Below are 70,532 nucleotides of genomic sequence, written 5' to 3' on the forward strand. Positions count from 1 at the left end.
AAGCGACTAGCGACAAATCTGGCGACTTTTTCTGGTGTTATTGGAGACTTATTTATGACGACTTTTTGACGTGAAAGAGCGTGTTTCAAATTCAAAATTCAAATTCAAATTTTTATTTGTCACGTACACAGTCATACACAGTACGATATGTAGTGAAATGCTTGGACAACTGCTCGTGACCTAAAGAAAACAAAAAAAGGAAAAGGCTATGAATAAGATAGGAAATAAATATGAAAAATTAAAAAGGGTAAATTTAACTAGGAAGGAATAAAATATAAATTAAGGTTAAAAATGAAATAACTGTACAACACAAATTAGAATGAAGGGTAAATTTAACTGGGAAGAATAAGATAAAGATAAATATATAAATTAAAGTTGAAAATAAAATAACTGTACAACAAAATACACAATACACAATATAGAACTATATAAGAATGTATGAAGAAATCTAAATATAAATAAATATATACACAATAACAGCGTTGCTCTTACTCTCACCAAGCAGCGGTGCTGCCGTGGGCACCTCACCCGTGCCAAAGCGCTCACGGGCGGAGGACAGTCCTCCCCCCGCTGCTACCAGGGCAGGAGACGTTCACACCTGTGCGTCCAAACGGCAAATGAATCGCGCATGAGCGAAGCCGCTGCTCCGCACTGACTGTAACGCAGTCAGTTCTTTTACTGTTATGCTGTTTTGGGGATCACAAGGTTTAAAAGTACTTATAAACACACACACAGTAACTCCACCAGAGCGCCTATCTCGGGTCACTTTTGCCGGTCCAGGCAAAAGTGGAGCAGTGGCATAAAGGAGCAGGGTTGGAATTGTGACATTAAAAAAACAATAATTGCTAAAAGAAATTTAATTCGTAGTTCTAAATAAACTATAAATGCATTTAGGACGTTTTTTACTCACTTTGTCTCTTCCACGATGTTGTTTCTCTCTCCAACAGCGTAGGTTACAATTACATTAGCATGACCAATTATGCAAATTAGGCGATGACGTCATTTGGCGACTTTTAGGACAGCCAATAGCGATTTTCCTTACTGAGGAGTTGGCAACACTGGCCGGAGCTCCCTGTCTCTGCCGGGGACAAGTTTGTTTTTGGAGGCGGTAGAAACACACATACCCACACCAGTACCATCATCACCATCATCATCGTCGTTGTCGTAACATGATCAGAGGAACAGAATAAAGGTGAAAAAGAGTGAAGCTCAGTAATGGTTACCAGCAGGTCTGAGGTTATGCTGATGATATTCTCTCTTCAGCCTCCATCAGCATCTCCCACAGTGGTCTATGAAGCCGAGCCAAGGCCTAGTGCAGCTGGCACAGTCTGAGAGAGGAGTCTCATCCACACTCCGAACCCACGGTGAAGAAGGTGTGCAGGTGTGTCAGGGACCTTTCTGTAGGAGGACAGGATGGTCTCCTCCCAGTCCAGATACACCTGCGCCCTGCAGCATCCCGATGTAGGAACTGGGATGCTGATGCTTTTGATCATGTGATGTTGTAGGTCCCGGCCCTTTCTTTCCTCCCCCCTCCGCCTCCCAGTAACAGCAGCCTGCTGTCACCCAGTCGGGGTATGACTGCCCCTCCCTCAGCGGCTCGGGCCCTAACCCAACACGTTTAAGCTGCCAGACACAGGTACTGGAACCCTCCAGTGTGATCATGTCTGTGGGTTCAGTGGTGGGATCATCACCATGACAACCTTAGTCCAGATACACAAACATTGCAGGTTTGTTTAGCATTAGCATCACCACTAAACCAACATGACTTGCTTAAATTTGCCTGACAGCAAACCTAGATTGATATTAGGTATGTTATAAAGATAACACTTCCCATTGGTTCCTGAAAAGTGTTTGATATAAACAAAGGTCCCGCCCCCCACATTGCAAAGGTATGACATCATAACAATGCGATTGATCCCTTGCATGGTTATGGTGATGTAGGAACAACACAAGCACTCTGGGCTCAGTGTTGCACCTTCTTACCGCTCAGTGCACACTGCAGCATCTGCAGCCACCTCATCCAGATTCATCAGAAACCATCACATCATTTTTCTTCTTACAGCTGAGACAGTGTCTGACACGTAGCGTGCGATTCTTAAAATCCATGTAACACCCTGATACAGGGCCGTGCAGAGAGGTTTAAAGGGGCGGGTGCTCAAAGTTAAAAAGGGGCACGTTGAACCAGGCTGAATAACAACAACACACATTCATCAAAAATCTAATATGGGAAGGGCAGGGCTGTGTTGAACTGAGACTGTAGACATTAAAAAGTCCACAGGAGAGATGGTAGCTGATTAAACAAGTGTCATGAGATAATAACAAAATGCAAAGATTGGTGACAGCGCTTGGAACCATAAGGCAACAACAAACTGTGAGAAATAATTTAGGCTCTGCCTGTGAATCACTCTTTGCTTCTCTTCTTCCTTCCATCCCATCATCTCATATATCACTCTCCACTTGCTGTCCATCTGAGAACAAGGCACAACTTGTTATTGCAGTAAACTATAATCTAATTATCCACACCTAACAACTCCAGCACTTAATCTATAATAAAATGATGACAGAAAAATGTTATAGCCCTGCCTTTAGTAGCCTCACACAGCTCCTGCTGTTTCCTCCTCATGTCCTTACCAGCCATGTCTGGACAATGTTATATCATGAGTAATAATTTAAAAAAATCCATATACATAAAACACACACATGCACACACAGTGACATTTTAGACCTTCTTCAGAATACTGTATATACTATGGGCATCCTTACATTATTATTTATTACTAGAGCTACAATAATAAAGCAATGAGGAGGGGGAAGTAATAAATATGAAATAATGTCATTATGATGATTCCATTTGTTTCACTATCCACTCTGTGCAGGGCAAAGCTTATTACATGTTTAAACTGTAGAGATACAATAATTTTACTGCTGTAAAATCCACATTTTGTCTTATTTAAAATATAAATCTGATATAATCTGCTTCTTAATGTATGTTCTTTAAAATACAGTGTGTTTTTAATATATTATAATAATGCATAATTATGTGGACATGCATATTAGATCGTTTTTTAGTGAAATATAATCCCTCCAGAAAGGCAGGAAATGCCCGGAAACTTACTTTAAAACGAAATATGTTCCCTAAAACGGTGACAGAGCTACAGACCCATGACAGCCTTACACAGGTAGCCAGCAGCTGTGACCAGCACTACCTGTGCAGTTAATAAAAGGACAGGTAATGTTTGTCGCGCTGTTGCACACACAGCACGCTCGTTTGTTTCAGTTTCAGTTTCTCCTACAGCTCCGGACCGCTAAAAATGCGCGTGCTCTTTGTGAGCTCGTTCCCGTCTCGTAACCAGCGCGTTCTGCCGTCAAGGGCGATCATTGGTTAAATGTGGTCATGTGACTGATGCAAGCCAGATCCTTTTATTTAGCAAAACTGTGATTAATAGTTAAATATTATTGTTGAGGGGCACAGACAGGACTCCGCACGCGCACACACACACATAAAAAAATAAATAAAAATTTTTTTTTTTAAAAAGTTGCCTCAACAAAAGGGCACCTTGGGCACCCATCAGGAAAGGGGCGGGTGCTCAAGCCCCTCCAGCCCCCCCCCCCCCCCCCCCCTCTCTGCACGTGCCTGCCCTGATAAACACGAGGTCCCGTGTAACTTTATTTCATGTAATCACTGACATTACTGTACATCTCTGTAATGAATGTTTTTCTATATTTCTGTCGAAGGGCAGGAGGACGTTGTTTCCATGGCCACACATTTGGGGGGACACAGGCACGTGAACACATATGATCAGTGTTGGTCAAGTTACTTGAAAAATAATAATAATGATAATAATAATAATGGATTGCATTTATAGAGCGCTTTATAATGCCACTATTCATTCACTCTCACATTCACACACTGGTGGAGGCAGCTACAGCTGCAGCCACAGCTGCCCTGGGGCAGACTGACAGAGGCCAGGCTGCCATATCGCGCCATCGGCCCCTCTGGCCAAAAAGAGTAATCACGAAAAAAGTAATCAGTAACTAATCACTGACGCGTTACTGCCCATCTCTGCATATGATATTTCCGCTGTTGCAGGCTGACTTTGGTGGATCACCCAAATATCACCCAGCCCCTCTCAGCGCGTGCACGCTGCTATCAGCTATAATCAGCTGATGTGAAGAAATGAAACTTAAGAAAACACAGAGCGGAGGAGGCGCAGTTAGAGATCCGCGGCGCACTCACACCCAGGATGGGGGTTCAGGGTCTGACCACCTTCTTAGACAACCACCAGAAGATTTACCGGGACGTCCAGTTCGGCAGGAGCCGGCTGGTGATCGATGGATCCAACCTGTACCACTGGCTGTACTTTGAGTCAGGTGAGCAGCTCCGGTCTGAACTCCAGGAGTCTGTTCAGTTTGTGAGCTGCAGGTTTATGCGCACCCTCTTTACTGACGTCATTAAGGTCACTGATTCTGCTGATAAGAAGTATTAGTACTATTACTTAATACTGCTGTTAATACAAACGGACGACCACCGGACAAACGGAGGTGTGACCGGCAAAAAATGTGCGCGTGTGTGTATTATGGTGCGTGCGCGTGTGTTTGTGTTATAGAAGCAAGAATTCGTTTTAAAATTCTTGTTCTAACATACAGAGCATTAAACGGCCGCAGATTATTTATCCAAGCTTCTTCTAAAACACTCTGCGGCTCGTGTCTCCGCGCACAGACTCTGTCGGTTGTTCCTCGAACCCGTCTGAAGACAACAGGGGGCGGAGCCTCCAAGTCTGTGGCACCACGGCTGTGGACCAGTTGATTCTGTGGATTCTTTTTAAAAGCAGTTAAAAACTTTTCTGTTCAAACAAGCCTTTTGTTGATCTACGTGTTTTATATTCTTCACATTTTTAATTTGCATTTAAACCTTTTACCTTGTGTATAATGTCTGTTGAGTGTACTGTTTATTATAATCTTTGTGTACAGCACTTTGTGACTGCCTGTCTGTGAAAAGCGCTTAATAAACTTTACTTACATAGTGCACGCGCGCACGTCTTCCCATGCGCGCACGTGTGATGAATGTTAAAACAGATAAGATTTTAAACGTGTCCGAGTCATTAAACCGCAGAATTATGAAACCTGACCGCTGCTGTTGAGCTCTGCAGATGTTGCTCTGGTGTGTGATCTGGATGTTTGGCTTTCAGCTGTTTTACACTAATGCGTTGCTGTAATAAAGTAAGGGATTACTATTGCAAAAACGGTAATTAGATTACCGTTACTTTCCCGTAGGAACGCTGCGTTACTGCGTTACTAAAACCGTGAGTTTTTTGCGAGAATGTCTCACGACAGTGACGTAAGCGAGTGCAACGTTCGTGACAACAGCTGTGTGCAGATCAACAATGGATCATATATCGAGTGCAGAGAGAGTATGAGCGTGCAGCGTTTAAAGCGTGGAAGTACTGACCTTACTTTGAGTTTGATTCCATAAAAAGTGACAAAAACATTAGTGTCCGCTGTGCGTGGGAAGAAAACTTCTTTTTACAGCGAAAAACCCCTAAACTTCCAACAAGCACCGAGTAGCTACGATGTAATGGGAAACTCACAGAGAAACTCACGGATTCTTCCACTGACCGCGGCACACCTGCACCAGGGTAAACCTCCGCCTGCCCCACTCCTGCTTTACAGGTGAAAATAGAGCAACAGGACCGCTGAGTCTTTGACTTTATTTATTTTCTGCTGTGTTTTACTTGCATCTATTTGAAAGACTGAGTGTAAACACAAAAATATTTTATTTTATGAGCTGGAATGTGCAGAAAATAGGTTTAAATGTTAAACTAATTTCTTCCAGTCAGAGAATGTTGCAGATAATTAAATGTTTGCTTGATGCATAAAGTTAAAAGATTAAAACTAACAAAACAAGTTTTAAAAAGAGACTTTTCCATTTGATTACATTTTGTATGATGGATTATGTAGAAAGTAGAATTGGGCTGAAAGATCTATCGCTTTATTACCTATTCAGGTTGTAAATCGTGTTTTTAAAAAGTAACTAAGTAACTAAGTAATTAATTACTTTTGAAAATAAGTAATCAGTAAAGTAACAGGATTACTTTACTGACTACGTTTTTGGGGAAGTAATCAGTAATTAGTTACTGATTACTTTTTTCAAGTAACTTGACCAACACTGCTCCTAACCAACCACAAAGTCACAGAGTTCAGAGTTTAGTGAGTTACTGACCCAGAATCAGCTGATGGTGCACTAAACTCAAAAACCTTCAGACTGTAGACAGTCACGTTTGATTCAGTCAGATCTGAACCCACAGACTGAGCTCATCAGGGGAGATTACTAAGCTCAGAGATCATTTTCCCAACCTGAGGAGTCGCCCCCTGCTGGAGGCCTAAGTCCCTACAGCTTCACTGTTCAGAACCAGAATCTATAAAAACCACATTACATTTAAATATGTGTAGTATGGAAGCCTTTAAGGTGCTGAGGGAACATCACAGGATCAGTATCTGAAGTACTGGTTTGAGTTCATGCACACTTTCATCACTCAGACGTGCTGAACATTACGCATGTCCTGGATATGTAAAACTACTCGCCTCAGTATTCTTTGACCTTCCTGACATCTTCTCGAGCTTCCTGATGTCACAGCATGGTGACAGCATTTGTTTCAGACAGTTTCTGCTTGATGTCAGTTCAGCATGGTTTGTCGCCACGTGCAAAACTGACTCTTGGAGTCTCTTTGTTGTGTTTGTTTTGGCTGATTCTTCAGGTCTGGACCAGAATCACGGCGGGGAGTATGCTGCCTATGAAAGCCTGATTGAGAGGTTCATCACAGCCCTCAGAACCTGCGAGGTCGATCCTTACATGGTGCTGGACGGAGGCTCGGACCACACCAACAAGAAGCTCGAAACTGTGACAAAAAGGGCAGAGCAGCGGATCGAAAGAGCCCATCGAGCAGCAAAGGACGGGGGTAAGGAAGACATCCGGCCAATTATGACCAAGTGGGTGTTCAGACAGACGCTGACCCGGCTGAAGGTCTCGGTCGCCCAGTGCTTTGGCGAGGCCGACCGGGAGATAGCCGCCCTAGCTGATAAGTGGCAGTGCCCAGTGCTTTCCAACGACAGCGACTTCTACATCTTCAACCTCTCAGCAGGATTGTTGCCCATCTCTTACTTCCAGTGGCAGGATGTAAAGGGGAATGGCTCAAAGAGCTACATCCCTTGTAAGAGGTACTATACCTCCAGCTTCTGCATCTACTTCGAAATCCAGCCCCAGCTCCTGCCCACCTTCGCTGCCCTGGCTGGGAACGACTACGTGAAGCTGCCGAAGTTTATCTGGAGTCGGTTTGCCCCAGACGCCAGTAGGCCTCAGAGCCGCCTGGAGGGCCTGCTGTGCTGGATGAAGGACTTTGAGCAGCCAGAGGACACCTTGAAGGCAGCAGTGGAGCTGATGGGAGGAAAGAGCCAGAACAAGGAGAAGATGCTGCAGAGTTTGTCTGTGGGGATGGAGGAATACAAACTACCTCGCAGCTCGCTGGTGGAGTTCTTCGTCCGTGGGGTTGTTCCTCCGTTCCTAGATGAGGTAATGATTCTCATTCAAGGAAAAATGTCCTTTATTGAGGTCTGTCGTTCCACTGTGGAGACCAAATGTCTTCCAACCTGGAGTGCAGAAGGTCAGTTCTGTTTTCTCATAGAGGCAAAGCTGTGACAGCAGTCATTGGTTTTTGAAGTCTTGCTTTGAAGCCTCAAGAATGCATTTACACAGTGCAATAATGTTTAATTTAGTAAAAACCTAAAACGAGTTACTGATCACATAAACTCATCTAGAAAGTGTTTACAGAGGTAAAGACAGGAAGCCGCTTCCCCCTACAGCTATCGCCACCTGCTGGCTACTGACAAGAATGCAGACATGACGGAGCTCCTCACTGGCCTCACTTTTCAGACCTGGAAACTGTGTCCATCTTTCCTGATGTCTGTGGCTGTTCCCTGATGAAGAACAAGACTCTGTACCATCTGAGTCTTTGACCCTTTGAAGTCAAACACTGTTTTAAGAAGTTTTTAGGTTTATATGTTGAGGACCTAGATCACATGTGAACTCAGGGATGGTTCAAGTTGTGGACGGCTTTTCTCCCCGGACCCAAAGTCTAGAAAAAAGGACTTTGGGTGATTTCTTCTTCTCAGAGACAGAGGTCCTCAGACGGTCTTTAAGTATAACGTGCTGGAAGGGTTCAGTGCTGCAGATGCAGGTGGAAGAGTCTGGAAATGGGAGCAGAACTCAGGACCATGGCTACAAGTTCAAGACTGGAAACAGTCTAAATGTCCATCTGACCATCGTCAGGTCCAAGAAGTTAGTGTTACTGATGGAACTAAGGCAAGCTTCTGTAGGGATCGGGCAAACGAGCCTTCAGATTAGTTCGTGACGATCAGTACATATGTTTTCTGACATATCCTAAACTCAAACGCCATAAATATCAGAATGGTTTTTGTTCTACCAGCATCTGCTCTGATCTTGATGCTTTATAACCAGAGCTGTAAATTTACAGACAGCTACTTTCACCAATTGCTACGAAGATTTCAGATACGAGCAGCAGAAAGGATGTTCCTCTGAAGGGTGTCCAGGCTCAGAGACAGGATGAGCAGTTCAGGCACTCAGGAGGAAAATAGAGCTGCTGGTCCTTTACATCTAAAGGACGTCTGGTTAGGATGTGTCCTGCCTGCTGTGCCTGTGAGCTGGATGTGGATGTGCTGCAGAACATGGGTGGACTGGAGGATTCTCCTAGCTACTGGCAATTACACTAGAAAAAAAAACACTTAAAAAACATCAAAATGTCTTTTTTCCCACCAAAATGACAGTTTTACTCTCCTGAACAAAGGGTTAGGGAGTTGGGACATTTACACCTCAGAGGGTTTGTAAATGTAAATGTTACTTGAGGTAAATGTCTGGTAAAACCTTCGTGTCCTGGTCTCCAGGAGCTCATTGGTCGCATCCCAGATTGGATGCAGCTGTGTGTGATGCAGGCCCGGCTACCCGGGGACACCCTGGACGTACTGCTGCTGCACAGGCTGAGCCTCGGCACCCCCGTGGACCACAAAGACCTGCCCAGTGCTAACTTGACCTCCAGACCTCTCCGCCAGGTGATGTATGGGCTGCTGCTGGGCAAAGAGACGTCATATAAGGTGGAGGAGAGAGACAGGGAGGACCTCCAGCTGAAATTCATCCGAATCAAACCAACCTTCAGTCGAGTGGCTCAGCGGCTCCAGCTGAACTCACTGCATGAGGTGACAGTTTTAGTGGAAATGAACTGCGGTTTGTGTTTTTAATCCTCAGTGCAGCAAGCTAACTTTAATGTCTGTCACAATGTCGTTTCGACTCTTCGTCCGGCTGTCTCGTGGCCCCAGGCGCAGCTCTCTGAACGTCTGGAGGTCTTACTCGAGGCTCTCGGGGTGAAAGAGGAACTTCTGAACGAGCTGCCGCCTCAGCTGCGCCTCCTAGTGGCTGTGACCTGTTACTGGTGGAACAGAGCTCGGCCTCGTCCGGACCTGAAGCTGCTGAAGTCGTTGCTGCTGGGAATGAACCTCAAAGACACATCGCGACTCAGCGCAGGTAGGAAACACAACCAGAGGAGACGTTACCAAAGCCTGCAGTTCCTCTGGTGTCCAGCAGAGGCAGCAGTGAGTCAGTCCCCATAGAGTCCCATGTTAAAACTACAGCAGAAATAAACATGTTTACAGCCTGATACTGTTCTGTTCTCGGACATTCTCTGGACAGTGCTCACCTGTTTAAACTGGATTAAGGCTAAAGGTTTATTAGCAGCAGAGACGTGTGTGTGGACTGTATCATGGATATTATTACCTGTGAAATAATCTCCAGGCTCAGTTCAGTCCAGAAATAACAACCGTGTTAGTCTGTTTTACATTACACGACAAAGAAAGGTTCAAATCTACGATTCTGAAGATAAAATCAGCTTTTAAAACTTTGATTCTTCTGATCTTAGTTTTTATTATTATGTTTAGTTGAAGGTTTTTCTTCTTTCGGTGCTGCAGAAATCTTGTTGGTTTAAAAATGTTTCTAAATAAGTCCCTCTGTGTGTGTGTGTGTGTGTGTGTGTGTGCTTTGCAGTTGTCCAGGCTTGCTGTCATCAGAAGCCTGATGTGGGCGTGGCTCACTCCTTCAGCCAGTGGCAGGTGTGCATGAAGGACAGCATGCACCTGAACCAGCTGCTGGGCCTCCCTCTGCCTGAACCAGACGTCGCACGGTGAGGCGTTCTCTCAAAGCGCTTGTTCACGAGGTCGTTTGTAGGCATGGGGCAGATCAGTGTGCCAAACGTGCATAGGCGTGTTTTTATTATGGCGTGCTGTAGAAACCGTTACATGACTTCTTCTATGTGACGTTTGTGTTTGCGGAGGCTTTAATCAGTACAGTTCTGTACAATCGCTCTACAAGATCAGTGACTCGCAGCTGTTTCACAGTATAAATGTGCATATGCAGGCAGACTCACACAGCTGTGTGTTTGCATGGAAAAGCCTCAATTGGCTCCTGATCCATGGATGGATGGAGCCCCTCCCTCACAGTTTGATGAAAAAGTGGCAGCAAAGAGCGGGGACTGTGTTGTAGAGTTTCAGGAGGTTCTCACATGAGCTCAGAGCGCTCTGGACTCGCCTGCTTAAACCAACATGTTTGTCTGGAAGGAGAAAGAGAGCAGAGCTTAGTTAAAGGCTGGTTTGGACAAATGATCCAGCAGAGCGAACATTCTCCATCTTCTCTTTATGATCTCCAGGTTCTATCAGGGGACGCTGGTCCACCAGCTGGTCCACATGAGGAGGACAGGGAGCAGACTGAAGCGTGTCCTGAAGCCAGATCAGGCCAGTGTGCAGCAGTACCGTGACATGCTGTCAGCCATCCACCGGCTCCGGCCCCGGCCCCGCCAGGGCTCCGAGTTCTCAGAGAGCGAGCAGGCAGAGAGGCGGGCTCTGAACGACCACACCAACCTCAGGCTGTTCCAGCTGGACTACGACGAGGAGACAGAGGCTCGCAGCTTGGCCCGGGCACAGGAAGACCTGCGGCTGGATGATCGGCTGCTGCTGAGAACTCGGTACAAAACCAAGGAGAGAAGGAATCGCTGCAACAAAGTGGAACTGAGCCGGAAGGAGGAGGGCCGAGGCATGGACCTCCTCTGACGGACCGTCGCTGGAACCGCCGTCAGCATCCACTCTGTCTGGCTTCAGCCCACTTTTTTTTAATTTTTTTTTTATAACTTTTTATTTATCATTTTACAGTATGGGAATACAAAACTTAAGGTCAGCATGGGAGACATTCACAGTTCCAGTAATAGCATCTACTTACATCATGGTAATATTCATTTATTCAGTGCAAAGGGGAGTACACAACCCATTTTTCCCAGAGCTTCTTAAATTTCTCGAGCTCGAGTCTAAGGACAAAGGTAAGCCTTTCCATTCCAAAAATTTCTTCCACTATCCCACGCCATTGGGCCGGAGTTGGAGGGTCTGCCTTTAGCCACCTACGGCTTCAGCCCACTTTCTCCTCCCTCTGTTGGCTCCTGTGCTCCAGACTCTTTATGGGACAAATATCTGCTAGTTTTTCCACAATCTGGGTCATTTCAGAGGATTTTACAGCCTTTTATTTGTGATTTTACAGGAAGCATGAATGTAAGTTTAATAAAAGGAACCTCATCAATAAAGATTTAAATGTTTCTGACCCCCAATCTTTTTTTCCTGTCCTGTCTGAAGGATAAGAAAAATGCCCAACAGATTTCTTTTACTGCTCCTGCTATACTGGTCCACTTGATTGTCATATTTATCCAGTCTTTATTATTATTATTATTATTAGTATTATTAGTATTATTAATTTTGATTTTATTTGGAGTTATTACAGGACCGGGCGATGGGAAACAGAAAGAAAGAGGGCAAGAGAGAGAGAGAAGACAGCAGGGAAACCATGGCAACAGCCAACCTCAGCATCAGCAACAGTCAATACTAAACATGAATGTTACTGAGCAGCACACAGGACTGATAACGCACGAGATGTTTGGAGACAGCAGCCAACCCAGACAGTGTGTGTCTGTTTACACCTGTGTGTGTGAGCGCTTGTGTTCATCAGGTTTCTCCATGTAAGTGTCTGATAGTGGGAGTGGGGAGCCATGGCCCCGCCCCCACAGGTCCTTAGGCAGGCATGGAGGAGATCCCCCCAGAGCCCGAGGAGGACCGACTCCCATCCAGGGCCGTCGTCTGTGGCTCTTCTGCGCAGCTGCTGTCTCTGCTGCTATTTTCGGGGACTTCTCATTTTAAGGACAAATTTGCGTCACACTTGGATCAATTCTTGCTTTTTCAGAACGTCTCACCGCGCTCTTCATTTCAGTTTGTTAGAACATCACATTTGTGACAAGTTACTAAACATGTGGACACCAGATGGCGCTCTGCGGTGATCACAGCATCGTAAGTGTTTGTTTGGACCCGTGCAGCTGCAGATCATAAATCAGCTTCTGAAAAACACATCTGGGTGTTTCAGCTTGTTGGAAGTGCGTCGGGCATTTTGCAGTATTTTGGTTGCAGACTGACGTAATATGACGAAGGTTTCAGGCATTTTATGAAACGCACGCGGCGCCCACAGGACATCAGAAGATCTGTCCGGTGGGTTGATTCTCAGGTTCGTGTTTGGCTCGGTGCTCTCGTACTGTCAAGTACTTGTAATCCTTTACAGTTTCTTCTGATTGCTTAAGCACATTTTTTGTAACTATTGGCTAATTTTGCAAAACTCTTCACACAAATAAGAAAACCTGTCACCCAATAATCAAAACATTGTAGTTCTCTTGCAAAAGCAAACACAGCTAGATTAACTCCTCACACCTTCGTAAAAATGGTGTTTCCGTATCAAACAGTACACACAAGCCATCATCTACTAAGCACACAATGCGCCAACTGCACACTGATGGTATGAATAAAAACACATCTGGCTTTTGCTTTCTCTGTGCACAAGGTAGGCTATGTCAGTTTGAGCTCATACTTCTGTCATAGATCCATAAGCATAGAGGGATCCAAACTTCAAGTACTGCTGTTTATTCACACACATCAAAACAAACACAAGTGTTTATTTCCAAGTATAGGATTATTTGCAATCGCCATAATGACTATATGGGTTACTTGGTCTGCAGTGAACATGCTTCCTCTGCCCCAGCATCTGGTCATCTAGCAACTCTGTAAAGTAACAATTTCAGTATTTTTACATCAATGGTATTGGTGTGTTTCTCATTGGCATATGGCAGTGCTACAAATCTTTGTGCGAAGTGACTGTACTCACCGATTCTCATTTCAAGATGTCCTTATGGTGCTTGCTACAGTGTAGCGGCTCGAGTTAGGCTGGACCCGTTGGCCAGCTACCCTCAGGGTCATTCCACGGTTGATGACATGGTCCACTATTGTAGCTCTGATGTCATCAGCAATTCTATTTCTTACTCTTCCTACCCTTCCTCTCCCCCCTCCTCATCTTCCTCTCCTCCCCCCTCGTCTTCCTCTTGCTCCTCCTTGTCCTTGTCGTCCTCTTCATCCTACTTCTTCACCTCCACGTCCTCTTCCTCGGCTTCCTCTACTTCTCACTCTTTCTGCTCCCTCCATTGTACTCCGCACACACAGCTTACCTGTATTATAGTGCTTAGGCTGATTGCAAAGTGAACTAATTATCTAAGAAAGTTTTGACATGTGAAAGTGTGCCAGACAGTTGGCAAATTAGTGTTAATGATAGCCATACATGTGTATACTTTTGCTAGGAGTGTGTTGGAAATTTGGTAATTGAGTGTTGTGCAGTGAATTGTGCCTACAGTTTTGCAAAGTGTGTGTTACAAAATTGCAAACTGAGTGCAAAGCAGTTTTTGTGCTTTTAGTTTTGCAAACTCAGTGAGTGGTTTTGCTATAAGTCTGAATAGTTTTAGAGATTGTGCTACAGGAATCACAGTTAGGGTTTAAGCATTCAGAAAAAACTGTAATAACAGCCATAACCTTAGGGAAAGATTTAGTATTCAAAAACACTTAAAGTCCATAAAGCAGACGCACTGATTCTGCAGAATCCTAAACAGACATTACCTGATTCATGAATCATCCCTTTAGTGTCACAGCTGGAAACAGCTGGATAGTTTTATATCTAATAAAATATAAAGAAATGAACATTTTCAAATCAGCGGTTTGCAGAACAAAGAACAAAAATTTCCACACGAATCCTAGAAAGTAGCAGAAAGGACATAAAAACTGTACTGCAGTGCATAAATGTACAGCACTCCTCGCCTCTGTGCACGTTGATCTGAGCGTGCTCAGCTGCGTGCGTGAACGACGCTCTGCTCGTGTTTCCATTAAAGAAAAATCGATTCGATTTTAGCAAAGAGTGTGAAATTCAGAGCAAACAGAAGCAACAGTGTGAAGACAAAGAGTTTGTCTGCGTTTGCTCTCTCCGGCCGTCACGTCGTCTAAAACAAGTCCTTAAAGCAGCCGACTCTGGTTGTGAAACAATAATCACAATAACTGATGATTTAATTTATTTTTTACCTGAAAACAAAGAAAAAAATCATTTTTATGAGGTTAAATTTGAAATGGAATAAAATAAATTGTGTCAAAAATGTTTGAATTAAGTTTTAATTAAAAGTGGGGAAAAATCCACTTCATATTAATCAAGTATCAATCAAACCAGATGGGGACATTTTTGACCCCTGAGGACCACAGCTGTGATTATGTGCTGCCATTTAAAATTTATAAACGCTTCAAAAAAACCTTTCTCACTAAAGTTCAACATACAGCACTCTGTAGTTGGACAAATAGTAAAATTTATCTAAACAATTAAATATTTTATTGTGTCATTTTGTTTTCACTCAAAATCAAAGTATGCTTTATGTAAACAAGGTCTGGTGGCCATAGAACAAATAATGTAGGGTAAATTTTGTGTTAATGTGTTGGTCTTAAGTTAAACTAAGGTGTAACACTGAATTGATTGACAATTTATACTTTATACTTTAAAAAACACTCGAAGTGGGGACATTTTTGACCCCTGAGGACCACAGGTGTATGGAAATCGGGAGGACATTATGAGGGTTAAAGAAGCTTCTTTATAGAGCCCGAGAAGTGAAAACACATGAAGGTAACTGCATGTAGTGGCTTCTCCTTCCTTAAGTAGTCGTTCTGAATACTGACTTGTAAATGAGGTGGTAGGAACAGACGTGCTTTTCCAGCATAAACCTCGTGTGCAGAGATGTGTTGTTCGAAATGAGCTCATGGAAGCTGCTATGATTTCATTACAATGTGTAAGTGTGTCTGAATAAACACAAAATAACCAAAGTTAAAGATGAATTTCACAGTAACATCACAGTGAATGATCCAGGCTGCGATTACTGTTTCACGCAAATCTGGCTGCGCTCTGCACAAGACAGACGTTAGAAAACAAAGAACTCAAGCAGCTTGTTTGTTGGCGGTGGTTCATCACCTCGAGGTGCTCCAGCTTCCTCCCACAGTCCAAACACATGCATGGAGTTTCATTTGGCCCCCAGCCCTCCTCCTCCCCCTGCAGTGGGGATGCCATAATCTGCAGTTTGTTCTGTTAAAGGAAGCTTTTTCCGTGCTCTCAGTCTGAAGTGTTTACAGCAGCTGTTCAACATCACACTGCTGGAATAAAAACTACTTCCTGTTGAGTTTCCTCTGCACGCAGAACGCTGTGTGCGCTCACGATTGTGATCCAGATGAACTGACGCGTGCTTCTTCATCATCAATGTGCTTTGCTACGGGATCCGTGGGTACCTCAGTACAGTGATGCATGGAGGCAACTTTACTGCAGCCACAGAAATCCTAAACTGGGAGAAAGAAAGCGACACCGCTTATTATTATTATTATTATTATCATTATTATTATTATCAATACAAATCAGACAAAAACAGATGCAGCAGGATCACAAACAGACACATGTTGGCTACATGTTGATGCTAAATGACTAAAATCACACGTGCAACACTTTCTACATATTTGACAACAGAAGAAGAACACAAACAAAGTTGGAATGTATTTTTAATTATTTTAAATTTTTATTTTATGCCAAATTAGATATTTTGCATAATCAAGCACCAAATCACAAAGTCTCCTCCCTGTTTGTACTGTAAGGTCAAAACCCTACAGTACTACAGAGAACCCCAACAATCAAACGATCCCCCTCTGAGCAAGCACGAGGCGACTGTGGGGAAGAAAAACTCCCTTTTAACAGGAAGAAACTTCCAACGGAACCGGGCTCAGAAGGGACGGCCATCCGCTGCGACCGGTTGGGGGGGATGGAAATCAAAAAGGAGACGAGATGGCGTGAACTACAGTTGTTAGAATTTGGATTTGGTGCTAAAATTCTGCTTCAAGATGTTAAAAGAAGCAGGGCGGCGGGGAAAAGCCAGGATGGTCATTTCAATCATCTCTGGCTTCAGTGAACCACCTGAAGGGTTTTCGCAGAGTTTTTCCCAACGCTGAAAAAAACCTGGAAATTTTGGACTTTTTGGGAGGACCGGGGATGACTCCGAGGCGCATTTTTAGATGCTTTGTCAGAACCTCATCAAAAGACGCATCCTTTGCCATCGCAGCCTTTAACACAGTGTCTGGGGAGCCAAACTCCTTGATGAGGCATTTGGTCATTTTCTTGATGAACTTTTTCTTGTCCTTCATCAGACTTGTGACGGACTCTGTGCTGCTGAGTTCAGGCTGCATCAGATCTCTCAGACGCTTGAGGATCGCGTCAGGTTCTTTTGTAGTACATGCTGCACTGGCAAAAAAGTGTTGAGTTTCAGGGTTAGATTTTCTGATGACTCTCATCATGAGGAGAACGGCGAGGTCACTGGAAATTTTCTCAGCATCAGAAGATGACGCTGATACAGACCTCATCTCTGACATGTCAGAGGAATCCTTGGGTGAGCCTGAAACACTGGCAGAGCGTTTTTGTGGGGAAATGCTCCCAGACTTTGGTGTCTGATCAGGTGTCTGATCAGGTGACTGATCAGGTGACTGAAAAGGTACCACAGAGCATCTTTCTGGGGTAATGCTCCCAGACTTTGGTGACTGATCAGGTGTCTGATCAGGTACCCGAGAGCATGTTTCTGGGGTACTGCTCCCAGACTTTGGTGACTGATCAGGTGACTGATCAGGTGACTGAAAAGGTACCAGAGAGCATTTTTCTGGGGTACTGCTCCCAGACTTTGGTGTTACAGGTGTCGGAACAGATTCTCTTCCACTTCCATCTGAATCTGTGCTGGTTTCCTTTGTTGGGATCTTCGTTCTTTTAATAATGTTCTGGATTTCTTCCACAGCCACAGAAATTTTGTCCTCAATCAGGTGATCTTCGTCTTCGTTCTCCACCCAGAGTAAAAGTTTTTGTACAAACTTTTCTACTGCGTCTTCTACGAGCACATAGAGGACTTCAGCAGAAAAGGGAGGCTTGGATCCATGTGCTGGTTGTGGAGTCCTGCAGATGACGGTGTCAGACAGGGATCTACCCATTACAGGTTCGGGGACTTGATACAGTCGATCCGTCATAAGTAGATCAAACATTTTTGCCGTTAACTCCACAGTGAAATCTCTGGTTGCTCCACCAGTTCTAAAGTTTTCCACTGTTTTGTGGATGCTGAAGAGTTTTTCTTCCTTTGTTAATTTCTCATACAACTGATTAACGTCTGATCTAATCGCGTCGAAGTCGACGGGAGAGGAGCGTATGTAACGGAGCAGTGTGTTTCGGCTGGAAACCGTACTGTTATCAGAGGGCACCGTGTCACCTTTGGGGTCCTTGCAAATGTTTTTCAGACAAACAAGAAATTTTCTGTTTGCCTTTATTACTTTTCTCAGGTCTTTTTTCGTTGTTTCAAATTGTTTTCTGGCAAACATGGAAAAGCGCTGTTTGCGTGCTTTGAGCCGGGAGTGAGAGGTGGATTGCAAACATCTGGAGAAGAAGTCTCTCAGCTTGTTGGTAATTAATCCTGCATTAAAGGCAGGACTCCTCTCACAGGGCTCTTCGCTGCTTACATCCATGTCGCCAATGATCTCATTTACGATGTCAGCTGCAACCACTTCTACTGGGGTTGCAGCCCGGAAACTTTGGCTTCCTGCGGCTCGTTTTGTTTCGTCCTTTTCTGTTAGAGTTTCTTCCTCATCTTCATCTGTCATCTCTCCATCTGAGCTCCTTGATGACAGAATCACAGAAATCTCTTTGATTGCTGATTGCACGGACATCTTTGAATCCGTACTTTCTGTACCGGAATCAGAGCCGCTCGACAGCTCACGCGCGTGCCTTTTAAGGCACGAGGCAGCGTGGCAAACCATGCGGTGCAGCTTTTTAATATCACTACATTTGCCGCTGACATAAACGGCGGGGTCTTGCGGGAGATCGGGGCTTTCTCTAACGAGTTTGACCGTTGAGCTGACCTTTTCGGAGATCTCTTCCTCAACCATCCGTGTCAGCTCGTCAGTGCTCTCAGGTCGCTGTTCCAGGACGTTAAGAGCGCCGGCGATGGCAGCTGAGATGGAGTCTCCGAGGGACGGGCTTATTTTCCCCGCACCTAAAGGCTCCGGATCTTCCTTCATCATGCGATCCTGAATAACAGGAAGGGCATTTTTGAGGATTCTGCTAGAGGCGGTCTGAATGATTTCACAAATCATATCAGCGAGCACCGCTCGGACGCCTGAGTCGCATGTGCCACTTTCTATCATGCTCCACTCAGCTCCAGAGAGCCTTTGGAAGCACCTGTTGAAAGGTGGCATAATCTGGTCTGGTGTGACCACGACTGTATTTTCGTTTTCGCTGCGTGTTGACATGGTTGTATCGCACATTAGATTTTCTGGGTTTGAGAGAACAGCTGGATAATTTCCTTGTTGGGAGAACGCCGACTGTTGAACATTTGCAAACAGGTGAGCAGTGATGTTTCTGTGTGAGCGCTCCTATTTAAAGCTTTCCCTGCCTGTGACGTGGCTGTGACGATCAAAGCAGAAGCTGATTCCTTTGATCTGCCAGTGACGCCACACAGAACGCACGAGCGCACGGATAGAAGCCGCGCCCTCACCATATCCCAGGATTCACTGCGAGTCAGCGGTTGAAGAAAAATGGCGGACGGCCGAAGTGAAGCGCAGAAATACCGTCTTCAAAGTGAGCGCGGCGCTTTTGTCCCACTGCAAATATACCGCGGAACAAATGTTAGCATAATGAAAAGTCTTAAAGTCGCATTTAGCGACCCTTCGGCTAAGTTACGTGACGTTAGTGAGGTCGCGTTTAACGCGCTCTTTCTCCGTTAGTTCGTTCAGGTTTCTGCCGAAGCTCCGTCTGTTTGTCGCCGTGAAGCCAAACGTACTTAAACGGTTCAGGAAACACCGAGCAGACGGTTGAGCAAATATGTGGCCCGCGAACTGCGGTGAGGACGCAGACTCAAGCATGCTGTGCTGCAGTTTGTCCTTAAAGAGCTCTCATCCTGTTTAAAGCGCTAACAATGAGACAGACAGTAGATGGAGAAGTCCTCCTGCTGTTTCCTGCTGTTGTTGTCAGGCTTATATCAAACAACCCGAGTCTGTCACCTTTGTTATAAAGACCAACACTCTGCAGGATCCTGTTTCTCTCTGATTCAAACACATAAAGTGTGTCTTTGTGACGATAAGAGGAAACGGTGTTTTCATCCTGCAAGTTCACACAGATTTGATAAACTTCTGCTGCTTTTGTTGCTGACTGCTGTGGTTGATTTCCTTCTGCAAGTGTCCAGAGTCAGAAGAGCCTGAGAAGGTGAGAGGAGACGGAGGCTCTCCACCCCTGATGAGACACCAGGACAGATCCAGGACAGTGTGAGGAGGAGGAAGAGGAGCCAGCAGCAGCTGAGAGATGCAGAGGAGAGCAGACAGCTCTCTGTAGTTGAGGGACTGCTAAAAACACTGAAAACACTTTTATATTTGCTTCCTGTATCTGCAGAAGCATCTCCAACACAACCTGTAACAGCTGCATACAGGAACCACTCACTGCTGTTTGTCCTGCAGGATCTGAGAGGGAACCAAGGAAAAATAAGGGAACCACAGACAACTTTGATAATGCTTTGATTTATCCAGAATATATGTAGTTCAAATGTTGTTTTCATCAGTGGGATTGTGCTGGTTTCAGTGGGGAAAGTGTGCAGCTCATTTAGACACAAAGTTGTCCCTTCATAAGATAAGATAAGATAACCTTTATTAGTCCCACACGTGGGAAATTTGTAAAGTGTGTCAGTATTTTCTAAAGATGTTTCTGTATCATCTCTCTGCTGTTAGAGCCTCCAAACATCAGCCTGCTTATGCTCTCACATCTGCAACATCTGAAGTAAATTATGCTGCACAGTTTTGTCATCAATAAGAGAAGATTTACTGCATCAGTTTGTCTTCATTTCATCTGAAACACACACGGATCAAATCTCTGACTTTATTTTTGGGATATTGCCCTTAAATGTAACTAAAGCTTTCACACAGGGCTCGTAAATGATATGAAATAGAAACAAATACCTTGAATTTTGACTGAAATGTCATATTTGATTCCACCACTGAGCTTTCTTTGTGCAGAATCAGAATGGGTTTTATTTCCAAATGTTGAGCAGCTTTACAACATTAGCAAATTGCTGCTTAGTGCAAAACATACTGTCAGACAACGCTGAAAGAAAGCAAAACTGAAAAGTGCTCAGTAGATATATACATGATAGCAGGTGGTGCTCAGTGCAAGCATGGAGTGATGCAGTGAACAGTGTAGGCTCACTGTGTTCTGTATCTAGTAAATATCAATGATGTCACTCCTGATACGTTTGTACCATCAAACTGAAATGAGACTAGTGTCAGCAGCTACACTAGCAAACTGTTTTACTAAGCTTAGCATCATTGTTGTCTACGGCGACTCAGCGCATGGCTGTAATGTTCTCTCACGCAGCTAAAACGACAGTTTTCACATAGAAAACAGTTTAACTCAGAACTGGGTGCTTTTGTGTTGAATCGTTTTCATGATGTCTGTTTGTCGGCTGCGCTCGCACAGGATGGAAATACAGGTTTAAAAAGACCTCGAGTCCTTTTTCATGTACTCGTGGTGGCTGCAACTACTCAAACCTTCAAAACACAAAACTAGAATGTTGCCAACTGGTTGTTAAAGAGAATAATCCAAAGCAGACTTCAGGTTTACCCTAATTTCTGATCTTCTCTTGATCTTACACATCATCAGATATGAGACCGAGTGCTCTGTCATGTGGATAGTCAAGTTTTCTGAGTCCTAACGAAGGAAATCTAAAGGTTTCCATCGAATGAAACTAAAGACTGAAAATAAATAGAGGAGCGCTCTCTCCTTCCTCGGCACCGCCGGCGTCGAGCAGAACAGACCCACGCTGACTCCCGGCAAAGGTGGACTTCTCCGTCACCACGGGCAACGAGCTGGCATCCGGCTGCCGTGGCAACACCGTTCACTGGCAACACCGTTCACCGTGTGATCACTGCAACAGGTATGTCTTGTATCAACATGACCACCTGCAGCACATCCAATAATGATATTTAACCAAGTTTATTTTTTGCATTTCTTGGTATTTCTTTGTGAAGCACTTCGTGATCTTCGCATCGTGAGGCGCTACACAAACCACATTTTATTTACTTTCAGTGAAATTTAGTGGTGACTTTAAAATCAGTGCATTTTATTTGTCTGTGACTGAGCCTCCATCTTTGGGAGTGGTGCTGTGTGAGACTCTCAAAGCACGTTTTGCACTTTTAGAGGAGATGCACTAAAACTGTAACATCATTAAAAAGACGCTGAAGCCAAACAAACAAAGAACAAAATAAAAACTGTTTGTTCTCTATGATTGGAACTGACATGTGAAATGTGTCGGGTTGTGTCGTCATCATCACTGATTTGTTTGGAGGAGTCGAGCTTGAACGCTCTTTTGTCCCAATTCTAATAATGACAACATTATTCAAATAAGACTGAAGTGGTCGGGCAGAGAATCAGCGCTGTATCCATGCAAACACATGCACAGCAAGCAAACCTCGGCCTTGGATTCAAATGAAGACGCAAACATTTCCAAGTGCGTCCATCTTTGCTGATGATGCAGCAGACACGCTGACCTCCAGTCAGGAGGAGGAGCATGTTCTTCCTCTCACAGACACTGAAGCCTGAAACCGAACAAAACATATAAAATCAGAACAGTAGATAAAATCAGTAGTTAAAATGTAAGTTTTGAAATTTAAGCTTAAAGTGTGGATTTGGTGCTTTATTCAAATGCAGCTGAGAACAGGTGAGTCTTCAACCTGGATTTAAATAAACTGAGTGTTTCAGCTGATCTGAGGCTTTCTGGGAGTTTGTTCCAGATATAAGGAGCATAAAAGCTGAATGCAGCTTCTCCGTGTCTGGTTCTGACTCTGGGAACTGATAAAAGACCGGATCCAGATGACCTGAGGGATCTGGAAGGTTCATACTGGGTCAGGAGGTCATTGATGTATTTTGGTCCTAAACCATTCAGAGCTTTATAGACCAGCATCAGAACTTTAAAGTCTATCCTCTGACGGACAGGCAGCCAGTGTAAGGACCTCAGAGCTGGACTGATGTGGTCCACTTTTTTGGTCTTAGTGAGGACTCGAGCAGCAGAGTTCTGAATGAGCTGTAGTTGTCTGACTGATTTTTTAGGTAGACCTGTAAAGATGCTGTTACAGTAATCAAGCCTACTAAAGATGAATGCATGGACTAGTTTTTCCAGGTCCTGTTGAGACATCAGATCTTTTATCCTTGATATATTCTTGAGGTGATAGTAAGCTGACTTTGTTATTGTCTTAATGTGTTTTTCTAAGTTTAGGTCTGCATCCATCACTACACCCACATTTCTCGCCTGGTTTGTGGTTTTTAGATGCATAGATTGAAGTTCTCTGGTGACCTGTAATCGTTTTTCTTTGGCGCCAAAGACTATTACCTCAGTTTTGTTTTTGTTTAGCTGGAGAAAATTGTGGCACAACCAGTCATTGATTTCCTCAATGCATTTACCAAGAGCCTTTTACTGAAATTAAATTACAATGTTTTAAATGAAATGAACGGGCACTTATTTAAATAATTCCAAATGTATCAAATTAATGACACATTTAATTCATTATTTAATGTCGTATTAAATTTATTCATTTTGTCACTCCTGGCCCTCCATACTCTCACTGCTGCTGTCCCATTCCTGCACATTACCGCCCTCTTCTGGCCACACTGGGTTATTACCTCTGCCACGTGCCGCTGATTTATTAAGATCTGTTTTCAAAAGCACCTGAAACAGACAAACCCGACTTTCAGGCGACGTTTACTTTCATTTACACAAAAACGCTGAACACGGATTAATTTTTAAAATATGAACTTTATTAACAAAAATCAGCCCTCAGACTTTTCTCGTAATCAAAGCTTTTGTTTAAAAAACCGTCTTGATTAAACCCACATCACTAAAACTTCCCAGCGTCCAGGAAATGATTCGCTCCTGTTTGTGAGATAAATAAAATTTCACACCAGAACCCATCAGGTTATCAAAATAAATTAAAGATCGAAACATGATTTCCCCCGCTGATTGATCTGTGATTGGTGCTGTACCGTCACACCGCAGACGCTCCCACAGAGGACGCAAAATACAACGTCCACCTCGTGTAGAGAAGCGAGCCCAATAGTGGTCACCGCCATCTAAACTAAAACAGAACAGGAAGAGTCCACGGAGACGCCCCGAAGTCCGATTTCATCCTAAATGACGGGGCAGGAAGAAGTGGCTCGGACCGCGGCGCAGAGAGAGAGGCTCTAGCTTAACGGCCGCGGCCGGTCGACACAGGTCCAGACCGCTAACCCCGCCCCTTGAGGCCAGGCGCCTCCTCCAGTGCCTGACCGGAGTCTCGTCCCCGTCTGAGGATCTCAGAAAAAAAGTCTTTGAGGTTCAAAGAAGTCAGTGCCATCAGGACAGAGATGCTCCATCACCTCCACCCTCCTCTTCATCCTCCACACACCAGAGTCCGTCAGCCTGGACAGCGAGGGGGGCGGGGTCATACTTCGTGGAAGAAGTCAGAGGGGGGGCTCTTCTCCACCCCTCTCCACCTCTCCACCTTCTTGATGACCTCAGATACGGCGCAGACGGAGGAGGTGAGGGACACGAGGAAGACGAGGTCTGCAGAAAGACAAAGAGAAGGAAACGGTCACACAGCTGTGCGCACATCTGTGTGCTGGGGGGGGGGGGGGGGATGCAAAGTCCTCGAAAACTAGAAAAAAATATTCCAAGAACTCGAGCAAAAAGAAAAAAAAAAAAGCACAAAATGAGAAAATCATTTTTCATTTTGTGCTTTGTTCAAAAAGTAAAACAGAAACAGGGAGGAGCTCCTGCAGGAGGACGCGCGAGGACACGCGAGGACTTACCGAGGACGCTGAGACTCTCCGTCTGGAAGACGCTCTGCAGAGGAGGGAAGTAGATGACGAGCAGCTGCCCCATGATGGAGGCCAGGACGGCGAAACAGAACGTGCGGTTGCTGCACAGCCCCATCTCGTGGACCATCCGGGTCTGAGGAGCAGAGACGGGCACAGCTGAGGTCACATGCTCTTTAATGCGACGGTGAGGTCATGTCAGGTTAAACGTGCGCGCTCACCTGCGATCTGGAGCTCAGAGCGTTGAACATGTCGAAGAACACGAAGCAGGTGAAGGTCATGGTGGTGTCTCGAGGAGTGATCACGTTGTCCTGCAACTGCAAATAAAATGCAGAGAGCGAGTCAGCTGGAGACGTCACAGCGGCAGACAACGATGGTGATGCTGATCGCGCGCCGAGGTCAGCGCCCGGTGACGTCAGCATCAGGAAACCTGAGGTCAGAAACGGCCACCCACCTCTCTCCAGAAGACGTAAAGCGTCCCGCAGACGATGATGAACGCCGACACGAGCACTTTGACAATCAGGCTGCGGGTGATGATGCTGTCTCCGACGTTGCGAGGAGGCTTCCTGATGATGTCGCGGTCCACAGGCTCCACCCCCAAACTAACAAGAGAACACACACACACACACAAACATTTCGATCGTGGCTCAAGAGTTGGGAGTTCGCCTTGTAACCGGAAGGTCGCCGGTTCGAGCCCCTGCTCTGTCTGTCCTGGTCGTTGTGTCCTTGGGCAACACGCTTCACCTGCCGCCTACTGGTGTTGGTGCGATGTGGCAGCCTCTGTCAGTCTGCTCCAGGGCAGCTGTGGCTGCAGCTGTAGCTGCCTCCACCAGTGTATGAATGTGAGAGTGAATGAATAGGGGAATATAAACGCAATCCATTATTATTATTATTAAACAGGATTTACCCCAACCCGGTTCAAAAGGAGGGGTCGGCACAGACGTGTGAAAAATATAATGCGTCTAATCACATCGAACATCTGGAATATTCACACTCTGCTTAATGAGCAGGTGTGCGTGCAGGTGTGCACACAGCAGGGGGCGCTGCAGACCACCGCCACAAACCAAACATGTCGTCAGCTTTCATTTCAGAGCTCGACCAGCTGCCTGAAGTATCACTGATAAATATTAGTCTCTTCTAAAATATCCGTGTCAACTGAGGTCAAAGGTCAAAGGTGAACCAGTGAAACGTTCAGTCGCTCACCTCTGAGCCGGCGGTCCGTCCATGATGATGTTGATCCACAGGATCTGCATGGCGTTCAGCGGGTTGGGGAAGTTCATCAGCGTCGCCAAGGAGATGAGGGTGAGTGCCGCAATGCTCCTGGTGACCAGCAGGGGGAGACGGAGGGCTCAAACACTGAATCCAGAGACAGAAGTGTGACTGACGGCGGTTTGTACTCACGTGCTCAGCTGGAAGCAAACAAAGTTTTTGATGTTGTTGTAAATTCCTTTTCCCTCCTCGATGGCCGACCTGCAGACAGGAAACAGACGCCGACCTTTGAACCACAAACGCTCCAATCGCAGCTTAATGACAGGAACAAGCTGTTTCACTAAATCTTTGAGCCTTTTGGACGAAGCTCAGAAACATCAGGACTTTTATGTGTTCACAGATTTGATCGTGACGTCAGACTCGGACCCTCGCCGACGCCGATCGCCTCCTGTGAACTACTTCCTGCGCGGGGGATGAACCGTAACTAATCATAGCAACGTCGTGCTGATGGAAATGAGTTGCTATGGTTACAGTCAGTGTTATGTGTGTTACTCCACACAAAGACAAGGACAGCAAGTCTAGGCTCGTCGCCGTGGCGTCAGACTCACATGATGGTCTGGAAGTCGTCGTCCACCAGGATCATGTCGGCTGCCTCCTTGCAGACGTCGGTGCCCGTCTGGCCCATCGCAACACCGATGTCAGCGGCCTTCAGAGCCACGGCGTCATTCACCCCGTCACCCGTCATGGCCACCACGGCGCCGTTGTTCTGCAGGGACTGAAGAGAGGGACGGGGCTTTAGCAGCGCTTTGTTCTAGAAAGCTGTTCGTGCCTCAAATCGATCACGTTTATTTAACTTTTCCTGCTTCATGAATTGGACTTCCTGTCTGCTCACCTTGACGATCTTCAGCTTGTGTCGCGGGCTGGCGCGATAAAACACGGAAATCTGTGGACAGAGGGCGGATCCAGGAACGCCGTCAGTGACAGCAACACCGCTCTGAAACATGACTGTGTGTGTGCGTGTGTATATGTGTGCGTGTGTATATGTGTGCGTGTGTGTGTGTGTGTGTGCATGTGTGTGCGCGTATATGTGTGTGTGCGTGTGTGTGCGTGTGTGTATATATGTGTGCGTGTGTGTGCGTATATGTGTGTGTATATATGTGTGCGTGTGTGTGTATATATGTGTGCGTGTGTGTGCGTGTGTGTGCGTGTGCGTGTATATGTGTGTGCGCGTGTGTGTGTGCATGTGTGTATATGTGTGTGTGCGCGTGTGTGTGCGTGTGCGTGTATATGTGTGTGTGCGCGTGTGTGTGCGTGCGCGTGTGTGTGCGTGTGCGTGTATATGTGTGTGTGCGCGTGTGTGTGTGTGTGTGTGTGCATGTGTGTATATGTGTGTGTGTGTATATGTGTGTGTGTGTATATGTGTGCGTGTGTGTGCGTATATATGTGTGCGTGTGTGTGTATATATGTGTGCGTGTTTGTGTGTATATGTGTGCGTGTGTATATGTGTGCGTGTGTGTGTGTATATGTGTGCTTGTGTGTGTATATATGTGTGCGTGTGTGTGTGTGCGTGTGTGTGTGTGCGTGTGTGTGTATATGTGTGCGTGTGTGTTTGTGTGTATATGTGTGCGTGTTTGTGTGTATATGTGTGCGTGTTTGTGTGTATATGTGTGCGTGTTTGTGTGTATATGTGTGCGTGTTTGTGTATATATGTGTGCTTGTGTGTGTATATGTGTGCTTGTGTGTGTATATGTGTGCGTGTGTGTGTATATGTGTGCGTGTGTGTGTATATGTGTGCGTGTGTGTGTATATGTGTGCGTGTGTGTGTATATATGTGTGCGTGTGTGTGTGTGTATATATGTGTGCGTGTGTGTGTGTGCGTGTGCGTGTATATGTGTGTGTGCGTGTGTGTGCGTGTGTGTGTGTTTGTGTGTATATGTGTGCGTGTGTGTGTGTGCGTGTGTGTGTGCGTGTGTGTGTGTGTGTGCGTGTGTATATGTGCGCGTGTGTATATGTGCGCGTGTGTATATGTGCGCGTGTGTATATGTGCGCGTGTGTGTGTGCGTGTGCGCGTGCGTGCGTGCGTGCGTGCGTGTGTGTGTATATATGTGTGCGTGTGTGTGTGTGCGTGTGTGTGTGTGCGTGTGTGTGCGTGCGTGCGTATATATGTGTGCGTGTGTGTGTGTGCGTGTGTGTGTATATGTGTGTGTGCGTGTGTGTGTGTGTATATGTGTGTGTGCGTGTGTGTATATGTGTGTGTGCGTGTTTGTGTGTATATATGTGTGCGTGTTTGTGTGCGTGTGCGTGCGTGTGTGTGTATATATGTGTGCGTGTTTGTGTGTGTATATATGTGTGCGTGTTTGTGTGTATATGTGTGCGTGTGTGTGCGTGTGTGTGTATATATGTGTGCGTGTGTGTGCGTATATGTGTGTGTATATATGTGTGCGTGTTTGTGTATATATGTGTGCGTGTTTGTGTATATATGTGTGCGTGTTTGTGTATATATGTGTGCGTGTTTGTGTATATATGTGTGCGTGTGTGTATATGTGTGCGTGTTTGTGTGTGTGTGTGTGTGCGTGTGTGTGTATATATGTGTGCGTGTGTGTGTATATGTGTGCGTGTGTGTGTATATATGTGTGCGTGTTTGTGTGTATATGTGTGCGTGTGTGTGTGTGTATGCGTATATGTGTGTGTATATATGTGTGCGTGTTTGTGCGTATATGTGTGCGTGTTTGTGCGTATATATGTGTGCGTGTTTGTGTGTATATGTGTGCGTGTGTGTGTGTGTGCGTATATGTGTGTGTATATATGTGTGCGTGTTTGTGCGTATATGTGTGCGTGTGCGTGTGTGTGCGTATATGTGTGCGTGTGTGTGCGTGTTTGTGTGTATATGTGTGCGTGTTTGTGTGCGTGTGTGTGTGTATATGTGTGCGTGTGTGTGCGTGTGCGTGTATATGTGTGTGCGTGTGTGTGTGTGTGCATGTGTGTGTGCGTATATGTGTGTGTATATGTGTGTGTATATATGTGTGCGTGTTTGTGTGTATATGTGTGCGTGTGTATATATGTGTGCGTGTTTGTGTGTATATGTGTGCGTGTGTATATATGTGTGCGTGTTTGTGTGTATATGTGTGCGTGTGTGTGCGTATATGTGTGTGCGTGTGTGCGTGTGTGTGTGTATATGTGTGCGTGTGTGTGTGTATATGTGTGTGCGTGTGTGCGTGTGTGGGTATATATGTGTGCGTGTGTGTGTGTATATGTGTGTGCGTGTGTGGGTATATATGTGTGCGTGTGTGTGTGTATATGTGTGCGTGTGTGTGTGTATATGTGTGTGCGTGTGTGTGTATATGTGTGTGCGTATATATGTGTGCGTGTGTGTGTGTATATGTGTGTGCGTGTGTGTGTATATGTGTGTGCGTGCGTATATATGTGTGCGTGTGTGTGTACATGTGTGTGCGTGTTTGTGTGTGTGTGTGCGTGTGTGTGCGTGTGTGTGCGTATATATGTGTGCGTGTGTGTGTATATATGCGTGCGTGTGTGTGTATATATGCGTGCGTGCGTGTGTATATATGCGTGCGTGCGTATATATGTGTGCGTGCGTATATATGTGTGCGTGTGTGTGTATATATGCGTGCGTGCGTGTGTATATATGCGTGCGTGCGTATATATGTGTGCGTGCGTATATATGTGTGCGTGCGTATATATGTGTGTGTATATATATGTGTGCGTGTGTGTGTATATATGCGTGCGTGCGTATATATGTGTGCGTGTGTGTGCGTATATATGTGTGTGTATATATGTGTGCGTGTGTGTGCGTATATATGTGTGTGTATATATGTGTGCGTGTGTGTGCGTATATATGTGTGTGTATATATGTGTGCGTGTGTGTGCGTATATATGTGTGTGTATATATGTGTGCGTGTGTGTGCGTATATATGTGTGTGTATATATGTGTGCGTGTGTGGGTATATATGTGTGTGTATATATGTGTGTGTATATATGTGTGTGTATATATGTGTGTGTATATATGTGTGCGTGTGTGGGTATATATGTGTGCGTATATATGTGTGCGTATATATGTGTGCGTATATATGTGTGTGTATATATGTGTGCGTGTGTGGGTATATATGTGTGCGTGTGTGTGCGTGTGTGGGTATATATGTGTGCGTATATATGTGTGCGTGTGTGGGTATATATGTGTGCGTATATATGTGTGCGTATATATGTGTGCGTATATATGTGTGCGTGTGTGGGTATATATGTGTGCGTATATATGTGTGTGTATATATGTGTGCGTGTGTGGGTATATATGTGTGCGTGTGTGGGTATATATGTGTGCGTGTGTGTGCGTGTGTGGGTATATATGTGTGCGTGTGTGTGCGTGTGTGGGTATATATGTGTGCGTATATATGTGTGCGTATATATGTGTGCGTGTGTGGGTATATATGTGTGCGTATATATGTGTGCGTATATATGTGTGCGTGTGTGGGTATATATGTGTGCGTGTGTGTGCGTGTGTGGGTATATATGTGTGCGTATATATGTGTGCGTATATATGTGTGCGTGTGTGGGTATATATGTGTGCGTATATATGTGTGTGTATATATGTGTGCGTGTGTGGGTATATATGTGTGCGTGTGTGTGCGTATATATGTGTGTGTATATATGTGTGCGTGTGTGGGTATATATGTGTGCGTATATATGTGTGTGTATATATGTGTGCGTGTGTGTGCGTGTGTGCGTATATATGTGTGCGTGTGTGTGTACATGTGTGTGCGTGTGTGTGCGTATATATGTGTGCGTGTGTGTGTATATATGCGTGCGTGCGTGCGTATATATGTGTGCGTGCGTATATATGTGTGCGTGTGTGTGCGTATATATGTGTGGGTATATATGTGTGCGTGCGTGTGTATATATGCGTGCGTGCGTGTGTATATATGCGTGCGTGCGTGTGCGTATATATGTGTGCGTGTGTGTGCGTATATATGTGTGTGTATATATGTGTGTGTATATATGTGTGCGTGTGTGTGCGTATATATGTGTGTGTATATATGTGTGTGTATATATGTGTGCGTGTGTGTGCGTATATATGTGTGTGTATATATGTGTGCGTGTGTGTGCGTATATATGTGTGTGTATATATGTGTGCGTGTGTGCGTATATATGTGTGCGTGTGTGTGCGTGTGTGCGTATATATGTGTGTGTATATATGTGTGTGTATATATGTGTGCGTATATATGTGTGCGTATATATGTGTGCGTGTGTGGGTATATATGTGTGCGTATATATGTGTGTGTATATATGTGTGCGTGTGTGGGTATATATGTGTGCGTGTGTGTGCGTGTGTGGGTATATATGTGTGCGTATATATGTGTGTGTATATATGTGTGCGTGTGTGGGTATATATGTGTGCGTATATATGTGTGTGTATATATGTGTGCGTGTGTGGGTATATATGTGTGCGTATATATGTGTGTGTATATATGTGTGCGTGTGTGGGTATATATGTGTGCGTGTGTGTGCGTGTATATATGTGTGCGTATATATGTGTGTGTATATATGTGTGCGTGTGTGGGTATATATGTGTGCGTATATATGTGTGCGTGTGTGGGTATATATGTGTGCGTGTGTGTGCGTGTGTGGGTATATATGTGTGCGTGTGTGTGCGTGTGTGGGTATATATGTGTGCGTATATATGTGTGTGTATATATGTGTGCGTGTGTGGGTATATATGTGTGCGTATATATGTGTGCGTATATATGTGTGCGTGTGTGGGTATATATGTGTGCGTGTGTGTGCGTGTGTGGGTATATATGTGTGCGTGTGTGTGCGTGTGTGCGTATATATGTGTGCGTATATATGTGTGCATATGTGTGTGCGTGTGTGTGTATATGTGTGCGTGTGTGTGTGTATATATGTGTGCGTGTGTGTGTGCATATGTGTGCGTGTGTGTGTGTGCGTATATATGTGTGCGTATATATGTGTGCATATGTGTGTGCGTGTGTGTGTATATGTGTGCGTGTGTGTGTGTATATATGTGTGCGTGTGTGTGTGCATATGTGTGCGTGTGCGTGTGTGCGTATATATGTGTGCGTATATATGTGTGCATATGTGTGTGCGTGTGTGTGTATATGTGTGCGTGTGTGTGTGTATATATGTGTGCGTGTGTGTGTGTATATGTGTGCGTGTGTATGTGTGTGCGTGCGTGTGTGCGCGCTCACTCTGGAGATGATCTGCGACAGCTGCTGCAGGTCCAGCTGATCCACCTCCTCCCCAGACAAACTCTGCCCCCCTTTAGAGAAGAGGCCGATGCGACTGGCTGCAGACACACAAACATCCACTGCTCTGTACGTTCATGTAACACCACTGTGAACCACAAGGTGGCGCAGTGACTCCCACTCGACTCATGGCAGCATTATTCAAACTGGAGTGGGTTCAGCCAGAGGTCATGGCAGCAAGTGTGTGCTGGCTGGTGAAACGCTGCCACCTTGTGGTGAACGTTTTCCCCATGACGAGCCACTGATTGCTGATTACCAGCTCAGGGTTTGTTCTCTCTTTAATAAGTGAATGATGATCCTGCGCTTCTTCTGGCTGTTTCACAATAAAAGCCCTATTAATAAACAGGGGCTTTTAATGTGGAATTCAGAGAGCGGAGTTTAATCATCAGCCTGATCATGTAACTAAACAATGTCTGTGTTTTTCTTTTCATTCTTCTCTTCTGTTGTTCAGATGGAGGAGCTGAGGACAAATCCTCCCGATGGAGGCGTTTTTAAATCAGGAAGCTCGAGGACAGGGAACTTAAACCAGAGGTCAGAGCCCCGATCAGCTGTGATGTAAAACAGGAAACGCATCCCACCACAGAAAAACACTCTAAGGATTTGTTCTGTTGTTTAACTTTATACATTTGCGTAAGCGTGTGTGAATCAGCTGACCTATAGACATGGCCGTCTCCTGGGAGTCTCCGGTGATCATCTTGATGGTGACTCCGGAGCTGATGAGCATGCCCACGGCCTCTTTGACCCCTGACCTTGGAGGGTCGATGATGCCCACCAAACCCAGGAAGGTCAGCTTCCCCATCTCAGAGCCCGACGCGAACGCCAGCACTGAAACACACACACACACACACACACACACACACACACACACACACACACACACAGTGAGTGTGTTTTTAGGGCATCCCCAGCTCCGCCTGTAGGTGTCACTCTCACCTCTGAGCCCGCCTGAGCCCATGTAGCTGATCTGCTGCTGGTACAGCTCCACCTGCTGGTGGTTCAGGGGGAGCGCGCTGCCTCTGCTGTTGTAGGAGCTGCAGAAGCGAATCACCTGCTCGTACGCGCCCTTCATGAAGTAAACTCCAGCTTTGTCCTGGAGACGCAGCAGGAAGAGCAAAGACACGTCAGAGATGCTGATGATGCAGAACACAATATTAAACTTTGACTTTTAGGATTTCAGCTTTAATGCTGCTGTTCAGTTTCTCCCTTGGTGACAAATCCACAGGAAACACTAGTGAGAGAAACCCGAGGAATGTTTGAGTCTTCGTCCATGAACGCTCACATCCGAGTCGCAGTAACTCGGCGTCAGCTCGCTACCTGCTGCAAACACGGTCCAGAGTGTAGCAAAACCCATTTTCAGTTAGTATGTTTAATTATTTACTTTGTTGGTTTTAATCTAGCTTAAACCAAACCGCTCCGCTGGATTTAGCTGGCGAGCTGATAAGAGAGCCGATCAGAATCCAAGTCTGTGATTGGTTGGTTTTGTTGCACATTTGTAACGCTGTACAGAGATGTGGAGAGCAGGACTGCAGACGTCTGTGAGCACACAGAGCGGCTGTTACTGTGGATATTAGCAGTTTTCTTTGCTCAAAGTAATTTTCTCCTCAAAATGCAACTTTGTACTTGCAGCAGTGATTTCTGTGGGCTCAGGGCACAGGCACAACAGTAACACCATGACAAACATCTAAGGATCTGCTGGAACATCACAGAACATGTATGAGCAACGACTCCGGCCGTGTTTCTGCTGCCGGCGTCCTCTAATGACATCGGAGCATCAGAGCGAGGATAAAGGGTTAATGTGAGCAGCTCTTCATCACAGACCTGCTGCGTGCGGTGAACGCAGCGCACGGCCATCCACTTCTTCTCCGAGCTGAACGGATGCTCCTCCACCCGCACGTACTCGCGCTGCAGACCCTCCAGCCCCACCTGCAGGACACGGAGAGGAGCACAGCTCGTCACACAAACACCTCATCGCTCATATTCATGTTTTTATCTCATCTGGTTTATCATCAGCTCAGGTTCTCCAGCTCCTCCTACTTTTAACTGTTTGTACGCTTCAAACAGTCAGAGGGGGAAAGGGGGAGGAGCTAAAACAGCTGGTTTCAGTCCAGTGTGAGACAAAGAAGGATCGAAAAAATTAGCCCAACTGGTCTGATTTCAAGACTTCGACGACCTGCTCAGAGCGTGGCGCTCTGGGTTTTACCTTCATGGCGAGGGCGATGAGCGCTCCTTCTGTGGGCCGTCCCAGCACGTTGTGATTCCTGATGATGGAGTCGTTGCACACACAGCCGACCTGTCAGCACACACACGCTCAGTAAACCCGGGTTCAGAGTTCAGTGTGAAGATCTGAGCTGAGACACGAACGACCTCACCTCCACAATTTTGCTGATGGACTGACACGAGAAGCCGTGGATCACCTCTCCGTTCAGCAGAACTTCCCCCTGCCCGTTATAGCCGACGCCGGTGACCTGCAAGACAACACCGAGGGTAAGATAACAAAGACCTGCGACCTCGAGACACTGGAGGCAGGACCAGAAGGTCAGCGTGCACTTTCGTGGACTTGTCGATGTCGCTCTGCTGAAGCCCGGGCGGTTCGCACAGAGCAGGGCTTCAGTGTTTGCTTCAGCCACAGACACACAGCCGTGACAGAGCCTTCGCCCTCATGAAGTATCACTCAAACACAGCTTCAGCCCCCTGACAGGTGAGGCCAGTGACCCTGCAGGCCTTCAGCACCTTCCCATGACCTCTGACCTCCCTGCAGTGAGCAGAACCGGCCCTGACCCAGTTCTCCCAGTATGCCAGCTGGGATTTCCTCATGGATTAACCGGGTCAGTGAGCCCTCTGCAGACTCTGCGTTACAGCTGCGATCAGGCTTCAGAAGAAGCCGCTGCAAACCGACGAGGAGGAAGAGGGCTCAGCTTTCAAAATAAGAGCATCAGCCTTACAACAAGTTACAGTGATTGCTTTGTTCATGTGATCTTAAACTTGGCTTGTTGGGTTGCGACTCACGTGATCTCCTCTCCTCCTTTTTGACCTTTTAGAAGGTGAAAATCAGCCGTTTGGGTCAAACTGGGACATTTGCACTGATGCCGTTTCATGTTCACCGTCTCTCAGATTAAAATAACAGACACCTATGAAAAACAGAAAGCTGGTGTAGATGTAGGAGGCCGGCAGCTTCAGTACAACTCATCGACTGTCTGAGGAGCTGCAGACGCCTCCATCAGGTCGGCTGTGGGGGAGTCTGACAACTCTGGGTGCACGCCAGGGCCCCAACACTTTACACCAACATCTACAGTCTCATGTAATCTGCAGTCTCACCGATACTCCAGGTTCCTGCAGCGCCACCCACAGGACGCCCTGGGGGACGCGTTTCAAAGCCTCCTCAAAGTCCACAGACTAGTCGGGGAAATTCCCAAACACCCTTAAATATCCCGGACAGGATAACGACGTGTCCACTGATCCGAGACCAGCAAACTGATCGACTCCACTGAGCCCATAAACTCCGAGCGAGCAGACGGAGCCTGAACTCGAGTCCTCTGCAGAACACGAGCTTCACCCTGATCGCACGATCAACCACCCGCCAGCACCAACATGAAGCCCAGCTGTGTTTGGTAGCCTGAGGATTTAAAAGCTGACCCTGTGATCACGCTGTGGAGGTTTCAAAGTGTGAGAGGAAACGGCGTGGGAGTCTGACCTCAGCGTGCTGTCCGTCTGACGTGAACAGCTGAGTGACCGTCATCTCGTTCTTGGTCAGCGTCCCCGTTTTGTCCGAGCAGATCACATTACAGCAGCCTGACGGGGAAAACGGCACAAAGGTCACCAACGTGCAGCTCACAGAAGGTCGGGCTGTGCATGACCGTTTCCGTCGCATCACGACGTACCCAGAGTTTCCACGATGGGAAGTTTCTTGATGATCGCTCTTTTCTTCACCATCCGCATCACGCCGAGCGCCAGCGTCACCGTCACCACGATGGGTAAGCCCTCTGGGATGGCAGCCACAGCCAGACTGAAGGAGGAGAGGAGGAGACAGTCAGACTTGTTTTATGATTTACATGCTCACTGAAAAAACGCAGACAAACCCAGAAAACATTTGTGTTTCCGTTTGCTCTCAGTGTTCACGGTCAGCTTCCCAACTTCCCTCTAACAGGAATCACCTGTAACGTGCTCCCGCCCCACAGCGCTAACTTTCCTCTCTCGCTTATAAAGGCGGCTCTCCTCATGCTAACGTCACTAACAGCAGGCCGTGTGATCTCATTTATATGGAGGCTGCTCCACCTGTCGCACTGAGACCGAGCTCGCTCCTTCAGGTGTCTTCTTCACTCACTATGTATTAACAGACCTCTCTGCATTGAATCATATCTGTTATTAACCTCTGTCTCTCTTCCACAGCATGTCTTTATCCTGTCTTCCTTCTCTCACCCCAACCAATCACAGCAGATGGCCCCGCCCCTCCCTGAGCCTGGTTCTGCCGGAGGTTTCTTCCTGTTAAAAGGGAGTTTTTCCTTCCCACTGTCACCAAAGTGCTGCTCATAGGGGTCATATGATTGTTGGGTTTTTCTCTGTATCTATGAAGCGCCTTGAGGCGACTTTTGTTGTGATTTGGCGCTATATAAATAAAATTGAATTGAGGTGTTTCACGGCTCTGTGCACCAAATCACACAGCAGACTGTGACGCTCGTGTCCTTGTCTGTGGGTGGAGTCACTCTCCTGGTCGCATCATGAACCCAGCGTCACAAACCTGCTGCTATCACATCGCTGCACTCAGCTATAACCTGATAAACACAGAAGAGGAAGCAGCTGCCTCGGTTCAACCAACAACCAAACAGAAGCATCACTCAGGGTCACCTGACACCGATGGTGAACATGTCCAGGAGACTCTTGCCCTGCAGCCAGCCCACCAGCATGATGACGCCTGAAACACATCAGAGACAGACTGAGCACGGCGTGCAGACGCCATGGCGATGGAGAGCAGGACACAGCAGCGGGGCAGCTCGCCGCACACACGGCCCCTTACCCACGGCCCCTTACCCACGGCGTCTCCTCGTAATCACACGATCATCATAAACTCACCGATGATGCAGAAGGAATAAAGCGACAGCTGCTTCCCCAGCAGGTCCATGCTCTTCTGCAGAGGAGTTTTAGGAGCCTGACAAAGCAAACAGGAAACAGATGTTTCATGAACACGGCACCTCTGGCTGGAACAACTGTGACATTTGTATTGAATTATATTCAGATTTCATGCGGGAGACCTCACCTCCTCTGCCTGCATCATCTTGAACACCTCCCCGAACTCAGAGTTCTCTCCGGTTCCAATGACGATGCCCTGAAGAACATCAGAACACCTTTCAGCAGGTAAAACTGTCTAAGCATCGTTGAAACATCAGCTGCAAAAGCTTCAATAGCAACAGCTGCAGTTCCTCTGGTGTCCTGCTGAGGCAGCAGTGAGCCAGCCTGATACAGACCGCTGTGTATCCTCCATCATAACACCTGTCCTGTCCTCTTTAAATTGCATTCATGCTTATGTTTGCATTATTAGGGGCGTGGCCAATTTGACAGGTAGATGGTGCACGGGTGGCCGTAGCTGCTGGCTTCACCTAAGCTGGACCTCTGGACCGTGTTTGTGATGTCGGAGCCTTTTTAGTGACATCATGTGACCAATAACATGCCTGCTGTGAGGTCACTGAAGTCTGAGCTGTGAGAGGGTTTTGATTGGATGTTAGTGATTAGCAGGAATCTGTGTCAGCGCTCCACGGTGCAGGTCCCTCTGCAGTCGTGTGTGCGCTGTATTTCTGCTCACACTCTGTAGCGTCGGTCGCTGCTGTGCTAACGGGGGCCCTCCCACCCGAGGGATTAATAAAGTTTCATCTAATCTAAGCTCTAATCATTCTGCCGGCAGCCACTAACATGACGGTTACAGTTTTCTACAACCACGGCGGCGTCCTACACGCCGTCTGTCACCACTGAACCATCGATATGAAGGAGGCGGCCACGTCATCACTTCCTCACACCGTCTGCAGCCAGAGTCTCAGCGCACACTTCTTTCCTGTAACTTCACCGTCTGTGGAGCAGAAGAAGAAGAGTGAGCTGCTACCTTGGCTTTGCCGTAGCGCACCAGCGTCCCCATGAAGGCGATGTTGCTGCGGGAGGCGATGTCTCCGTTGGTGGATGCTGGCTGGTGGGCGGTGGACTTGGTGCAGGGCGTGGTCTCCCCCGTCAGACTGGACTCATCCACTGACAGGTCTGTCGCCTGCGAGGGTGGAGGAGACAGATTTAACTCCAACCAGGAGGGATACTCTGACCTTTAACCTCTAACCCTGCTCACTAAAGCCACCATTAACCATTAACCCCACCCCCACCTCAGAGCAGGCGGCCATCTTTACACGACTGCAGCTGCTCTTAATGAAGGTTCACACGTTTCCCAGTGAAAGTAGAGGCCTCAAAGTACCGCCTACACCCGCCCCGCCTACACCCGCCTACACCCGCTTATGCCAGCCTCAGGGATACACTGTCACTGGGATTTGTTGCACGTGGTGAAGATGCAGGACGAGTACCGCGGCGACCTTCTCTTTGTTCTGATGTCAGTCTCACCTGCAGTGAAGCAGGGAGCTGCTTGATAATCAGAAACTCCCCGTGGACTTCCTGTTGGACAGGGGGCGCTCTCGAGCTCGCGCTGCGGAGCGGATGAAAAACCTGAAGTTTGTGTGAAAGTTTTCTTCTGCGTGCAGAAGCCGCAGCAGGCTGGAGGTGGAAGCTGCTGCTCGCTTCATGCCCCAAACCAAAATGGAGGCTCGTGGTGACGCTCACCATCTAAACCTGCACCTGCAGTCTGAAAACTTCCACAAAGAAAAATCTTCACACACAAAACGTACATTTTGATTCGTGCTCGAGAGCGCCCCCTGCTGAGGGGTTTCATTTATTTATGATTACACTGCAGGCCTGATCAGAGGGCGTTCTGCTCCCGTGTTTGCAGGAACCTGATCGCCTGTGATCGTTCATCCTGAAAGAATTTAGTTCCTTTCTTGGAAACGAGAAGCGCTCAGCTTCCAGCAGACATCTCTGCTGTCCCAGAATCCCTCGCTCCCTCACGCCCAGGCTGACACAAACCTATCAGTGTTTTTACCTCGAAGAGACGGAGGTCAGCCGGGACCTTCTCCCCCACCGACAGGCAGACGGTGTCTCCGGGAACGAGCTCTCTGGCCAGCAGGTGCTCCAGGTTCCCCTCCCTGACACTGAGGAGGAAGACAGCGGGGGAGAGTGTTTTCAGTCATGCTCCTCCCCTCCCTGCGCGCCCTGCTGAGGAGCGTCAGGGACACAACACATTAATAATTCACTTTTTGAAAATGTGCATGGATGAAGTTGAAATTTGTAGAATGAGGTCGAGTGTGTGGATCCAGCTCCGTCCTCTGTCTCTGCCAAACGTTCGCCACGACCCAACTGTAAACCCCGATGAAGAGTGGATCATCGGGGGAAACCGTGCTGCTCAGGTCGCCACGGGAATCTCTCGTTGCTCCGACATCGGCGCATCGTTGGCCAGGATTCAGTCTCAGCTTTCAGGGAAACTCTAAGAAGTTTCTCAGAACATCGCGAGGAGTGAAATTAATCCTGTGACCTCAGGCTGAGAAGAACAATGCTGTGTGTGCTCGTGCTCACAGTAATGTGAGTGCTGGTCACACAGTGTGCCAACAGGGGGCGCTACACGGTGTGGCTAGATGGAGCAAACAGACACACACACTCCTTTAAACTGATTCATTTATGGAGTCAAATTTCTGGATTCTTGGCTGTGAGATGACAGAGGAGCAGACTCCGTGTCATAACTGCTTATTTCATTACAAACAATCACAACTAGGAGACGCGATGTTCTCCACAGACGCGATCCATGCAGGAGGACGAGGCAGGAGACCCCCGCCCACTCTCCTGAAGGAGGTCAGGATCAAACTCACCAGTGACATTCTGGAGGGACGAGCTTCCCCAACTCCTCCAAAGATTTCTCTGAGCGATACTCCTGCACACAAGACAAGACAACAGCTTAGCTTCATCACACACAGACACACACACACAGACACACACACACACAGACACACACACACACACACAGACACACACACACACAGACACACACACAGACACACACACAGACAGACACAGACACACACACACACACAGACACACACAGACACACACAGACAGACACACACAGACACACAGACACACAGACACACACAGACACACACACACAGACACACACACACAGACACACAGACACACAGACACACACAGACACACACAGACACACACACACACACAGACACACACAGACACACACAGACACACACACACAGACACACAGACACAGACACACAGACACACACACACAGACACACACACAGACACACACACAGACACACACACAGACACACACAGACACAGACACACACACAGACACACACACACACACACAGACACACACAGACACACACACAGACACACACACACAGCAGTGTTGTTAAAGAGTAAAAACAGGACGTACCTGGACGAAGGCGACCGTCACTACGATGATGATGGCCTGGGGGGGGGAAAGCACAGACTGAACTTTGAGGTCCAACACGAGTTTTTAAATTCTTCCATCGTTCACAATAAAACCCCACAGCTGTGGAAACCCCACTGACACTGAGTCGTTCAGGGTTTATTGAAGATTTCAGTGAATGTTTGCGACATCAGAGCTCAACATCGTTCATCTTTTCCTTTCATCATAAAATATATATTCCACATTTCCTTTCAAATTAAAAGCACTGTTTGTAACCTCTCACCTCTGCATTTATGTTTATTTCCTGTGAGGCGGAGCTTTGGCCTCACAGTGGCCCGTCTGCTTTCACAGTCATCATATCTGAATGTGATGACATGAATAAGCTCTTCATCATTTCTGCTTGTTCACACGCTGAGGTGGAGTCAGACCATCGGCTGACCTTCTGGCTGCTGAAGCTCTGCGTCCGTTTGGAGGATTAAAACAGAAACCTGATCAAACATCCTGAAGGGTTCCCGGAACGCTTTAATTACCCGAAGTCTGAAAGCAAACAGCGATGAAGCTGTTTGTTCGCCTGCAGCCGGCCTGCGTGTGCACAGGGACTCACGTTTCTTCTTTTACGAGGGTCAAACTGTGTGTGCGTCACTCAGACTCTCCATCTCAGACCTCCTCTCTCTGCACATGAATCCGCCTTTGGTCCTGCCGTACGTACTTTATGCTGTCAACAATGACTCCAGCATGCAGGACGGTTTGTCACTTTGTGTTGTGCGTGCAGAAACAACCGGTAGGATGGAACACAGCGCCAAACCTTCCTGTTCAGGTTTTACTTCACCGATGCAGATGAACTCGATGACTTTAGGTAAATGAGACCCATCTTCTGTGATGGACCTGACCTGGTTGTAGCTGAACGAGAAGCGTGCAGATGTTCAAACGTGTGCAGACGGGCTGCAGAGAAGATCGCACTTCTTGTTTTTAATCTGTGCCTGTGGCGTTCCACCTCTCTGTGACGGTGCACGCTGAGCTTAAGGTGAGAGGAGACAATAACAAGCACGCGCCGTGCTGACCAATCGCAGAGCAGCACTGCCTCACAGGATGGCTCAGTCACTGACCCCGTGACCTTTACATGTAAAACTTGCTGCATTTGAGTCACTGAGTCTAAGAACACAGAGCTGCTGTTCCACTCCGCTCCTGCCATCTGAACTTTGACCTCGTTTTTGTATCAGACAAACAGCTGTCGTGTGTAACCTCGTGTGGAGGACCTGCAGGTTTCAGAGGACGCCTGAGCGCCGCTGGTTACCTACCACTGTGATGCTGATGGCGTCATCGAACTGGTGCATGATGATGCTGATGACCGCCGACGCCAGCAACAGCAGGATGAGCGGATCTTTAAACTGCAGAGAGACACAGGCTGAGGTCAGAGGTCAAGTGTCACATGATTACAGACGTTTGGAGGACGTGTTCTTTAACAAAGACACTTTTTACAGCGTGGACGCTTTCAGCTTCGCCGAGTTTGCACATTTATTTCAGCAGCGCGGGTAAATCGAACGAGTCATCACAGGCGGGATCAGGCGAGTCGGTGCAGCTGTAAACGTGTGTGGTTGGCAGCTGAAGGACAAACTCTTTGGCAGCTCGTGTCTGGACTGTGAGGTCAGCGTGATGTCAGAGCGCCGCAGCAGCTGCTACTCGACTCGCTGCAGGGCTGGCGTTTGTTTAGTGAAGGAGCGACTCGAGCGTGTGATCGCAGGAGGACACGCGCTCAGATTACAGACAATAGGTGTGTTTGTGAAGCCGTCCAATCAGCAGTCAGGAGCGATGACGAGGCTCTGACCTTCCTCACCCTCATGGCTCACATCACACGGTTCTGGTCATGTGACCTGTGACCCTCTCTTTCTGCTTGTTCAGCACTCAGGAATGTGAAGTCAAACGGAAACTTCTGCACACGTCAGCTGATGTGGTTTACATTTTTCAGACATCCAGAGTTTCTGCTCCTCGCTTGGACTCGAGCCGACAGCTTCCTCCCGCGTCTCCGTCCGCGCTCGCTTTCTATATTTAAGCTGGAGCTGCTGGAGGCCTGCAGCAGCTCCATCAGTGCTCCGACTGCCTGCTGCCGTTTCCCCTTCAGTTATTTTACCTGATACTTTCAGGGCTGAAAGAGGTCATGTGCCCTCGTCAGCTGGCTCGTCCAATCAGCAGCGCTTGAATGAGGCCCCTGATCTGTTTCACAACGCCGCGCTGTGGCGGTGACACGAGCTCGAGACAGAAACGAAGAACGCTACAGGATTCAACCTCCTCCTTTGTGCAGTCACCACAAACGTGTCAGTCCTATTAAAAAGGTGCGAGCAGCAATGAGGTCACGGTTACCACGGTGAAGCGCGTTTACACCTTACACGTGTTTCTAACATGGCTGTGAGGCGACGAACGTGTGCCGTGCAAAAATAAATCTGTGTTCTTCCACAGGACGTTATGTAAGCGTGCTGCAGACGTGCGCGCGTTAACGCGGCGGCGGAACAATGACAGTCGGGAACACGGCGGGCCTGCAGACGCGTTTCAGGCTCTGGATAAAAATAGCGTGCTGGGTGACTCTGCCGCTGCACGTTTGAGGGACTCGCCGTCACACAGAGAGAGAAACAGGAAATGGCCTTGAGTGAGTCTGCGTGTGATGCGTGCGTTACCTGTGACAGGTACTTCCTCCACAGCGGCTCGTCCTCGCTGATGTCGAACTCGTTCCAGCCGTGGTACGCCCTCCGCCGCCTCACCTCCTCCTGGGTCAAACCCAGCTGCAGGTCGGCCTGTGGGCGTGACACGCAGCGGCGCTCAGATTACCGTTTCAGAGACGAAGCTCGCACAGAAACAGGACGACGCGTCTCATTGGCTCAGTCTAAGTCTGAGGATTTTTAATGGCGTCACCGTCGTTCTCATGAACCGATCAGCTGAGCGCTCTCTGAGATAAACGTGACGAATGTCAGGCTGAGAGGCGCTCGCCTCCTTACCTGCAGGACACATGCTACTTCATTGACGGGCAGTTCACTGGCTTTTCTGGACGTCAGTACTGGGACCATGGTCTCATCTTCACTGGAGGGTTCTCCTTCGGAAAGCTGAAACAGGAAGAAGACAGAGAGACTGAGACTGCAGCAGGGTTCCTATTGAGAGCTGCTTCTCACATCCAGGCCTGGACAACCTCCACCTGCGAGCATCAGACAGCGACGACGGCGTCTGTCGGGCCCACAGACTGCACCGAGGTTTTCCGTGAAACGGATCACATTGCTCCACTTTTACTCGAGCAGAGCTCTGCTTTCCACAAAGAGTCAGGGACCTCTAAGGTGGGAGCACTCGTGACTCGCACACCTGACGTCCAGCTGTGCAGGTAAGTGTCTGAGTGATGACATAGCTGTGACCTCTGGGTGAACGCTGTCATCTAACTTTTTATGGATGACTTCAAATCCAGTTTCTCGTCAGCTGCTGTCAAAGATAATAATCCACAGAGTCACATTTCAGGACTCTCATTACTGCAGGCGTAATGCTGCTGGCAGATGCCAGGAAGTAACCAGAAACCTTTCACAACCAGGGCCAAGACATACATTTGTTAATAAAAATGCTTCAGAAGGCACCGACACCACCCACAGGGCCAGAAAGACTGCGTTTTAGGTTTTACTTTAATGAACTACAAGAACGTACGGCAGCACAAAAGCTCAGAGGAAATGAGGGGAAGAGGACCAGAATGACTTCCAAAGTAAAAGCACATCTGCACTTTGAGTTTATAATCTCCCCAGGAACCTGCAGTTCCTCTGATGTCCACTAGAGACCGGCTCTATCGGGAACATCTGAACTCCGAGTCGATTCTTCATGAAATAAATGTGAGGAGGGCAGAATTTAGACTTTAATGCCACCAAAGTCAGGAAAAAACAAAGGTTTTGTTTGTGGCAGCTTCCGGCGGGATTAACGGCGTGACGCGCTGCAGGTTTACAACATTAGGAAATTGCTGCGGTGCTTCAGTGCAAACATACTGTCATAAATTACGCTTAAATAGACATGAAAAAATAAGAATAAGAATTAAAGTGCTACGTAGAAAGATATATACATGAGTGCAGGTGGTGATCAGTGCCAAACATGGAATGAAGCAGAGAGGTAAGGAGGACAAACTGAACATCGAACAGCTTCGAGCCTCCTCCACCATCGGTGCTTGTTGTCATGCATGATGCTGATCACTTCCTCCCAGCAGGCTGCAGGTCTGAGGACGAAGGCTGACGCAGAGGAAACCGACAGCAGGAAATGGGACAAAGGCGACAGCGGCGCCGTGGTGCAGGGTTTAAAGCCGAACAAAGAGCAGAGAGGAAGTCGATTCTCCTCCCAGTCAGCAAGAGCAGCTTTTTCAAACACCTGCACAGGTTCACAGGAAGTGCACCTCATCAAAGACTCAGTCCGAGTTAGAATTTAGAGCTACTTGAAGAAAACTGTCGAGAGTCGGCCTCAGGCTGTCCTGCTCAGCTAACGCGGTGGCTAGCATTAGCTAACAGCATCCAGGCCGTGTCAAAGGTCAAAGTCCAGTTTGGGCAGATGGCTTCAGGCCGAACGTTAGCTCGTGCTGCCTTACTACCACAGACACGAGAGAGCGACGAGTCTCTGATGCCTGTTCTTACACCTGAACTCGTTTATGGCCCCACCTGAGAGTCGTGACTCGGGGCAAAGTCTCCCCAAAAAAACTGAGTGACGTGTTTCTGGTCCCAGGCCAGCTGTGCAATATATGTGCACCTGCACTCACCTGCCGGCTTAAAGCTTTGACCTGAGCCTGGCAGCTGCAGGCCTGTGAGGGGACAAACAGCCAGCTGTGTGCAGCTGTGTGCAGCTGTAACGGCGTGAGAACAAGTCTGTCCCACAGAGGTGGAGGAACTCCCGGCATTTCTCATCTGCTTTCAATGTTTTCACAGTCCGAGCTGCCGGGCGGCTCGAGACAGTTTTCCACGCAGTGGCCGAATGCGATGAATAAACTGCACGTCAGCAGGAAGTGCAGCCAACAACACGAAGGTGTCTGCGGCTGATTAATGCTGTGACCCAAGCAGCAGACTCACAGGTGCATTTAAGACCACACGAGACCTGAAAGTGTCAGAAAAGCTGAAATCAGAGTTGGAACAGAAGCAGCTGGTACGGCAAAGCTACAGCGTTACGCCCGATCGTCGCTCCTGCAGGAGATGAAACACCCGCCCCCAGCCTCCTCGTACATACACTTCTGTTATCAATTTGAAATGCTACGTTGCCGCCTTCTCGAGTTATCGTGGTCACAAAGTCAGGTGTCCACGCGCCTGCCTGCCCAGCGGGGTCACATGAACACCCCGACACAAACATCGGCGCGGCAGCTGAAAGCCGACCGCAGTCTGAAGGCCGATTGGCGTCAGAGTCGAGATTATTCAGGAAAATATCGAAACCTTCATTTTATTTGAGATCAAATCACGTTTACTGTCGCATCACACGTGCAGGTACACTGCTACATGTGAGTGAAATTCTTGTGTGCGAGCTACATTGTAGCCACAGCCACCCTGGGGCGCACTGACAGAGGCGAGGCTGCCGGACACTGGCGCCACCGGGCCCTCTGACCACCACCAGTAGGCAACGGGTGAAGCGTCTTGCCCAAGGACACGACGACCGAGACTGTCCGAGCCGGGGCTCGAACCGGCAACCTTCCAGTTACAAGACGAACTCCCAACTCTTGAGCCTCGATCTAGAAGCTACCACTCAGCAGAAGTGCACACTGTTCTGTGAATCACCTGTCATCACCTGCCGGCCTCCTCTGCCTCCTTACAGCTTCCTTCAATCAGTCAGCTTTACCTGAGACACAGGTGTGCAAACTTCCTCTCAGCATCCACACACAGAGCTGCCCCTAAAAACGTTTTGCTCTGCAGACAGAGAGAGGAGCAGCGATCAGCTGAGAGGATTGTATCTGATTAGCAGTGAGAGCAGCTTAGACGACCATCCTGCTGCCTCCTCCTCACGCTGCTCCCGCAGGACGGGAGGGTCACTGCAGTCTGACTCACTTAAACTAAACGCAGACCCTGCTGTCAGAGTGTTAGCGCCAAGGTCACTGCTGATGTCACACCTGAGCAAACACGAGTAGCATCAAAGCATCATGTGACCAAAGAAGTGATTCTGACGTCCCCGAAGCCCGAAAATCTTCAAACGCCTCCTGTCACCAGCGTGACAGGAGGCGTTACCTGTCTCACCTTTGTTGCTGCGACTCGTTTGACTGCTGATTTTACCAAATGCAAACACCAAACAAACTGAAACGCACCCGACCTCTACACCGGGCTCAGCCACGCTTCACTACCATCTGACATCATCAGCTGACATCATCATCATCAGGTCAGGTTGGCCGACAGGAGACAGCTGCAAACAGCTGCAGTCTGACAGCATCCCTCTCACAGAGACTGTGGAAGGTTAGCAGACACTTTCAGTCTGAGGTGTAAATGCAGATTACAGATTACAGCACGGTGCCATCAGCCTGACGGTTCCACTCAGCCAGTGATTTTCCTGCAGGAAGCCTGTAGAGCGCAGATGTAGAACGAAACAGCTGTGGAGTCACAGACATACGACAGGTCTGAACGCCTGACAATCTCCTGACGCAGAAATACATAAAACTACAGTGAGAAAAAAATGATGTTACGGGATGAAACAGACACTGACAAAGTTTAACTTTGAGGACACGATCATCACATCCCCAGATTTGAATAATTTGATAACCAATCCTGTGATAATAACATGCTGTTGCTGGCTGGCGATTCCCACGTCTGTGTGAGGCTCACTGAGCCGTCAGAGTTCACACACACAGCGAGCTGCGGCTGAAGTCCGATTTCATCGTCGCTCTGCAGGACAGCCGCGAGCCAACGCAGCGAGCTGGAGACCGTGGATAACTTTCCATCAACAGCAAGAGACGAGACAAACGTCAGAGTGTCCGTAACTCATCCTCCACCAGCCCAGGCTCAGAGAAGCTCAAACACGTTATAGCTACGTTATACATGTTAATGCGTTACAGTGAAGCGTGAGGAGCAGGAGGAGCACTGATCAGCTCTCTCAGCGCATTTTTAAACAGGAGCAGTGACGCTTCACCTGGCCTCCAACCACAGCGCCTCAGGAAGGTGGTGGTGTTAAAGTGAGCTGCTGCTCCATTGGCTGTTTGGTCAGTGATGCGGTCGCAGTTTTTCGACTTCATCAGGGTGGAACTCCAGCTGTAATCTAATAACTGAAGATGGGTGGAGTCGCACCATCAACCCTCAGTTTTCCCTCTCAGCTGATTTCCACAGACACACACACACACGCACACACACATGCGCACACGCACACACACATGCACGCACATGCACGCACACATGCACACACGCGCACGCACACACGCACGCGCACACACGCACACACGCACACATGCACGCACATGCACGCACACATGCACACACATGCACGCACGCACACACGCGCACGCACGCACACACGCACGCACGCACACACGCGCACACACGCACGCACGCACACACACACGCACACACACACTTAAATGCAGACCACGGAGTGTAACCGAGCAGTATATCGGACACCGGGATCACCACGAGGAAAAGCACAGACACACACACACTGACATGAACACAAAGGAATAACAGGAATTTCATCCTGATTGCGTGTTTGTATCATCACTGCAGGCCGCTCACAGAACACTCGCTGAGGCTGGAGCCTCCGTGTTCGACGTATTAACCCTTTGTTATCCTCGGTATGAAACCTCCTCCCTGCTCTCCTTCAGTTTCACGTCTTTTCTTGTTATTTCTGACATAATGTGTGTTTTGTGTGCGAAGAATATCTGAGACTTCCTGCTCTTTGTGTGGGCTCATGTTTCACAGGCCTCTCTTATCTGGTTAAAGCACCGAGCTGAACTCTGGATGTCGGCCGGCTCGGTGCCAAACGGGCCGTTAGCTGCACGCCTCGCTGGCTGCTGGTGCTCATTTCACTTCCCGAAGGATCGACGGACTCCAGCGGAATATCAGCAGAGCTCCACATCGCTGCATCGCTTCCTCTAAGTTAATGACGGGCAAAAAGAGAAAGTAGGTCGGACCCGACAGCCGGCGGTGACTTTCAGACGAGGACGTGATTGAATTCATTAAAGAGAGAAGAAGGTCTGTCCACAGAGGAGGACGGGCGTTTATTTCTGGACCGAAGTGTGCTGAAAACATTCACAGATCAGACGCGTCTCGTTTCACATCCACAGGATGGAGTCCGCTCGCGTTTGAAACGGGACGGCAGCACTGATCCCGAGCGTATAATCAAATGCAAAGTGCAGCACAGCAGGCCCGCAATGACCGATGACCTCGGCCAGTGTCAGCCGGCGTGCTGCAGGTGAACCCTAGACCAGCTCCGCCCCCCGGTCTCCCCGGGTCTTTTCCTGCGTGTCATCTTCCTTTTTTTGGTACCAGTACAGGTTTTATTTTAGTTATCGGCGACACCTTGAAGGCCGGTCCGAGGAGAAACAAAGATTAGGGACCGCTGCCCTGACCCGCTCTACCACCTGACCCACAAACACTGACTTCACTTCAGTGTCACAGGAAATGCTGCGAATGCTCTGACCGACTCCGGTCATGTGATTGCTGAAACAGAAACGTTAATAAAATGTCTGATGTCACAGTCGCCATCAGTTAAGGTTTCTCGCCCAGCGCCACGACGGCGAACGCTGCTGGTGAATTTATCTCTTCTTGTTTAGCTGCTCGTCAGCGTCAACCTGTCAGACACCAGGATCAACCCGAGGAAAAGCACCGTGGGAAAGCACACGCAGCGCTGCGTCACTGACACCACCACAAAGGAATAATGGGAATTTTACCCTGATCGACTGTTTTTGTAATCACTGGAGTCCCGTTCACAGACTCTGGAGTCTGACGTCTGAACTCTTTGTTCACATGAAGCCTCGTCCTCGCTCTCCTTCAGTTTCATCCCAGCAAACACGCAGAGCTGCTGCTGACACTTTGTTACAGGAAGGTTTTATTTCCACTTAGATGCTGTCGGCTGCTCTGCACTCGAGCTTTATTTGTTATTAAAAGCATTCAGTTAAAAACGAGTTACAGACACTCGGCTCACGTTTGCAGGTGTAGATGGGCGGGGCAGCACTATGAAGCTCTGGGCGGATGTTACCTGACACGGACCAACAACCTGCTGTTCATCAGCCGACCCCAACGCACCCAAGCTTACAGGACGCGGGCTGTGCAGGTTACCGTGGTAACCGAGGAGCAGGTACACTTAACACGACCTCAGTGTTTATGATTTCCATCCTGAACGCCGCCTCACGGCCCAGCTACCGTCTAATTATCAAGCTGCTATGGCGCCGCTGCGTCGCACTGAGCGTGTTCGAACATGGCAGAAGAACAAACACACCTCCACCCACCTCCACCCACCACACTGATCACCGGCATCAGTCTGAAACTGTAAATGAACCTCTGTCACAGCAGCGACCCCACCGAGAGGCTCGCTTCAACTCTATCTGGAGCCAACACTGAAAATAAGACAAAGTGACGCCTGTTCACAGATGAGCCAATAAAAGCTCTCGTGAGCCGCTGAATCAAAGGCTCAGGTGGTGCTGGTGGGGTAAATGGTTGTAGGTGAAGCTATCAGTGATGGAGCTCACGCACCACTCGGTTTTCCTCCAGACTCAGCACCACGAGCACTTCTACAACAAAGACGAGCCAATCGGAGCTGAGCAAGACCTCCGAATAACTACATCACTCAGATCAGTTTACACAGCTCCGCCCTTCATCAGGGTGGAGCTCCAGCTTCAATCTAATAACTGAAGACAGGTGGAGGCACTCCATCAAACCTCAGCCTGAAACATCACAGTTTTCACAGCTGATTAGCACACACTCACAAGTCACTGTTGATACACGCACACACACACATGCACACGCACACATGCATGCACAAACACACACACACACACACATGCACACGCACACATGCACACACACACATGCACACGCACACATGCACGCACAAACACACTCACACACACGCACACACACACATGCACGCACACACACCTTCTGTGACCTCGCTGTATTGACTGCACTTTCGGCAGCAGCCACAAAATTGATTTTCCAGGATTGATAAACCCAAACGACCGGTCTGAACCGCGGCGCTGCGCCGCACTGATGAAGACCGCGCTCAACTTCACCCGAACCTGCCTCAGCCCGTCCGCACGCAGCTGGTCAGCGACACCAGAACCACAAAAAAAGAACTGTTACAAAACTTTTCAAAAACAGCGGTTTGAGTTAAAAATATTGAAGCTCTGAATATTATCAGTGAAGAAAAGTTATGAATCTTAAAGAGCAAATCTACGTTTTAAAATACACGCGGACGAACAGAGAGCCGTCTAAATCACAGACGTCACATGACTTTTCTTTGAGAAGAAAGCAGTAAATTTACAGAGCGAGCCAATCGTGAATATTCTCAGGGAATTAAAAACATTCATGAGGAAATCAAAAAAATCTTTCAAGTATAAAATCACAAGAAAGACAAAACCTTTAAAGTCACCAAAAAAAGTGATTTGTCACCAGACACAAAGGTCCACACTTCCATCTAACCAATCACGTCAGTTATTCACGCCACACCAGCCGAGGACGTTTTGCTTTCAGTTTCCTGCTGTGTGGGCGGAACGGTTTTTACTATAGAACCGGTGTTGCGACCGGTTCTATAGTAAAAATAATAAAAATAGATCCTAACAAAGGAAGCAATCACACCACCAGCTGGGTGCGGAGCATCATTACAGTGTCCTGACGCATCAAAGGTGTGCCTGGATGTTTTAGCGGGTATGACAGGTATGTGCAAAGGCAAATTAACACAATAACTCCAAAGAACCAAGAGAGACGGTGAAGACACGATCAGAGGGGCGGCTGCTTTATTACTTCATTATTTACTGGTGCTGTATCAGGCTAATGCATGTATTCTCCTGCAGCCTCATAACTACAGTCACATAAACACGCTGCCATTTTTAGGCTCCATTATTTTATTTGACCTGAAATATTTTTTTTATTGACTCTGCGATATTAAATTATGTTACTTATTTATAACTGTTAATAGCCTTTAACAGACATAATTATTTTTCCCGAGGGTCTGAAAGGTTTTATTTTCTGACGTTATTAAAATATTTTACTTTATTACACATTAACTTGAACTCAACTGCCGCTGTCTGGGTGTCATTCCCCGCACACAGACACACATAACCCACAGTCATCCTGTCAGGATGACATTTTCGTAAGTTTTTGATATTTCCATACTCGACAAATAACCCAGGTTTGTGCTCTGGGATTATTATAGTTTATTATATGTATATAATAATTTATTGTACTGGCATTTGGTTTTATTTACCTGTATATTTATTAACAGTAAGACCCGTGTTATTTTATTCCATCTCCGTAATAAGCCTAACCTGAATCGGCCATGGCACGCCTGTACTCTGATAACGAGCGCGGAGCTCTCGCAGTGTTAGCCTGGCTTAGCCTGCTAGCTGCCCCGCCGGTGAGCTCACGGTGTCCCGGGGACGGCGGACCTGGCCGCTGGAAGCCTCGGACACTCACGACGAACTCAACAGCACCGACTGCCGCTGCCTGGGTCTCATTCTCCGCCATGTCAGCTCCAAGGGGCTAACTTACGTCAGATTCCCCGGTGACAGCTACAGGCTAACAGACGCTATCAGCGCTCCTCTCCCGGAGACAAACTAAGCAAACAAACCCGACGCCGGGCTGCTGTCAGCTGCTACGGACAGTTACTGAATTCCGGAGGGTTTCATTGCGGGAACCGTATTTGATTCATGGGCTCGGAGGTGGGTTTAATGGCATTATGAGCCGCCATCACGACGGAAAAGTGAAAATTTGTAAAACTTACCAGCAGCTCCCGTTTCTTCTGCATCTTCCGTGAAATCCCGGAGCGGAGCGTCTTCTTCCGACAGAGGAGCGTCCACCATGCCGCACTCACGGGCTCTGCTCCGCGCTTCCGGACACCCTTTCAAAATAAGACCGGCAGCGGAAATGGGCGGTCCTCTGACGGATCTTTCAACAACCGAGGTGTTACTGCTTTCAATAAAAAGTAAACATCAGCAGCGAAATAAAATCATAAACGCGGAGGCTGCAAACAGGCGGAGCGGGGAGGCCTAAACCACTTATTATATCAAAATAAAAGATACAAATAAAAATATATCGACTAAAGCAGCTACACCAGCTCCTGCACTGAAACTTAATTAATTATTATTATTAATTATAAATTAATTTTTTATTCTAATGAAGCTGCGCTGCAATTTTTCAAGCATTTTCTGAATTTGCTTATTTCATAAGTATTACACCTCAGCGTGTGCCTGTTGTATACTTGTTTTTATACGGTTTTAAGTATAAAACAGGTAAGATGAGAATTGACTAATGGCGAAGTAGTGCTGTTTTTTAAGGGCAGTGTTTGAAAAAGCGCTTTTCATACCCACCTGGGCAGACAGGTTAGCCATAACGCCGCTACTGGCTGGCTTTTATTTTGAATACACAGTCACCTCACTTCCTGTTAGGTTTCAGATGACTTAGCTCACCGTGCCAGAAAGTTCCTCTGGTCAAAACACAGATCCTGTGTGCTGCAGCACATGACTCACTACCACCAAATACTACAAGTACTACAACTACTACTATTTTATATACTGTTGTTTGTTTGTTTGTTTGTTTGTTAATTAGTTAGTTAGTTTATTTGCTTGTTTTATTCAATTTTAAATCATGCTTTTTATTTGTTCTTGTTTCTAATGTCTCTGTAAAGCACTTTGAATCACCTTGTTGTTGAATTGTGCTATACAAATAAACTTGCCTTGCCTTGCCTTGCCTTACTACTACGTCATGTTATATAATTTATCTTATAACGGATATCAGTACTACCTGTAACTATTGTTAAACTCATGGACTGAACATACACACCCCCACAATGGACAACTGTACCCTCAAACACACAATAATAACATGGACTGAACCACCACTCACAACCACTAGCACTTTATATAGCCTCTGTAGAAACTATCTACACCCTCACTTATCTTAACTGCACTACTGTATAGCTCTGTGTAAATAATCATTCTGTACATTCAATAATCTTTAATCCTACAACTGTTTACAACTTGCATAGTTCCCATTTCTGTATAGCTGTATATCTCAGATTCTGTAAAGTTATTTATTTCATATTCTGTATAGTTTTTCATATTTATATCCTGTTCATAGCCTGTACATAGCTTGTACTCACTACAGCCTGTACATACTTATAGTTATAGAATATTCACAACATACTTCATACCGTGTACATTATAACATAATAGACCCATTTCTGTAATATACTCACATATCTATATTATTGCTAATATATATTGTAATATATCTATATCACTAAAGCACTTCTGGATGGATGTAAACTGCATTTCGTTGCCCTGTACCTGTGCATGTGCAATGACAATAAAGTTGAATTCTATTCTATTCTATTCTAACTATTGCTGATACTTATATTTCATTGCTAAATTTATTATTACATGTGTTTTTATATTTGTCCATAATGGACATTATTTATTTAAAATGATTTATTTCAGGGAAGTTAAATGTCACCGTTATTACTGTCCCCCCGCCGGAACTGTCCAAATTCAGAGGCTGCATCCACCTGAGGACCCTGAGCGAGGAGTCTGAGTGGGCCGGGTCCTTTAATAAAGTTTTATTGAATCTAATCTAATAACTTTAATCTCAGCCAAACCGATTTACTCAGGAACAAATAAAACACTGAAAAAAAATCAAACAATAACATGTTTAAGTTATCTAAGTGACTTATATATCATGTTTAACCTGAGTAGACCGCTGGGAGTTCGCTGTTATCGCTGGCTCAGATATTTGCAGCTACATTCTCGCCTGAAAATATGCTAAAAGTTTATTTTGCAACTCAGAACGAGTAATATTAAAACTTAAAAATTAAATTAAAAGTAGCTGCCGCCATTGTTGGAAACTGGAATTGGCTGGGCCACGCTATGAATTCTGGGATATGTTTTTTTTTTGTTGTCTGGGTGGAAAATCAGGAGATTTTCGGGAGGGGCACTGAAATTCTGGCTTCTCCCGGAATAATCGGGAGGGTTGGCCTGTATACACCCACCTCCTCTATGGGATCTAGGGCAGTGTCCAGGACAGAGCTGGCCCTCATTAACAGTCTATTAAGCTGTTTCCTGTCCGTTTGCCCAGCAGACAACCCCCATACAAGATAGTGTTAGTGATGTCCCACACACCCCAAAAGGCCTCAGCCTGCCAGCAGATGGAGCGACTTTGGCTGTTCTCGAGTGTCAGCGTTATCCGACCAGTCCAGCTTATTGTTCAGTTGAACATGGAGGTATTTGTCCCTGTCCACCCTCGATGTCCAAACCGTGGATGGGTGGTGGTTTCCTCCAGAAGTCGACCACCATCTCCTTCATCTTACTGGTGTTGATGTGCAGACTCACAGTCCTGAAGCCTCTGTGATCTGCTGGTGAGGGAACCGACTGTCCATGCAGTCAGGTGACTCCAGGTGACTGAATTAAAGGCACTGAAGAAGTCTAAAAACATGACCCTCACAGTGCTTCCAGTTGTCTCCGGGTGTGACAGTGAGCTGCACTCATTATTTTAATATTTTATAGGACATTACAGTTAATTCTTGCTATAAATATTGTTCATAATGGTTATTCTAAGACAGGACTGGTTTAACTGGCAATTTACTGTCTGTATAACCCACTAATTAACAGCTAATGAATCACTAAGGAACCCTGAATAATGGCTCTCTCACTCACTCACTCTCACATATAGAGATCGACAGACCACGTGACTTTCGTCCATTGCATTGTGGGTATGAGTGGCAACAAAATCAAAACCCTGCATCAAGCGCTAGTATTTCCAGCACCAGTAATCATTAATTCTTCAGTTTTAATCCCTACTTGCATTTTATTTGCCCCAAAAATAGTTCTGTACAAAATGACGGAGAACTCTGCAGCTCCGTACGAAGACAGACGTGACGAAAAGGCAACATAAAGTAGGAGGAACAAATCAAAGGGATGGAAGGGTCAGACCCGCACGAGCACAGAGTGGAGTAAGGATGTCAGCCTGCTGCCCAACTGTCATCACGCACATATTTATTATTATATGGTCCTAAGTGTGAGTGCACACACTCACAACATGTTTAGTAACTTCAGATCCTGCAACAAGCCCAGGTCCAGTTTACTTTGGTGATTTGGACGATTCCATCTCACAGCATTATTGTTTCATTCTATTATAGAATCTTACAAGATACTCCATCCTGCTTTACTAGCTGCTTCGGTGAAAAACAAATCAACAATGCAAAAAACCCAAAAAGAAAACAACATACTGGAAAACAGTTATTCATCACTTGCTTCAGTACAACCCTTCGACACATATATGCAGACGTTTCATGGCTGTTTCGATCTCGCTCTCTCTCGTCACCGATCAGATCTGGCTGTGGTAGCAGCTTTAAACTCGGTCTGACCCAGGCTGATGGAGGGGCCCAGTCTGGATCACATCCCAGCATTTTGTAGGCTGGTTTTCCTACAAAACACAACAAACATTAGCCTGCAAAGCCACCGTGAACAAAGCAGCATAGCAACGAATTCAATTCAAATTAAGACTTATTTGTAACCTACATCAACAATTATGATAAATGACAGCAGACTGACCTCTGTGGGAATGCTTGGAGCAGGCTAACCTGTGAGCTGGAGTGCTCTGGGACGTTATATTTGCTCTTTGAATGGCTGCAATCCAGGCCATCCGTCGGCTCTTTGTTACCTCGGAAACGTGGCTTAAACAATTTCTCTTCCACGACATAATCCGATAACAACCGATCTCTTTACCCGTCGGCTTCCTGTGGCTGTCATGCGACCGGCTATTGCAGTTAATAATACAACAGCTTCTTGACATTTTTGTGTTTCTTTTTATCGCTGTGTGACTGTTTTCACGTGAAAGCCTGCGCGCGCTAGTACCGCTTGCCACTCGTTCCCAGAATCCTTTGCGGTTTTACCCCTGAATGACGTCACATTTTCAATCAGTTACCCAAACATCCGACAAACAGGGTATTAAAGAGATTTCCTTTAAGTGATTCATAAGTTTTACCCTACCAAACAATATTTGTCCAAATTTATGGCTGAAATAAATGTAAATTGTACCTTCTGTCAAGAGCAACCTGAAACAGTTTCTCATCTGTTTTGGTCATGTGAGTAAATTTACATGTAAATTCTGGAAGGATTTCCACAAGTTTATTACTGACTCTGTTCTCCCTAATCTTCAACTGTACTATAAGGATGTTATCTTTGGCTATTATACTTTTAAAGACAAGGACAATGATGCTTTCTTCTTTATAAATTTGGTTTTATTTTTGGCAAAATTTCATATACACAAAAGCAAAGTCCTCGGCAGAAAGCCTGAACTTCTTGTATTAAAATGGAACTTGCACAATATATAAGGACAATCTCCTCATCAAAAAACACGAAGGCTCTCAAGACTGTTAACATCTGTAACCGATTGAAACTGCTAACTTGATTTTGGCTCTTGCAAATTTCTGTTTATTTATGTTCCCCTTAATTTATTTTATTTTTTGTACTCACTTTTGTCTCACTGTCCTTGTCCCTCTCTCTGTTCCTCATTGTACTACCACAATGTCACCTTTTATGTGATTCCTGTTTTACTTGACTGTATGTCTATAATGTGATAAATAAAGTTTTTAAAAAAATCCGACAAACAGGGTCTGGGATATGTTTTGGTGGAGGTCATGACCTGGCTCAATGATTTAGGAAATGTCTGATTGAAAGCAACACTTTATTGCTCACCTTTTCATCATTTATAAATAAACATAATTATAAGAAGACTCTCAGGTAACCTCACAGGTATGTTTGGACTGTGGGAGGAACCCACAGGAACAGGCAGAACACGGAAACTCCGCACAGACAGAGCCAGCCGGATTCAAACCCCGGACCTTGGACCCGGACCCCGGATCTCTGTGAGTAACGCGCTGCTCCACCGCGCAGACCTGTCAGTGAGCCGACACGGATAATTGAATCGACAGAGAGCCTCACACGCTGCTATACGATCTTTGGAACTACCGCGGTTAGTGCTTAAGGATGCTTCCGGTTCCGCTGTAACCCGGAAACACAATAACAGCTGGAAACAGCGGATCGATTAGCTGAGCGAGTCCGGCTGGTTTGTTGTTTATCCTCGGTTATCTGAGCACGGTGGGTCGGTACTGCGGTGGCAGGAGGAGAGCCGACATGAAGACCCGGATTGGCGGATCAGCCTGAAGCCTGTTCCCGTTAGCAGCCTTTAGCATTAGTGCTACGGCTAGCGCTGCTAGCACGCTGAAGCTAATAGCAGCAGTAGCTGTGGTCCAGTGAGAGCGAACGGCTGCAGGTTTGTCTGCTTTTTACCGTGTACTTCCCTCAGAGAGATGCTAACTGTTAGCCTCCGAGTGTTTTAGTGTGTTTGTGGTCTCACAGCCGGTTTCACTCCGAGCTCTGGAAGCTGATGTTCCTCTGGGTCAGGCCGGTGTCCCAGCTTAACTTGTTGGATCCGTTTACATCTTCCAGATTAAAGATCTCCAGCTCGTGCAAATGCATACACGCATTATTTCCAGACTACAGCGAAATTATTTGTAATTAAAAACAGAGATTAGAAAGTCTAACGCCTGCTCTCGTGTCTCTGTGTTTCTGTAACGTAAATAACGAGCGGACATTTTCCTCACACACCACCGATCAGCTCCACGGACACTCCAGTTTACACGCCTGTTCGCCCGTCGGCGGTTTAATACCTGCCCACGTTACCTAGCGATGTCACAGTTTAACGTGGGCAGATACGTGTCGTCCTCACAACAATCTGTAGGAAATGAGCAGATGTAGCTCGTGTTTCTACCGTCATGGTTTAAAGATGGCAAACAGAGGAGGGAGGATGGACGCCGAGCAGCAGAGCCCGAGACTCCTGCACAGAGACATTAAACACCACAGCAGCACAATGAAACCCAACATCACACCGACAGCTGACGTCTGATATATTTACATGGAAAACTACAGATTGACAGCCTGTTTGACCCTGACCACACCCTCCAAATAAAACCTACAAGAACTAAAAATATTTGCAGGCACATACTCGAGGGTCAAACACATTTTTCATTCTCAAACCTTCTATTCAGTAAGGCAGCAGAGACTCTCCCCCTAAGCAGCTTCTGGATCAGTCACGTTTCATGCAAAGCTCGTCCCCAAAGGCTGATATGGAGCAGGAGGCCAACGAAAGAAACCCGGAAAACACGACATAGCCGAGCTGGGCCCTGAAGTAAAGACATGTCCACACAGGCGCTCTGTGATCTTCAGAACTCCAGAATTCAAAGTCCTGCTCCTCACATACAAGGTCTTAAATAATCAGGCCCCATCTTATCTTAATGACCTTGTAGTACCATATCACCCTATTAGAGCACTTCGCTCTCGCTCTGCAGGCCTACTTGTTGTTCCTAGAGTATTTAAAAGTAGAATGGGAGGCAGAGCCTTCAGTTTTCAGGCCCCTCTTCTGTGGAACCAGCTTCCAGTTTGGATTCAGGAGACAGACACTATCTCTACTTTCAAGATTAGGCTTCAAACTTTCCTTTTTGCTAAAGCATATAGTTAGGGCTGGACCAGGTGGCCCTGAATCCTCCCTTAGTTATGCTGCAATAGACGTAGGCTGCTGGGGGATTCCCATGATGCACTGGGTGTTTCTTCTTCACTCACTATGTGCGTGTACACCTCTCCTTCTGTTTGTCTTTCTGCAGCGCAGCTTCGAGGCACGATGGGGAACCAGCTAGCGGGCATCGCCCCCTCTCAGATCCTGTCCGTGGACAGCTACTTCTCCGACATCGTCGATCACGAGTACGATAAGAGCCTGGGCAGCACGCGCTTCTTCAAGGTGGCCCGGGCCAAACATCGCGAGGGCCTGGTGGTGGTGAAGGTCTTCGCCATCCAGGACCCGTCGCTGCCGCTGACGAGCCACAAGCAGGAGCTGGAGGAGCTGAAGATTCGCCTGCACTCCTGCCAGAACTGCCTGCCTTTCCAGAAAACCTCTCTCACCGAGAAGGCCGCCATCTTGTTCCGCCAGTACGTTCGGGACAACCTGTACGACCGCATCAGCACGCGGCCGTTCCTTAACAACGTGGAGAAGCGCTGGCTCGCCTTCCAGATCCTCAACGCCGTCGACCAGGCTCATAAGGCTGGCGTGCGTCACGGGGACATCAAGACAGAGAACGTGATGGTGACCAGCTGGAACTGGGTGCTGCTCACCGACTTTGCCAGCTTCAAGCCCACCTACCTGCCCGAAGACAACCCCGCCGACTTCAACTACTTCTTCGACACGTCTAGGAGGAGGACGTGCTACATCGCCCCCGAGAGGTTCGTAGATGGAAGCATGTTTACCACGGAGAGCGACCAGAACACGCCGCTGGTGGACCTGACCAACAACAACCAGAGGAGCCGAGGGGAGCTGAAGCAGGCCATGGACATCTTCTCTGCAGGTATGGAGGCGTTGCTGCAAGCTTCCATCACACTTCTGGTGATAATGTTTGTGTGCTTCTGCACTCAGAGGAACGCCAGACCTCATCTGTGTGTGTGTGTGTTTTCAGGCTGTGTGATCGCTGAGCTGTTCACAGAGGGCGTCCCGCTCTTCGATCTGTCCCAGCTGCTGGCGTATCGTAAAGGACACTTCCAGACGGAGCAGGTCCTCATGAAGATCGAGGACCGCAGCGTCAGAGAGCTGGTACTGATTTATGACCCGGCTGGTAATTCAGCACAGAGCAGCTGAAGATGAGCTGTTGTGACTTCAGGCTGACAAATGTTAGAGTCTCACTCTTTGATCAATCAGGTTATTCTGGACTTGCATTAAAAAACTCTGAGGTGCTGCCTTTTGTGGAATTTTCCACCAACAGGAAAAGTCTTTAAAACCTGGGCAGGTGAAAGAGCCAGGAATCTTTTTTCAATTGAACTTTATTTACACGGCGCGAAATCACAACAACAGTCGCCTCAAAGCGCTTTATATTGTAAGATAGACCCTACAATCCTACATACAGAGAAAAGCCCAACAATCACATGACCCCCTGTGAGCAGCACTTTGGAGACAGTGGGAAGGAAAAACTCCCTTTGAACAGGAAGAAACCTCCAACAGAACCAGGCTCAGGGTGTGTGTGTGTGTGTGTGTGTGTGTGTGTGTGTGTGTGTGTGTGTTGGAAGCAGGATGTGGTGCAGGTGTGTTATATTCTGAAATGTTTCGGTGTTATAATAAAAAGACGTTTGGCCAAAAACAAACAGGAAGTTACAAGAACCGCTCTTAAGGAAGGAAACGGCGTCTGAGCGCTGCGGCAAGTCCTGACAAAGTAAAAATAAATGTTTCATCAAATGGAAGCGTTTACTTCCCGGTCGAGCTGAGGTCGTGTGGAGCTCTTACTTGGTCTTACTTTGAAGGCGGCGAGTGCAGCGCCCACAGCGAGGTCTTTACCGGTGTGTGTGTGTGCTTCCTGTCAGGTGGCCCAGATGGTGCAGCGGGAGCCCGAGAAGCGGCTGACGGCAGAGGAGTATCTGAAGCAGCAGCGAGGCAAAGCGTTCCCGGACATCTTCTACACCTTCCTGCAGCCGTACATGGCGCAGTTCGCCAAAGAGACGTTCCAGTCGGCGGACGAGCGCGTGCTCATCATCCGCAAAGACCTCGACAACATCCTGCACAACCTGCACGGAGGTCACGCGTCTTTGAGGGTGAAACTTGGAGAGGGTGAAAGTCTGCTGCTGCCGAAACCTGACTGTTGTTGTTTGTTTCCCCTCAGGCTCCGCCTCCTCTTCGCCCCAGGATGGCAGCGATGGCGTGACGAGCTCCCGTGAGGAGCAGGGCCTCGTCGTGCTCGTCTCCGTCATCACTTCCTGCCTCCAGACGCTGCACTGCTGCGACTCCAAGCTCGCCGCGCTGGAGCTCGTCCTCCACCTGGCCCCCCGGCTCAGCGTGGACGTCCTGCTGGACCGCATCACGCCGTACCTGCTGCACTTCTGCAACGACCCCATGCCCCGCGTGCGCGCCCAGGCCGTGCGGACGCTGGCCAAGGTTCTGGCGCTGGTGAAGGAGGTCCCGAGGAACGATGTGAACATCTACCCCGAGTACATCCTGCCGGGCATTGCCCATCTCGCCCAGGACGACGCTACCATCGTCAGGCTGGCGTACGCAGGTCAGTGACTCAGAAACGCCGCAGACGCACGCCGCGCAGGTTTAGATCGTTGACACCTTCTTTGTCCTCTCAGAAAACATCGCCCACCTGGCCGAGAGCGCGCTGCGCTTCCTGGAGCTGGTCCAGGAAAACAACGTGAACACGGAGCAGGACCTGAGCAGCGAGGACGCGGAGGAAGCGCTCCACCCCAACGAAAACTACGACTCAGGTATGCCCCGCCCTCGGTGCTGTTTATAAATGCGTCGCTGTGCGTCCATGTGACGAGCTCGCTGTATGTGTGCTGTGCAGAGCTGCAAGCGCTGCACGAGATGGTGCAGCAGAAGGTGGTGACGCTGCTCAGCGACTCGGAGAACATCGTCAAGCAGTCGCTGATGGAGAACGGCATCACGTGCCTGTGCGTCTTCTTCGGCCGGCAGAAAGCCAATGACGTCCTGCTGTCCCACATGATCACCTTCCTCAACGACAAGAACGACTGGCACCTGCGGGGCGCCTTCTTCGACAGCATCGTGGGTAAGCGCGCCAAACTTAACAGCAGCGCCCTCTGTGGTCAGAAGCGGGAACTGCAGCTGGTGTGCTGTGAGGTTAGCTACCAGCAGCAGCTAAAGACGAGTATAGTTCTCTTCCATCACAGTTTACAGGCTTTAGAGGCCAGTGTTTGGAGGCTGGAGTGAAGCAGACGTAGAAGCTCCTCAGTCTCGACGCCACAAACATCTTCTGGCTGGAAGAGTAATATTCTCAGCCGCTGAGACAGATCGTTTAGGATACCTGTGCGCGTTTCTGCTTCTCTGCCTCGTTGAACTGATGTAGACTCGGTGACATCGCCATAGAAGTCCAATCAGTTTTTCAATTCTGAGGAGTCAAAAGCTTCAAGTTCTCCGGAAAAACACAAACAAACAAACAAAGGAGAGCATAAACATTAACTCATGATCCGAGGTCATAAAGACATCTTTGAATGTAAATGTAAGGACGTGGAAGAGAAGGTGATGCTAAAGAGGGCGGGGCAAACAACTAACAGGGGGAGGAAGTGAAACTGATGAATACAAAATAAAGCAGGAAATAAGAAACGCTCTCTCTCCCTGTGTGTGCCTGCAGGCGTGGCGGCGTACGTCGGCTGGCAGAGTTCGTCCATCCTGAAGCCGCTGCTGCAGCAGGGTCTGAGCGACACTGAGGAGTTCGTCATCTACAAAGCCCTGAACGCGCTCACCTGCATGTGCCAGCTGGGTCTGCTGCAGAAACCGCACCTCTACGAGTTCGTCGGCGACATCGGTAAGCGAGTCTCAGGAGCTGTTTCCCTCCAGCGGCTTTCGTGTGTTTTAGCCGTGGACGTGATGTCACTAACCCGGTCTGTCTCCTTCCGCCTGCCATAGCTCCGTTCCTGTGTCACCCCAACCTGTGGATCCGTTACGGCGCCGTGGGCTTCATCACCGTAGTCGCACAGCACCTCAACGTCGCCGACGTCTACTGCAAGCTGATGCCCCACCTCAACCCCTTCATCACCCAGCCCATCATCCAGGTGAGTCCGCGCCACCGTCGTCACGCTCGCGCCTCCTGCGTCGTCCTCACTTCATCCGTCTTCATCTCCCCGCAGATCGATAAGGAGCTTGTTCTGCTCAGTGTCCTGAAGGAGCCCGTGAGTCGCTCCATCTTCGACTACGCCCTGCGCTCCAAAGACATCGCCACGCTCTTCAGACACCTGCTGCTGCGCCAGAAGAAGCGCGCGGGCACCATCCCAGAATGCCCCACGCCCGATGACCCGGCCATCGCCCAGCTCCTCAAGAAGCTGCTCTCACAGGTGAGAACACGTTTTATGGGCTCCGCCTCACTGCTGCCTCTGCTGGATGCTACAGGAACTGCAGGCTGTGCTTGCTGCGCCATGATGTTTCTCTGCAGCAATGCTGGCTGCAGTCACAAGGGGGCAGCAACACACAGCTTTTAGCCTGTTGTTTACACACACACAAATCTGCACTCACATTTTAATTGCATGCTTTTAGTCACTTTATACAATCTATCACGAGCATGCTCAGTGAGAGGCCAGCACGAGATCTGACAGGTTAATGAATTAAACACATTTAGCAACAAGAAAACGACGAGCAGCGTTTAGCCTCCTGCACGGCTCCGCCCTCGCTCAGCTTCATGCATGAAACCTGCACGTTCTTCACTGACATGAGGCCGAGGCTTTTCATGTCGTGGTTTCTCTGAAGATAAAGGATTTGTTTGTCCAGCTGATTTGAAAGCTAAATTCTTCTGCGGCTGTCGGTGTTTGTTCCTGACTGAATGTGGTCGACCTTCTCGACACAGTTAAACACATTTCGCCTCTGATCAGTTCCTGTTACTGGAAAGGAGGAAACAGAGATGATGATTAATCATGTGGACGGCAGAAGTTCAAACTGAGGAATCCAGAGGTTTATCACCTCGTCAGTGTGAGGAGTGTAGATAAGGATAAGTCTGCTGAGTCTCAGAGCGCCTCCTGCGTGATCATGATCAGTTCCTCTGGCGTCCAGCAGAGGCAGCAGCGACTCAGTCCCCATAGACTCCCGTGTTAAAATGAACACGCTTACAGCCTGACTGATCGTTTCCACCTTCATAATAAGTGAATGAGCCTTTCTGCTCACAGCAGAGACGAGTGGAGGGAGACGATGTGCTTTAACTCCTCCCACCTCATTTTATTCACACGACTTGTTGACAGCAAATGATCACCGCCGTGCGGACTCTGTTCTCAGGGCATGACCGAGGCCGAGGAGGACAAGCTGCTGGCGCTCAAAGACTTCATGCTGAAATCCAACAAGGCCAAAGCCAACATGGGCGAGCAGAGCCACGCGGGGGAGGCGGGCCAGACCGGCGTCATCGACCTGGCCACGCTCGGCATCACCGGCCGCCAAGTGGACCTGATCAAACCCAAAGCCGAGGGCGAGGACAAGCGAGGTAACCCACATCCCATCCACACAGCGAGTTTCACATACACATATGAAAGTTGGTACACAGTTGTAACGTGCTAACGTGGACCAAAAAATCCACCGGACCCACGTCCCAAACCTGCAGGAAGTCGGCCATTTTTAATTAAAAATGCCCTTCTGGTGCGGATTCGACCATTTCCAGGTGTCACACTTTTGCAGACTCCTCCTCGGGATTTATTGGATCAACTTGGTATGGGGTCACTCTACACTGCACGCCTGGGCCATGTTAAATCGAGGAGCTTTAGAGTTTTCGTCGTGGAGCGTGTCCGCGGCACCACAGCCAATGTTCGACACTGTGAGGCTTCGCTGTGGTTAAGCTGAGTCGGTCTTAGGTAGGGCTGGGTATCGAAGAATCCATTCTGATCCACAAGGTCCTGATTCGATTTGAATCGGGGACATTTTGCCTCAGACAGCCAAAAATGTTATAACTCTGATCGTTTATCAGCACGTATCCATGTATAAGACAAAGCTGACGCTGTGAGGCTCCATCAGAGGTGTGAGCATCACCGCAGACGTCTTTGTGTCAAAGTAACTGAGGATAAAACATGAAGCAGGTTCTCCTGTTCTGGCTTTTTATAGCAGAGAAGCTTCAAACTCTTCTGCAGTCGATCAAAGACTGAAGCAACCTGATGCTGCTGAAGTGAAGCAGAGTCACAGAGGTTCGATCACAGCTGAGCAATCACTGAAGTCTAAATGTCTTCAGTCTGAACAGAGGTGAGGCTTTCTGCTCGGAAGGCAGTTAAATGTAAAAAACCAGCAGCTGACAGGCTGTAAACAGCTGTAGACTTGTGTGTAATAAACAAGCGAAAAATGCAGAAAACAGAGATTCAGACGGGAAACTGTTGCTGAGAGAGAGAGAGAGAGAGCTGTGCATGAAGTGTGATTTTATCCTGGTGGAAGCAAAACAGCAAAAGTCAGAGTGAGTCCATGACGATGTTTATGTGAAGCGTAGTTTGGATCTTCTTTTGCTGCTGGTTCGGTCAATAATGTTTGGAGAGACATCAAACTAACAGCTTCAGAATCGGCGCAAAAAGGGTGTAAACACAAAGCTCGACCCGCCGACACATTGGAATCAGCGAGCTGTCGGCTTTCAGCCCCGACCGTGTCCGTGCCGTCGGGTGAGAAAGGCGACGTCTCACTGATTCTGATGCGTCGGCGCTGTGTGTTTACGTCTTTGTGCAGAAGCCTGTTCCTGCTCTCATTCACTGTTTTGGTGGTTGTTGAAAATTTGTGAGATTGAACTTGAGATTCTGGCGTTTCGGGCAAAATAAATTTATATTTAAAAATCTATTCAGGATTTTAATGAATCGATATCACGTTATCCAAGCCAGAATCGATTTTAATCAGAACATCGATATTCAAAACCCAGCCCTGGTCTTAGAGGCGGGTAAGCTCCTCCCACAATTTTTACAGTTTCACAGCTGAGTGACATGAAACTGAACTGAACTTCAGTGTTGTTGTTTTGTTTGTGCTTCATTGCACTTTCCTGTTCCTGCAGCTGGTCTGCTGATCAGGCCGTAAACACGACCCACTGCTGCCTCTGCTGGACGTTAGGGGAACTGCAGGGTTTCAGCTCTGATGCTTATTGTTTTGTCGAGTGTTTCCATGTGTCTGTTGTGATGTCTCTTGTGGGGTATGTAAAAGGTCCCGCTGCTTTGAAACAATCCTGTTCCAGATGTTTTTGTGTAATTCCGCCACAGTAATCGGCTCCATCTGCAGCCACACATGTGAGAGCAGCAGATTGTTGAAGAAAGACGCTCTCTGGTCTGTCTCATTAATCACTTTGGCTTTGTGATCAGAGAGCGGCCGACAGATTCACTGCATCTAATCAAAGCCCTCCAAAATAAAAGTATCTCATCTCGACGAGCACATGAAGAATTATTCGAACTTCATGTGCTCGTCACACTTTCTTTGTGTGACATTTGTTTCGCCTTCTCCTCGGATTTAGTTTCACCGATTGTGGAAGCTGCTTCATCTGAGCTCGTGGTTAACGTCCTGTTTGCATGTCTGTCCCACAGCCAGGAAGCACACCAAGCAGGACTCCACCATGAACGAGGAGTGGAAGAGCATGTTTGGATCTCAGGAGCCGCCCTCCAGCCAGCCCGCCACGGTAACGCCACCCGACATTCGTACGCTGCTGTGCCAGGTCCCATTTAGTCTGAGAGCAGATGTGCACGACTATTCTCAGAGTTTAGAGGCTGCAGGTACAGAGGGGCGGGTCTAAAAGCATCAGGGACATTTGTAGTTTGACTGCTCACCAGACAACACTCAAAACAATGCATTGTGGGTAAACTTTCTGGGTTCTTCATCACACCTGCAGCTGTGTCGTCATCATATTCTAACGTAATTGTGTGTCAGTGCTGTGGAGGAGGAACCATCGTTAGATTTCATCTTCAGTGGGAGGAAACCTGCTCGACTAAGGTTTCACGCCTTCCTTTCGCGCGCCCCGGGGCATGATGGGAGATAATTCTGTGGTTCTGGTTCCTTTCAGTCGCTAAACTTGGGTTTGGGTCCTGTTCGCAGGCCGCCGACGGGCCGGGGAGTCAGATCAGGAAGAGCACCGCGGCTCTGGCGGTGCCCGTGCTGCAGTCGGTGGCAAGCGGCCCCGCCTATCAGCGACGCCTCAACACGTGCAAGGCCGAGCTTCAGCAGCTGGTGCAGCAGAAGAGGGAGCAGTGCAGTGCCGAGCGCATGGCCAAGCAGATGATGGAGAGCGCTGAGTGGGAGAGCCGACCTCCTCCTCCAGGTAAGCGCCACCGCACTCGCAGCGGACCTCGGGCGGGGCGCAGACGAGCTCACACCTCACACAGCTGTGACTGTTTCAGGGTGGCATCCGAAAGGCCTGCTGGTCGCCCACCTGCACGAACACAAAGCTGCTGTGAACCGCATCCGAGTCTCCGACGAGCACTCCATCTTCGCCACGGCTTCCAACGACGGTACTGTCAAAGTGTGGGACAGCCAGAAGATGGAGGGAAAGACCACGACCACCAGGTGAGGCCCTCAGGTGTGCCTGCCCCGCATGCAGAAGCGGCGCCGCGGAGTCACTCACCCTCACCGTGTCTCCGCAGGTCTGTGTTGACGTACTCTCGCATCGGCGGCCACGTGAAGACGCTGACCTTCTGTCAGGGCTCGCACTATTTAGCCGTGGCCTCGGATAATGGATCCATCCAGCTGCTCGCCGTCGAAGCCAACAAACCGCCAAAATCCCCCAAAGTGCAGCCGTTCCAGAGCAGGTAACAGAAACCCGACGACACAGTTCAAGATAGCCGTGTTTGAGATGAGCACCAGGATATCTGACAGGAAGTCGGTCTGTGCTCTTTCAGGTCTCTGGACCTGCAGGAGGACGGCTGCACGGTCGACATCCACCACTTCAACTCCGGCGCCCAGTCGGTGCTGGCGTACGCCACCGTCAATGGCTCGCTGGTCGGCTGGGACCTCCGCTCCAACTCCAACGCCTGGACGCTGCGCCACGACCTCCGCCTCGGACTCATCACGTCCTTTGCCGTGGACATGCACCAGTGCTGGCTCTGCCTCGGTCCGTGTGTCCTCACATGAAATCTGTTTGTGGTGGCGGCAAAACGGTTTTAACAAAGACGTGCGTCCAGGTGTCGCACGAAACATTCACGTCTCTGTGTTTCCTGCAGGTACGAGCAGCGGCACCATGGCCTGCTGGGATATGCGGTTCCAGCTGCCCATCTCAAACCACTCCCACCCTGCCCGAGCACGAATCAGACGGCTGCTGATGCACCCGCTCTACCAGTCGTCTGTCATCGCAGGTCAGCTGAGTCGCCTCAGAGTTCGTTTCTGTTAAAGTCTCCACAGAGTCATAAGTGTGTGTGTGTGTGTGTGTCTGCAGCTGTGCAGGGGAACAATGAGGTGTCCATGTGGGACATGGAGACCGGAGACCGCAAATTCACCCTGTGGGCGAGCTCGGCACCCCCACTCTCTGAGATGCAGGTGAGTGAGTGTGTGTGTGTGTGTGTGTGTGTGTGTGTGTGTGTGTGTGTGTGTGTGCGCGTGTGTGTGTAAGTCACTGAGGTGTGTGTTTGTGTGTCTGCAGCCGTCCCCACACAGCATTAACGGGATCTACTGCAGTCCTGCTGACGGGAACCCTCTGCTGCTCACAGCCGGCTCTGACATGAGGATCAGGTGTGACCCACAGAGAAACATCCACACAAACACTCCACCTCACAGTTCTCTGCATCGTTAGCTCACAGGTGGAGTCCACGGATCGCTGACGTCGCCGAGCGAGCGGTGCCCAGCTCACACAGACTGGTTGGCTGAGGTTAGCTCGCTGTAGCTGGTAGCACATCGTTCACCTGTGTTAGCAGGAAAGCTAACATTAGCTAAGATTAGCCAGACTCACTCAGTGAAGCTCAACAGGAAGTTCTGGTTCTGGCTGGGTTGTATTTCACCCTCCACAGTTACAAAGCTCCGTCCTGGCAGGAAGTCGTAGTCATGGAGAGATGATGTCGTAGCTGTGCAGCTGACACCGCTGGGTCATCGGGTCAGCTGACGCTCAGGTGTAAGCGCCGCTCTGTGGCCCACAGAACATCAAACATGGCAGCAGGACGAGCTCGCGGCTCTGTTCGTTTAACAGTTTCTCTGAGCGACCGTTGACCTCTGCTGACCTCCATTCAGGTTCTGGGACCTGGCGTATCCGGAAAGGTCGTACATTGTGGCGGGCGGAGCCAACGACTCGCTGCACTGCCCGTCTGTCCTCTACAGCCGCAAGATCATCGAAGGGACCGAGGTCGTACAGGTATGCACATGCACGCACGCACATGCACGCACGCACACACTCTTCCTGCTTTCACCTTTGAACACTGCCGTCTCTGCAGGAGATCCACAGCAAACAGAAAAGCGGCGTGGTGGAGGACTCGCCCCGCCGCGGCCCGGAGTCCCTCCCCTTAGGTCACCACGACATCATCACGGACATCGCCACCTTCCAGACCACGCAGGGCTTCATTGTCACCTCGTCCAGAGACGGCATCGTCAAAGTCTGGAAATGAGGGCCCCCGATGACATCACAGCACACGCACGCAGGGAGGCGTGTGTTTATGGACACACGCTCCTGTTCCCCATGAACACGGTTACATCATCATCACGAGACGTGGTTCAAACAGGAAGTGAAATGCTCTGCTGTAGACTCTGAGCCCTGACGACTAGTTTGTGCTTTTCATGTCCGTCAGTGTCAGGTGACAGGAAGTGCAGGTGTGCAGCTGATCTCGCTCCTGCCGGATGAACACGCCATTTTTCACTCTGAAGTCTTGTTGCCTGGATACGAAGGAAACCTGATTTTTAGAACCACAATTGATAGCTGCGCTGATGATTTAGGGAAGTAAATCTGTTGAGTTGCATTATGGGACATGTAGTCTTGTTTTGATTCATCTTTAGTTCAGTTTTCCATGTGCAGGTGTAATTCAGCTTCTTTAAATCGGAGCGTCAGCGACGCCTCCAGCTGAGCTCCACGTTGTTCCTGCAGAGCCCACCAGGGGTCCCCATCCACAACTTGGGAACTGCTGTTGAGCCCGTGTGACGTTCTTCTGGCTTCATTTGAAAGTGCTTTATTAACAAAAGGACTGCGTACATCAGGAGCACAGATTAGTCACCTGAGGTAAACTTCCTGTCTCGTTGTGATGATTCACCTGAACGCTGCTCAGAAGCATCGAACACTGTCAGAGCTCCACAAACCAGCAGAATCTGTGTGTGTGAAAATAAAACCATGTATGAAACGATGCTTTACGGTCTGAAGCAAACTGAGTGAGACCTGAGAACTCTGTGTGCACGTGCACCTGTCCAGACGTCTTTGTGGGGACCAAAGTGCCACATCGAAGGTGTTATTTAGACTCACAGTGTGGTTTTAGTGTCAGGCTTATAGTTAGGCTCAGGGTTAGAAGCATTATGTCAATTACATGTCCCGACTAAGATAT

General features: G+C 47.9%; 3 protein-coding genes and 1 long non-coding RNA gene across 6 annotated transcripts; 3 read left to right on the forward strand and 1 right to left on the reverse strand.

Moving 5' to 3' along the window:
• The first annotated feature begins 4,113 nt into the window (after positions 1-4,113).
• On the forward strand, positions 4,114-11,708 carry aste1a (asteroid homolog 1a). Its single transcript, XM_082550474.1, has 6 exons — positions 4,114-4,371; positions 6,756-7,567; positions 8,956-9,264; positions 9,385-9,589; positions 10,106-10,241; positions 10,764-11,708. Exons 1-6 carry the CDS (start codon positions 4,245-4,247, stop codon positions 11,161-11,163), a joined length of 1,989 nt encoding a protein of 662 aa, XP_082406600.1. The 5' UTR covers positions 4,114-4,244; the 3' UTR covers positions 11,164-11,708.
• Positions 11,709-18,911: 7,203 nt separating this feature from the next.
• Positions 18,912-20,517, forward strand: LOC309716943. Its single transcript, XR_014279591.1, has 2 exons — positions 18,912-19,138; positions 19,736-20,517. It is a non-coding gene; the product is annotated as an uncharacterized lncRNA (long non-coding RNA).
• Positions 20,518-23,334: 2,817 nt separating this feature from the next.
• Positions 23,335-52,415, reverse strand: atp2c1 (ATPase secretory pathway Ca2+ transporting 1). Of its 3 annotated transcripts, none has more exons than XM_082552718.1 (27): positions 52,286-52,413; positions 43,381-43,485; positions 43,063-43,179; positions 41,692-41,781; positions 40,397-40,432; positions 39,810-39,871; positions 38,990-39,098; positions 37,961-38,116; positions 37,124-37,192; positions 36,940-37,015; positions 36,715-36,781; positions 35,751-35,875; positions 35,564-35,661; positions 34,242-34,337; positions 34,073-34,162; positions 33,691-33,795; positions 32,806-32,962; positions 32,527-32,697; positions 31,816-31,913; positions 26,493-26,543; positions 26,209-26,375; positions 25,793-25,861; positions 25,595-25,711; positions 24,846-24,993; positions 24,613-24,708; positions 24,386-24,527; positions 23,335-24,140 (listed from the first exon to the last, which is right to left on the reverse strand). In XM_082552718.1, the coding sequence occupies exons 1-27, from the start codon at positions 52,307-52,309 to the stop codon at positions 24,019-24,021; spliced, it is 2,763 nt and encodes a 920-aa protein (XP_082408844.1). In that variant the 5' UTR covers positions 52,310-52,413; the 3' UTR covers positions 23,335-24,018. The 3 variants fall into 3 exon arrangements, with proteins under 3 accessions (XP_082408844.1, XP_082408845.1, XP_082408846.1); XM_082552719.1 differs by lacking the exon at positions 52,286-52,413 and adding an exon at positions 46,150-46,300; XM_082552720.1 differs by lacking the exons at positions 41,692-41,781; positions 43,063-43,179; positions 43,381-43,485 and having other exon boundaries at positions 52,286-52,415.
• A 5,301-nt stretch (positions 52,416-57,716) lies between these two features.
• On the forward strand, positions 57,717-70,338 carry pik3r4 (phosphoinositide-3-kinase, regulatory subunit 4). Its single transcript, XM_082551087.1, has 21 exons — positions 57,717-57,831; positions 59,219-59,953; positions 60,062-60,195; positions 60,957-61,167; positions 61,253-61,645; positions 61,719-61,853; positions 61,934-62,155; positions 62,738-62,911; positions 63,013-63,158; positions 63,234-63,437; positions 64,366-64,567; positions 66,618-66,709; positions 67,123-67,345; positions 67,425-67,590; positions 67,668-67,832; positions 67,923-68,134; positions 68,244-68,375; positions 68,456-68,556; positions 68,660-68,748; positions 69,241-69,361; positions 69,441-70,338. Exons 2-21 carry the CDS (start codon positions 59,236-59,238, stop codon positions 69,609-69,611), a joined length of 4,011 nt encoding a protein of 1,336 aa, XP_082407213.1. The 5' UTR covers positions 57,717-57,831; positions 59,219-59,235; the 3' UTR covers positions 69,612-70,338.
• Positions 70,339-70,532: the final 194 nt, after the last annotated feature.

The sequence above is a fragment of the Aulonocara stuartgranti genome (genome assembly GCF_965226115.1).
Source record: "Aulonocara stuartgranti genome assembly, chromosome: 11".
Taxonomy (NCBI): domain Eukaryota; kingdom Metazoa; phylum Chordata; class Actinopteri; order Cichliformes; family Cichlidae; genus Aulonocara; species Aulonocara stuartgranti.

Bases quoted from the DNA above. Each gene is read 5' to 3' on its own strand.
- pik3r4 (XM_082551087.1), top strand. From the start codon at position 59,236: ATGGGGAACCAGCTAGCGGGCATCGCCCCCTCTCAGATCCTGTCCGTG. The intron at 67,591-67,667 runs GTGAGGCCCTCA...GTGTCTCCGCAG, and splicing joins GGAAAGACCACGACCACCAG to GTCTGTGTTGACGTACTCTC. The intron at 68,135-68,243 runs GTCCGTGTGTCC...TGTTTCCTGCAG, and splicing joins CCAGTGCTGGCTCTGCCTCG to GTACGAGCAGCGGCACCATG.
- aste1a (XM_082550474.1), top strand. From the start codon at position 4,245: ATGGGGGTTCAGGGTCTGACCACCTTCTTAGACAACCACCAGAAGATT. The intron at 4,372-6,755 runs GTGAGCAGCTCC...CTGATTCTTCAG, and splicing joins CTGGCTGTACTTTGAGTCAG to GTCTGGACCAGAATCACGGC. The intron at 9,265-9,384 runs GTGACAGTTTTA...TCGTGGCCCCAG, and splicing joins AGCTGAACTCACTGCATGAG to GCGCAGCTCTCTGAACGTCT.
- atp2c1 (XM_082552718.1), bottom strand. From the start codon at position 52,309: ATGCAGAAGAAACGGGAGCTGCTG. The intron at 43,180-43,380 runs GTAAGGAGGCGA...TCACGCCCACAG, and splicing joins AAGTAGCATGTGTCCTGCAG to GCCGACCTGCAGCTGGGTTT. The intron at 37,016-37,123 runs GTGAGGTCTCCC...TTGCTTTGTCAG, and splicing joins AGATGATGCAGGCAGAGGAG to GCTCCTAAAACTCCTCTGCA.